This window comes from Rhagoletis pomonella, unplaced genomic scaffold, assembly GCF_013731165.1.
Source record: "Rhagoletis pomonella isolate Grant_MI unplaced genomic scaffold, Rhpom_1.0 Rhpom_scaffold_00008, whole genome shotgun sequence".
In the NCBI taxonomy this organism is placed as follows: domain Eukaryota; kingdom Metazoa; phylum Arthropoda; class Insecta; order Diptera; family Tephritidae; genus Rhagoletis; species Rhagoletis pomonella.
In genome coordinates, this window is record NW_023458562.1 from 12305649 (window position 1) to 12377737 (window position 72089).

At 34.9% G+C, this 72089-nt stretch overlaps 3 protein-coding genes across 7 annotated transcripts in view; 2 read left to right on the forward strand and 1 right to left on the reverse strand.

Moving 5' to 3' along the window:
• Positions 1 to 309, forward strand: part of LOC118744201 — a 3630-nt gene extending 3321 nt beyond the window's left edge. Inside the window, exon 1 of the mRNA XM_036477043.1 lies at positions 1 to 309. This exon is cut by the window's left edge and continues 3321 nt beyond it. The gene's annotated coding sequence lies outside the window, so the exon portion shown is untranslated.
• Positions 310 to 3222: 2913 nt separating this feature from the next.
• LOC118744202 (mitochondrial proton/calcium exchanger protein) lies at positions 3223 to 33418 on the forward strand. Of its 5 annotated transcripts, XM_036477046.1 has the most exons (7): positions 3252 to 3326; positions 3409 to 3480; positions 4113 to 4469; positions 28843 to 30770; positions 30850 to 30954; positions 31042 to 31320; positions 32011 to 33418. In XM_036477046.1, the coding sequence occupies exons 3-7, from the start codon at positions 4388 to 4390 to the stop codon at positions 32170 to 32172; spliced, it is 2556 nt and encodes an 851-aa protein (XP_036332939.1). In that variant the 5' UTR covers positions 3252 to 3326; positions 3409 to 3480; positions 4113 to 4387; the 3' UTR covers positions 32173 to 33418. The 5 variants fall into 5 exon arrangements, with proteins under 5 accessions (XP_036332937.1, XP_036332938.1, XP_036332940.1 ...); XM_036477044.1 differs by having other exon boundaries at positions 3223 to 3480; XM_036477045.1 differs by lacking the exon at positions 3409 to 3480 and having other exon boundaries at positions 3223 to 3370.
• Positions 33419 to 36793: 3375 nt separating this feature from the next.
• LOC118744203 lies at positions 36794 to 42426 on the reverse strand. The gene is made up of 7 exons (XM_036477049.1): positions 41957 to 42426; positions 40976 to 41199; positions 40026 to 40862; positions 39792 to 39961; positions 38320 to 39627; positions 37896 to 38227; positions 36794 to 37831 (listed from the first exon to the last, which is right to left on the reverse strand). The coding sequence occupies exons 1-7, from the start codon at positions 42091 to 42093 to the stop codon at positions 37288 to 37290; spliced, it is 3552 nt and encodes a 1183-aa protein (XP_036332942.1). The 5' UTR covers positions 42094 to 42426; the 3' UTR covers positions 36794 to 37287.
• Positions 42427 to 72089: the final 29663 nt, after the last annotated feature.

Genomic DNA, 72089 nt, shown 5'->3' on the forward strand with positions numbered 1-72089 from the left:
TCTGAACAGACACCTTAATGTAGTGGCAGTGTTTATTGATCTTAAAAGAGCATTTGAAACCGTTGATAGGGTCCGAATGTTGGATAAACTAAAATACATTGGTATAAAAAACACTGAGCTTGACTGGTTTAGAAGCTTTCTGTGTAATCGTAGGCAACAAACAATAGTTAACTCAAAGAGGTCTAGTAAGATAGCCGTAGACATCGGATTACCACAGGGCTCAGTTTTGGCGCCCCTACTCTTTAATATATATATAAACGATATTAAAAGTTCTCTCAAACATTGTAAAATAAAACTCTTTGCGGATGATGCCTTGTTAACGATCAGTGATAGGGAACTACCAAATGCGATTGTCAAAATGCAAGAAGATCTTAATTCTTTGTATCAATGGCTGTGTTCAAATAAACTCAAACTGAATGTGAAAAAGACTAACTTTATGGTATTTTCCAGAGCGGCAAATGCTGACTCCATAAGCCGTGAATTAAAAATCAAAGATGAAAATATCGAAGAGGTGAAAATTGTCAAGTACCTAGGAATATACATAGACAACAAACTAAAGTTTGATGAGCACGTTGAGTATACAGTCAACAAGATTGCTAAAAAAATTGGCCTTATAAAGAGATCGTGTAAGTACTTGGGAAGAAGATATAAAACGTTGGTGTACAGGTCAATAGTAGAACCGCACTTTATATACTGCCCCACGATTTTCTTCCTAGCGGGGGACTCCCATGTAGATAAGCTGCAAAAAATGCAAAACCGAGCGATGAGATTCATCCTCAACAAACCGTATGACGCACCAACAAGATGTATGCTTGAAACCTTGAATTGGTTAAGCGTGAAGCAACAAGTTTTTTACCACGCTATGAAATTTGTGTACAATATTAAGAAGGGCAACCTGCCGGATTATCTTAGCGATAATCTCCGATATATAAATGAGACGCATACATATTTGTTGAGAGAGAATAACAGCTTCAGACTCCCGAAGTACAGAACAGAAGTGGACAAAAAAAATATTTTCTTAAAGGCTTAAAGTGCTTCAATGAATTACCAGAGGCTATAAAAAATTGTGATACTATCACTCTTTTCAAGCGGCTGCTATTTGACTATTGTAGAACGCAGCCTACAAGATAGTGATGTATCAACAATAGCGTGGATTGGAAACTAGGCCTTTCCAACCACCAAGATATCGAGACTAGGCGGATCGGAAACTCGGCCTTTCCGACTACCTAGACCCTTAGATAATAAACAATAAACGAGCGGATTGGAAACTAGGCCTTTCCAACCGTTAACCGTCACGAAAGCGCGACTGGGTGGATCGGAAACTCGGCCTTTCTGACCACCCAGGAGATATCAATAAATGGAGTAACCCAAAAAGAATAGCGCGGATTGGAAACTCGGCCTTTCCAACCGTCTACATAACTTCCAGGAAATTGCATGCGTGTATAATGACATAAAATAATTGCAGTGATAAAGAAATAATATTATTTAAAAATTTCTGTAGAGCATTTTGTATTTTGTATTTAATATTTAATATTTATATTTTAAATCTAAAATCTAATTATAAGAATGTTAAATCTTTGTTGCAATATAAGTCTAACAGACTGTAAAAAATAAAAAAATAAAAAAAAAAATAAAATAAAATACCCCATATTAAAAAATAAAACTTACTTAAATTCCAGTAACTGGCATCTCTGACAACAGGCAACGAATGGGAATGCAAAATGAACACGACGATTGGCAAAAGAAAGCGAATCTTGCATGATTCAACAACTACAAGCTCGGAACACTTTGACGACTGCAACTTCACGACGTAACGACAGCGACATCATTTTGTCGACAAATGTCGCCTTGAAGCCAGCTTCTTAAACATTTTGAAGACCTCAGCGACATAGCAAACAGCTGATTTTAAAGTTTGATATTTTGGTATATTTATTTAACAAATTGTGTATTTTTATTTAAGTAAATAAGAAAAACATGAACAATCAAGAATATGTGATTAATTTTGCGACAATTTAATTTTGCAGCACTACATCTACTCATTGTCGCCGGCAAAATTAGAAATAGATTTAATTTGGCGACGTCGACAATTGCAGTCCTGCAGCCAAGATGTCGTGCTGTCGTCAAAATAATTGTGTCCGTAACACCTGATTTACATGATTCAAGTACTTGAAAGCAATTCTTGCTCATTCTCTTTTGTGTTTTTTATTTGCTTTTACACGTTTCAATTCTGTTGAATTCAAGTCTTTGGTTCTTTAAATGGGAAGCAACGAAAATGCCAAAAGCAAAGCAAGAAAGTTGAAACGACTTGACGGTCCATGTCCGAGCAGAATTGAATTCAATACTTGAACTGTGTAAAAGCCACTAAGAACGTGTGTATTTAAAATTTGACAGATGCTGCTTGTCGCTTGCCGTCGTCAAAGTGTTCCGAGCTACAGGTTGTAGCATGAACCAAAAAGACATGATCACTCGTGCAGGAGACTAGCCCGTTAGAATCGCATTAAGGAAAAAAGTTGGACGATTTTGACATTAGCCGTTTATTTACATTTCTTCGTTGTTTACAATTTGGTGGTGGCTTTTTACTGCAATTTTCTTCATTTTCGCTTGTGACAACGTGTGTACACATAAGATAAAGAATAATTTAACACAACGGCATGATTTTTAGAAGAATTTGCATAATAAAAATGATTTTTCATGCGTTCAACAATTTCGCGGTTTTCTCCGTTCTCTTCGTTGTTTACTTCTTACAGCAAAGATGGCGTCGAGATTTCGGCAGCTAGAAAATAACTTTTTTCGTTCTTTCCGTCCCGCGTGATCTTGTGTCTTTCGTTCATGGGTTGTACCAATCGTACAAAAACAACATTTACCGTTGGTATGAACTCCTTGTGTCATCACCATCTTTTTTATCTATTCATATTCGTGTGTATATGTATACCATGCATACCAGGATTTCATAGAATTCTGAAAGGTTTCACAATTTTTTTAAGAATTTTCTTTAAGAAATCGTACAGAAATTTCTTTACTAGTTCTTATCAACCGCCTCATATGTTTTTCTTTACAGATTTCTAAAAGAATCGTAACAAATTTCCGACACTCTTAAAGATTTCGGGAGCATTTGTTTGCAGGGTATATATATACGTATATGTGTATGTATACGCAGATATGTAAATATAGCAAAACAGACGATAATTTGACACAAGCGTGCTCATAAGAAGAAGCATAGCTTCTATCGCTATCACCTGTAATTGATGCGCCTTGGAATCTTGCAATGAGTGAGTTCCGTGCGTATTTTTTCGATTTTATCATCAGTCTAAAAACGAATCAGTTCAGTAAGAACCGAAAATAATCACACAAAAATTGAAAACGTTCCAAGGTTTGCATTGTAAAATAAATATAATTGTTTTTACATAGAAAACGTGGCGGAAATACTGTGAATTTAAACAAAAAGGCTACGCAATAAACGCGGTCGTGAAATTATAAAAAGTGTGTACATACATGGTTGTGCAAAACGCCAGTAGAATAAAATCATAGTCATCTGAAGATTGAAAGGAAAATGTGTTCGCGATTTTGCTCAATGCTTTTGCTGCTTCTTTTATTTGGATGATTAATTTATTTAACTTATGGAATACCATTAGTTTCATATACATTTGTTGCTGTTTTCTAAAGGGCTAGCTGTGTGACCTGGCTAATCAAACGAAAAATTTGCTGTAGTTGTGTAATGCGGCCACTGCCAATTGACCACGTTACCCCGCTTCAGCGCTCTTTATGTAGCAGAGAAAATCTGCTGGTGAAGCATAACCCCTAAAATCACACAAATAGCTACTAATACATCATAGTACAAGTATTCGTATCATGCTAATACATTAAAAAATATACAATTTTCAGTCAGGGATAGCAAGAAAAAAACTTCACACGTTTGCTTTTAAGTACGGAAAAAGTAAAACCCATAATAGTAAAATAACGAAAGAAAATACATATGTACATAACAATAGATGAAACTAGAAAGCAATAAAAAATATGCCGTCATCAAACAGGGAAAATTTCCACGATTTGAAATTCAAGCGTAATATGGATTCTTTTTGCTCTAATGTTTAGTTTTTTTATTTACCTTTCAGTTGTAAAAATTCGATTTTGATTAAAAATCCAAAAAATATAAAAGCGGAGTCAATCTTTACAAACCGAATTATAGACTAGTGATTATATTCTTATATGAAATAACAATATTTCAAAACCAAATCAAAGGAAAACGCTAAGATAAACAAGAATCCTAGAAAAAATAATAACAAGGCTGGGTGGTAAACAAAATCGATAGTATACAGTGACTGGCAGCGACCAAAAACGGGGTGCAGGAAGGAAAATTTAAGTTCAACGATAATTAACAACTACAATAATGAACGCATTCATACGTCATCAGCCACAAATCCTGCGCATCGAAAAGTGGCTGACATTCCCAAAAGATGGAGCCAGAAAATGTAAGTAGATTAATGTATTTAAAATTTAAACCCATTAATTGAAGTTTAATGCTAAATTTGCACAGTGCACAGTAGATACGCTCCTTTGTGAATAGTAAATATATATGCGCATATGTAAATTATGTATATTTGGTATGTATGTTTGTAAACACTCCCTTGAAACGCTGCAACTGCAAACAAGTTGTAAGCGCGTATTATTTGAGTGTTTTGGTTTTTATGTGTGAAACTTTCCATTCTGTGTTCCTTTTCATTTGGTCTTCTTTTCGTTTTTCTTGTCTCTTCATTCCACTCTGCATCATTTTCGCATACGCATCGCACCGGCGTTGTTGTTGCGGGCGTCTGAAAGAATCAGCTGATCGTCGGGCTGCGTGCAAAGTTCCCAAAATGATTATCTGAAAAAGTAAATACAGTGATGTGCAAAAGAAAAGCATTATAATAGCAACACTACCATCATAGAACTAAACAATTTGATGCCGCGACCGAAGCTGGCAAAGGTTGGGGCGTACACGAATATTCAAATAATCGTCTACATACAGTTAAGGCAATTGGGAATGGGTACAATATTCTACAGCTATAGTGCTAAAACTACATATCTCTCCAACCTTTTAACTACCAGCAATCCCGAAACTTCCGCTTTGGATACTTTTTTCTTCGGAACTAATGAGATCAGATTAGAAATCAGCGTCGAATCACCATAAGGTTCTGGAAGTCACATTCAAAAGATTTTACCCTTAAACTACAATCGGAACAACAACATCGGGCTTGTTGCCCAGTTGCCGCCAATCAAAATCGAAGAATTGGAGCTACTCGCGGCATTCGTTTACGGTAGCGCCACTCCATTCAGGATGGTGGAGCAGTCTTAACACAGGTCAAGTTTCACACTTACAATTATTTTTACTGAATAAACTAAGTACATACTAAGCATTAGATGAGGATTATAGGCATGAGACACTTAACAGTAGAAATCTTGTTTTATTTGATGAATTTTGATTTGTGTCGTTATTACCGAAGACCCTCATATGTATATGTATGTACATTAGACTGCATCACCAAAAAAAGTTTCGGTTTTTCCGCCGGGATTACAAAATGTATTATATTTTAAGACGTCCACCGAAATATTTCGTAAAAATATTAAGATTTAAGTGAGCTGGACCAAATTGAAAATACCTCCAAAAATGAAATTTTTATGAATAAAAATAGTTTCTTAAGGAACTTTTTGCAAGAAGTCCCCTCAGATGACAAATTAGATTAATCTTAAAAAATCTGCATAAAAATATTTGAAAATCTTTTCAGCGGAATCGGAGCGGATTTTTGATGCTGTTTTTTTACTTTTTCAAAGATTATTTACAAAAAACTTGAACAACTGGGCCAAAAAATGTTCTGATTTAGACTTATGGGATCTCAGTAGAAAGGTATTTTCACACTGTTTTTATTTCTGGCCAAAAAACGTCATTCGTGTCCCATCTTTTTTCTTCGAGTACCAACACATCTTAATTCCACTTTGAATGACGTTCGTTCCTCCTACCTTTCTCTCGATCAAGTTTTTCTTATACCAATCTTTGGAAAAATTAAAAAAAAAAACAGCATCACAAATCTCATCATTACGATTTCGTTAAATTTTTTTTTAATTTTTTATTTTTATGCAAATATTTTAAGCTTAAACCGTTTTGTCATTTGAGGGGATTTTTTTAAAAAAAGATCTTTAAGAAACTATTTTAATTCATAAAAAACTCCATTTTTGGAGGTATTTTCAAATCGGTCCAGCTAACTTAAATCTTAATATTTTTTCGAAATATTTTGGTGGACGTCTTAAAATATAATAGATTTTATAATTCCGGTGGAAAAATAGTACCGATTTTTTTTTGTATGGGGAGTGATGCAGTATAATGTACGTACATATATGCATCCCATTATTTTTACCTGAAAAAAAGGAAAAGCTCAGCACGGTCAACAATTTCCCGAGATATAGGAATAAAGAAAAGTTCAATAAAGGGATATGATTGTTAAAAAAAAATCCTGATATTAATACATTTTATTCGTTCAAGGAACTTACACTCGTATAATAAACTACATATCCTAAACTAATCAAATTAACTATCAGCAAGATCACATGTTCTTATGTTTGCAGACTTCATCATCTTCAGCGTTGGTATAATTTTTGGCAAAATATTTGTCCTTTGCAGCAGATGGACGAAGTAGTTCTGGGCTTGTTTTTAAAATGTCTTAGAACCATACTCGCGAATATTTCCTCCCATACAAGTATCTTAAGTTGCTTTATCGGCTGAGTCCACGAATTTATATATGTAAGGCAGAGTCTAAAAATGAGTTGTTACTTTTATCCCAACTGAGAAAAAATAAAATTGCATAAGTACAACAAGATCTATTCGATTTTTGAAAGCGTTTCTGAGAATAATTTGAGTTAATAAATAAGTAAAAAAAAAATTTATTGAAATTAATTGTGCGAAAAGACCCCAGAATCTTGATGCTGGATTTTGAAAAAAAAAAAAAATCTTCAATTCTTTCACCTTTCGCCACTGAAACAAAATACATTTCAGCGAGAGCAAGGAATCTTCTGAAGTTGGACGTCGTCTTCATCGCAAAATGCTTCCGTCCTTACAGTGTACAAATAATAATGATAGTATAACTTAGAATCCAGCTCCCAAGAAAAATCACAATAAATATTTTTCTTAATTTTTATACCTTTCATGAGCATGAAATGGTATTATAACTTTGGTCCGATGTTTGTAAGTACCAGAATAAGAAGAGATAGACCCATTAAAATGTATACTTAAAATATCAGAACGACGAGCTGAGTCGATTTAGCCATGTCCGTCTGTCCGTCTGTCTGTCTGTCTGTCCGTCTGTTTGTATGCAATTTAGTCTCTCAGTTTTCGATATATCCGGATCAAATTTGGTAGGTGGGTGTATTTTTATAATGTATTAATCATTTGTTGGAACCGGAAGAATCGGACCACTATAACATATAGCTCCCATACAACTGATTGTTCAGATATGAGATTTTTCGTTATAACTTCTCCATTTATGCAGCTAGGAACATGAAATTTTGCAATACTTCCACCCATTATCAACAGAAAACATAGTAAAAATATCAAAGATCGGGTCACTATAACCTATAGCTCTCATACAACTGATTGTTCAGATATACGATTTTTCGTTATAACTCCTCCATTTAATTAGCTAGACACATGAAATTTTGCACTGTTGTCACTTATTATCAAAATAATACTTTCAATGAAAATGGCGAAGATCGGGTCGCTACAACCTATATCCACCATACAACTGATTGTTCAGATATGAGATTTTTTGCCATAACTTCTTCATTTATGCAGCTAGGAACATCAAAATTCGCACCGTTTTCACTCATTATTAACAGAATACTTACAGTGAAAATAACAAAGATCGGGCAATTTTACATATAGCTCCCATACATCTGATTGTTCAGATATGAGATTTTTTGTTATAACTACTCCATCTATGCAGCTAGAAACATGAAATTTCGCACTATTTTCACTCATTATCAACAGAAAGTTTACAGTAAAATTAACAAAGATCGGGTCACTATAACCTGTTTATTGCCCCCATACAACTGATTGTTCAGATATGGGGTTTTACTGTAAATCTCCTTTATTTGACAGCTAAAACCGATAAATTTCGTAAGCTATTTTTTAAATAATTATAAAAAGTCTACTGAGAAAATTGTCAAAATCTATGCTGTATAATCTTAATCTCTTGTACCGCTGATTGTTCAGATACCAGTTTTTGCGATATATGTATCTCATTTATGTAGGAAGCTACATTAGCCCATTAATTTGTGTTACCGGTTTACGTACCGATCACACAGCAGTGGAAATCACTTAGATTGGTGCTATATAAGGTAAATCTTCCATACCTCTGATTGTTTAGATATGATTTTTTATATATGTATCTCCTCTATCTATGCCTGCTGTGAATATATAAATTTATTCAAATGCACTAATATGTTAAAGTAAAATTTTCAGCTGCTCATGAAAGGTATGAAGCCTTCGGCATAGCCGAAGACAGCGCTGCTCTTACTTGTTGTTGCCTGAAAAAGTACCTTGCTTATGTAAACATGTGCATACTTCGGTTGTACTCATATTTGCCTTAATATTTGCTTAATCTACTTTGTATTCATTTATTTTATGGAGGAAATCTTTTTCGTACCCATTTGGCGGTGGCAAATTTTCAGTGAGCATTACGTGACCTATTGACAATATACAATATGTATGTATGCATATGAATACATTTAATGAGTTTGTTTTAGCCCTTCTTTGCTCTTTATATTCTTCGGCTTAAGGTACGACCTTAAAAGCATTATTTTTTGTAGAGGTGCGTGATTAAAATTGTATACTGACGAAACTTTGGTGAGACGAGCTAAGAACTAATAATAACAGTCGCACCAGTCTACACACATATCGTCACCTGAATTGCAAAAAGACGTAACATCGTACATGAAATGGAAAAAGTCGTGACTAATATTTATTAATTTTTTTTTCATAAAATGATGTGAGGAGTTGTAATACGATGAAATCCATAATACAGATCAAAATGTGAATTTTGAATTTTTTACTAAGTAGTTACTACTTTTTGCTTTTAAATGATGGTGTTTGTTACGTCTTATTGCATTTCAGGTGACGATATACACTAAGCGACAAATGAAAGTGTACACCTTGTTCTAATATAATATTCACAATTATTTGTCGGCCGCTGTGGTGTAGTGGTAAGCAGTGCGCGCTTCCACTCCACAATGCCTGGGTTCAAACCCTGGTCAAAGCAACATCGCAAAAATATAGAAAAAAGGTTTTTTCTTAACAGCGGTCGTCCCTCGGCAGGCAATGGCAAACCTCCGAGTGTATTTCTGCCATGAAAAACAGCTTCTCATAAAAATACAATCGCCGTTCGGAGTCGGCGTAAAACTGTAGGTCCCTCCGCTTTGTGTGACAACATCAAGGCGCACGCCACAAATCGGAGGAGAAGCTCGGCCAAACACTAACATATGTGTAAGCGCCAATCTATTATTATTATTAATTATTTGAATGAACACTTTTTTTCATTAGTTATTTATAAAACTATTGTTAATTCTATAATATAAACCATATATATCAAAGCTTCGCACTTCATATAAAGTTCACAAAAATTAAAAAAAAAAACTTTTATGAAAATTTTCAAATTTGTATTCAGATTTTCTAGAAAATTTACGAGTATGCAGTTTTGTGCAAGTATCAAGTCGCTACAGATTACAGTTGATTTTTTAGAATTTTTTTGTCGCATTTGCTTCCGAGTAAACACTATTTATTTTTATATGGCAGAAAACCGCAACACTCCACTTTTGTAGTAGTCGAGAGTTCTAGGTTTAATTTAAGCCTGGGTGGAAGGTTCCATCACCTTTTGTTTCTTTTCTAGGGCACCAAAATTAGCAGCGCCCTGTGTGTCTAATAGATAAATTTTAAGAAATTTTACCTGGGATCGTAACTGTATGCCTTTTGTCAAACAAGTCGATGATGTTTTTGATAAAAGAGTTAAAATTTGACCTTAATTTTCTGTCAAAAATAAATAACTGCTAAAATTTTTTTTCGAACAAAAATAAAAATTAACCTTTAACTTTCGATCAACAATAAAAATTAATAACTGATTTCTTACTTTTCCAATCCAAAATAACAAATAAAATTGGACTTATATTTTTTCCAAAAAAATAACGGTTAGAATTTGAGTTTTTTCGATCAAATATAATAGTTTACTATCGATCTTCATATTATTATATTGCATGGTTAATTTAAAATAAACTGTTTTTATAACCAAAACTTTACAAAAACCATAACATTTTAAATGTCAGAATCCAAAACAGTATATGCAGAATATCTCGTAATTTACACCAAACCAATTTCGGTTCGCTGATTCCGTATTTACCCTTTGGGTGTTTCGATAGGCTTTGGTTTGCGAAATATTTCCATAGTTTTTAACGTACAAATTTTGGGCTCCCCCATTTTGCGTAATAATTGCAGTGTTGCCAGAGAAAAAATTCGTATGGAGCTAAAACGGTCGAAAAAATTAGCTAAAATGAAGAGCTACATATTTTTGTTAAGGTTGAGCATTTATTCACGTAAGGTTGTTTTTACATTTTCGGCAATTTTAATAAAAACAACGAATTTTATAAGTTTAAGTGCTGAAAAAAATCTTTGAAAACCAAAATAATATATTTCGAATTAGTTGCTATGCCAATTATAACAGTGAACTAAAAATACTTTGCAAACTGTTAAAGTTTGTGATTTCAGATATTTGAATTAAATAATTTTTTCGAAAAAACTTTTCTGGAAAGTAAAATGGCTCTCCTCAAAGATAAAATTAGTAAGATAAAACAAAATCCGCGCTATCAGAAAAAGGATTTTCTTCTAATTAGTTTTTGAATTTTTTAACCTAGATCCAAGAGTTTATGGTGGATACACTGCATCTCGAAATTTTCCATTTTATCAACGCTTAAGTTTTGGCTTATATATATTAAATACAACTAAAACTTTCTGGAGCTAAAAATGCGCTACATAAATTTGAAAAGAGTTAAAAAAGAACTAGGAGCTAAAACCCGATTTTCGGAGCTAAATAGCAAAATAAAGAGCTAAATCTAGCTCCAGAAGCACCAAAATGGCAACACTGAATAATTGGTAGACATGGATTATCCAAACGGCATTTTATCCTTTAAGTGGTCAAATACTGCAGAGAAAAAACTAGTGCCTTCTTATTAACGCTTTGGCAAATCTGATATTCCACCAAAAAACCGGTGATATTATAGTTTTTTTTTTTTAACTCAATCAATCGCAAAAAACTATAATTTTTCACAAACAATTTTGTACTGGAATAATTTTTATGTATTCCATACAATTTTTAACGTCCTTGTTCGCAGGAGGTTTTTAAGTCTGCACAATATTAAACTGTTTTTTCGAAGCTACATATAGGCAAATAAAAAAATAAAAAAAGTCATAACCCTAAAAATGTCCCAGGCGCTCTCAGCGTTGCGAAACGAGCCACTTTTCGACTAGCAAAGAAGCAGACAGAATATGGGAAAACAAATTCACCAAATATAATTTTTGTAGATATTTGGACAGCCTATCCGATGGTGTTGTTCGTTTTCAAAAACTTTCCCATTTTCACGGTGAAAATTCGAAAAGAAAATTTATTTGTAATTTTTCTCAATGATGGTAATTTTTAATTTTGTTTTAAGTCTTCTCAATCGAATGACGAGGATTTTTTTTACATGGAATTCATTAATAAAAAATGTTTTTGTTTTTATTTTTCGCAATTATAAAGCGTTTTGAACGGCTGAGCGCGCCTGGGACATTTGATGTAAAACTCCCCATATGTCACTACCTACATACATATGTATGTATGCATATAAATAAATGCATATACATACTTATAAACATGTTTAACGTTCAAAGTTCATTTCACTATATTGTTTTCCTGTCGTTTAATACTTGCTGGGGGTTGTTGTTTTATAACACGCCTGCTTGCAGCTTGTCTTTTATAAGCGTTTCAGCGACCTTTCCCTTTGTATATTCAGTTGCCTTTGCATTAGCTTTTCTCTTACACTCGATTCTCTAAAAATTCTCACCTTGAGTCGGTTCAAGAACGCATTTTTATATACACACATGTACGCATTGACTTTTTGCCAACAAAATGTCAAGAAGCAGGCAAAAAATAAAAATTAAATAAATATACATACATATGTACATGCATACATATACAGTGGTCGAAATAATTATAGTCGCACCACATTTTGACAAGCTTTAACATACTATTTTTGTTGTTATTTAATTTGAGTTATTTTTTTTTAATAAAAATGTAGTTCATTCTTTAACAAAGCCCGTGTAAATCCAAGTTTCAAGCTTTGTGCAATATTTAAAAAAAAAAAAAATCAACAAACTTTAGTAAAAATTTCTAACTTTTTTAATTAGATTTCCTAGAAAGATTCCGAGTATGCAGTTTTGTAGCCCATTGAATTCTAGTAGAACAAAGTACAAGTTTCAAATGGCTCAAAATAACGTTGTTTCGTAACCGTAATTTTTAGCCATTTGAAAATTGTAGTTTATTCTGCTAGAATTCAATGGGCTACAAAGCTGCTTACTCCGAATATTTCTAGGAAATCTAAATAAAAAAGTTCGAAATTTTTACTAAAGTTTGTTGATGTTTTTAAATATTGCACAAAGTTTAAAAGTTTGGATTTACACGGGTTTTTTTAAAGAATGAACTATATTTTTATAAAAAAAAAATAACCACAATTAAATAACAACAAAAATAATATGTTAAAACTTGTCAAAATGTGAGGCGGCTATAATTATTTCGACCACTGTATATATGGTGACCATCCGTTCTGTATTATACGGGACAGTCCTCTCTTTTCGTTAATTGTCCTGGTAATTTATTTATTGTTTACGGGTCCTCCAAATGTTCTCTATTTATTTCTATTAATGTCCGGTATTGGTCCCGTATTCAATGTGCGGTACTTTTACGCCTTAAACAGCACATAAAATCAAATGCCTACATATGAACCAGTTTTAAGTGATGGTGGTGCATATATGATCGTAATTTTCCCCATAAGCAGATATTCTATTTAAATCCGAATGGTTGTGATTCGAGTCGAGGAACACATACACTGGTGCTATTTCCTGTCCAATCTGCTTTGGCTTGGAGGCAATTTTCTGAAGAGACAATATACTTATTGAGCGAAACTACACAAAAAAAACTATTTCCAAGGGATTGTATCTTCAATATGAGAAACTCCCAACAAAGAAGGGAAGTGGATGACTTCAAGGGTCCGCTCTCCTATTCGGTTCGTTTCAGATCCTGTTCACTGCATTGTACTTGGCTGAAATCCGAGTGAGAAAAAAGTGCATTTAATAGATAGCACTCGTGTTTCTAAAGTACATAGCCTTCACTGCCTAGGGTCATTTCTAAAAATTCGGGGCAAAAATCTTGAGCGCAAAGTACGAAGCTATCTAAAAATATCCTAATTTTTTATTATTTTACTACAGAATATTAATGTATGAGTGCTAATAATAATAAGGATGCTGTTTCAGACTAATAAATCTAAGTTTTCCACAAGGATGTTGTTTCAGACTAATAAATCTATGTTTTCCACAAGGTTTTGTGGAAAAAATTAGAAAAATTATTTTTTGTCCCGTATTTCACTCCCACAAATGTGGTCACCGTACATACATATACACAATGTACATATTTACACACATAATGGTATACACTCTAAAAAATTTTTGTTTAAATTTGCGCATATTAAGATAGGTAACCAGTTTCCTCTCTTAATGAATGCAAATTTAAACACTGCTTGCTTACTTTTACTCATCATATGTGTGGCGTAGAACAAATTTCAAATTTGTTTTTTGAGTTTTAAACATTTATTGTTCACATTTTCACAGTTTACACATAAAATGTTTATAATTTCCTCTAAAAAATGTTCGTTTAAATTTACGCATATAAAGAGAGGTAACCAGTTTCCTCTCCTAGTGTGTGCAAAATTAAACAATGTCTGTTTACTTTTACATATCAAATTTGTCACGTAGCGCACACAAGGGGTGGGTTTTGGGGCTAAATTTATTATGATATAAGAAATTTTGAAAGAAAAAATTTTCTTTTCCATTTCTTGTGCGTCATTTTGTAAGAATTTGTCATTTTTTCTTGAGAGCTCTTTAAAGTTTAACTGCGAATGAAAACATTGTCCTAAAAATATGCAATGCATACTCACTTACTGTTGCTTTTTACACTTTACAGCCTATAAAAGTTTACCACTAATATGTACTTAATAAGCATTCGAAGATTTAATTTGCTAACTTCGAATTCGTTCCACCAAAATGAGCTACGTGATAAAAATACAATTTCAGTTAAATTTTCGTTATTCGAATTATTAAAAAATGAGAAACCAGAAATCGACGAAAATTAATGAAAAGTGTAAAAATTTCGTGAAATTATTTAATTTATTTATATTAAAATTCTTTTGTAAAAATTTGTATTACTTTTGAAAGTTGAGTGCATCTTTAACCGTTAATTTTTTCATGATTTAATGATCGGATCTAAACCAAATTACGAGACGACCCTTAAGGTACCATCTTTCCGGTAAAAAAAATAATTATTGGAATCGGTTCACGCGGTGCAAAGTTATGCGGTGGAATAAATAAAAGAAGTAAAAATACTCCGAAGAATTGATAACCTGCCCTTTTTTGAAGCCGGTTGAAAATGTCTGAGTTCTTTGTAAATTTTATGTAAATAAAATGCAATTTATGAAACTTTAAAAAGTTTATTTATTTATTTCATACTGTACATAAAACTTGCATAAATGTATTTTAAAGAGCGAATTTTCAGTATTTTCTGACGATATATATTTAGAAGTATAAATCCTTACCCCCAAAAATATATTCCTGCGTGCGCCCCTGGCACTTAGTATTTATTATTTGTAAAAAATATATTTTTACTTTCAAAATGTTTGTAATTTTAAACATTTCATGTGTATATTTTAAACAACTCATGCTCAAAATCAAATCTTGAACATCTTGTGCGTATACTTGAACAGATTCTGGTTGAAAAATAAACACTTTTCAGTAGTAGTTTTACATGCACTTTTTAGAGTGTATATACAAATTTGTACATACCCAGTAGAACTTGGGAGCATCGTACGATTGCTCGGTGAGTACTCCCTTGGGAGTATACGAATACTCTCCATTGCTCCCTATGCTTCTGTGTATAAGCATGTAATTTTGTATACTCCCTTTAACATTGGATGTCCTAGGAGGGGGAGTAATCCCTTTTACCTTCTAAACGAGCAATCGGGGAGCACACACAGAATTATCATCCCACTAACCTCCTAATGGAGCAATACGGGAGTACTCCCATAGTTACCTCCCAGAAACCTCCCAAAAAGACAACAAGGGAGTGCACATAGAAAACATCCCATATTCCTCCCGAACGAGCAATAAAGGAGTGCTCCCATTAGAGGCATCCCGAAAGCCTCCCGTAGGAGTAATAAGAGAGCAATGATAACGAACATTTAACATTAGCCAAATAGATTTTGCTATTTATTAAATTTTTTTATTTAACTTTTTAATCACGTGCATTTGTGCAATATTACAAGATCTTAACAGATATAAGTACGAGATCAGATAAAACATAAATGATACGTCTTACATAATTGCGTAATTTTAGAATTATAGTGCAGAGAAATCATATGAAAGTAAAACATAATAATAACAAAACGGTAAGATAAGATTTGAATTATATGCACCTATATGCACATATAAGTATGTACTCGTATATGATTTCCTGGGTGTCAAGGATGCTTGCCCGTTCAGGAATCCACCAAGCGGGGAAGTTGTGAAGGTGGCTTTGCTTATCTGACAACTTTGTTACCCATGCGATGTTTAAACCCGGGGGTCACACTTAAATGCTGACACTAATTTGCGCAATCTGAAAAGTATTTAACGGTATATTTATAAGGAATACAATACTTAATATATGATACATTTTTCCGAAAACACAAAATTTCTTTTGAACGAGGTGCGTATTGCTCTCCTATCAATCAAAAAGAATACTCTTGGATTTCTCGCTTAGGAGACATCACTTTTTGCTCCTAAACGAGTAATAACGGAGTACAAAACCGACAAATCTCGTTTATTGCTCCCAAATCATGCCTCAGGGAGCATTCTTTAATTGATCGCTTAGGAGATCTCTCATTACGCTCCTAAGCGAGCAATACAGGAGGACAAAACTGGCAATTCTCGTTTATTGGTCCCAAATCATGCCTCAGGGAGTATTATTTCGTCGCTCGCTTAGGAGATCTCCTATTTGATTCCTAAACGAGTAACAAAGGAGTACAAAACCGACAAATCTCCCTTATTGCTCAGAAATCAGGTTAAGGGGAGTACTCTTTTATTCCTCACATAGGGAGATCTCCCTTCAAGTTCTAGTGGGTACATATTGCATATGCGTACTAGGGTGGTCCAAAAAAAAGTCAGGTCGGAAGGATTATTTACACCGAAAAAAATATGCTCTTTTGAAGTAAAAAAATATTTTATATGTGCAAAAATATTTTTTTCGTAGAAATGGTATTGAATTCATGAAAATCAATATTTTTACTTCGGGAAACTGTGTGTCTTTTCAGCAGACTTCAATAGTATCAAATTTTTTATACCAACGATTTTTTGGGTGACCTATGAAAAATACCTTTGCTTTTGAAAAAAAAATATATAGAAGTTACTTAATCATGAAATTCAAAATGGGTGAAATTTCACCCGAACGTCAAATGAGGGTTAACCGAATTTAATTTCCTTTAATTAAATAAAAATAATTATATTTTTGCATGTTAATCAATTTTTTTACACTTAATCTACAAATTCTGAGTAGGTGAAATTTCTTTTGAACTTCGGATGCGGATCAAACCAATATAATTCTTCTTCTCAATATAAATTATTTAGATTTGTCATAAAAAAGCAGTTATCAAAATATGACTCTCGGTTTTTGCTTGGGCCTTTTTTTTGTAGTAACTTTAAAGGCGTTTAAATATAAGTAATTCTCCTTTCAAAACCCGCGATTACATTGGGCAAAACAAAGCTGGTATATTAGCCACCACATATGTATGTATGTATGCATATTTGAGAATTCACACCTACAAACAATAGTCAAATATGGATATTTCACGCAACCACGTTCATTGACATTCACGAGAAATCGCGCTGTGTGTTTTTATGTTATGGGGGCAAAGCTAGGTAATTGGGGCAATAGCGACGTGTTTTGCTCTGCAGCTGGTTAGGTAGACTGCATGACGCCAATAGATAATACCTATTAAAAATATAAAAACAAATACATAAATACTAGGTTTGCAGTATTCTAATGTGAATGCGTGTGTGCAGAAATTTGCATAGTCATTTTATTAAAATATCTGTATATACATACATATTTAAATGTGGCAGAAATTATGTTCAATGGCTAGTTATGTTTTGTGTTTTTGTTTGTTTGTGTATTTTTTTAATTAAGCTTTTGTTTTGACTTTTTATCTATTACGGAATTAACCGTAGTCAATGGGCTGCAGCCAATGTCCATGCAGTATGAAGGGAAGCAGTCATCATCAAGTAATAATAAAGCGAATATGTTAGCAGGTTTTTTTTCAAATTTTGTGAATGAGTATCCTTTGAGTGGTCAGCCCACGTACAATAACACTTCTGCTCCTCCATTTCCGCACCACTGCTGTTTATATTCAATTTATCGTTAAAGATACATCAGTTTCTGGATGAATGTAAAATCACCTCTGTGTCCCCTATTTTAAAAGCAGGCAACAAAAGTAACATCTCCAAGGATCGTCCTATTTCTAAGCTTCCATAATGTCCATAATGTCAAATGACCTCGAACCTGATGTGATGGAGGCTAACAGACCTCGCGGGTTCTCATTCAGGATGTCGAATAACATACGTATATAGAGTTTTGGTTCAATAAGCAGAAACTTTTTTGTTTTGTGAACCTGTTATTAGTAATAAACTTTCTTTTGCCATTAAGCAATTAATATCCCCTTGTAAACATGGGCTTTTAGCTGGACGCTCATTGTCACTGACTAAACTGTTTTTAACCGACTTCAAAAAAAGGAGGAGGTTGTCAATTCGTCGGAATATTATTTTAATGGTTGTTACCGCATAACTTTTAGCCACGTTAACCGATTTCTATAATTCTTTTTTTTTTTACAGGAAAGGTGGTATCTCAGAGGTGGTCATCTTTCACATTTGTTGAACAGTTAAATAGTCATTTTTCGAAAGTCTAGTCGTATCGAAAAGTATGTACATGGCATTGCCTAAAAGTTTTATTCGACTAGTGTATTAAAATGGGAAAACTTGGCAGCACTGGAGAGTTTTCGACAATTTTCGTCATCTACTTATTTCAGCTATGGATGCCTGTGGCAAAAATAAATCGATATAATTCTTTGATTCAATATACCGAAATGTACATCGATATTTTTCGATATATCGAAGAGCATACATCGATGCATCGATTTACATAGGACTTTTCAGATATTATTCAACAGCAAAATATGTTATTAACTAAGTGTACAAAATTTCAAATTAATTCTGTAATAGAGCTAATTATGTTTCTAACGGAATTTTTTGTATAATTGAAAAACTGAAATGTCTCTTTGCTGTGCTAGAGATGTCATTTAAAAAAAAAAAATCGATGCTTTTCCGACATTCCTAATTGCAACAGTAGGCAATGCCAATGTTGTCGAGTCGTGTATTTTAGTCTAATTTATGACGTAATCATTGAGGCTAATCAGTGTGGCTTTAGGCCTGGGAAATCCACCATATACGCCAAATCTTGGAAAAGACCCGCGAAAAAAAGAATCGACACTCACCACCTATTTGTCGACTTTAAAGCCGCTTTCGACAGCACCAAAAGGAGTTGCCTATACGCGCTATGTCTGAATTTGATACGGCTGTTTAAACTGACGTTGAACAATACCACCAGCTCCATCAGAATCGGGGAAAACCTATCCGACCCGTTCGCCACCAAACGGGGCTTCATACAGGGCGACTCTCTTTCATGTGACTTCTTTAATCTGATGTTGGAGAAGATAATAAGAGTTGCAGAACTAAACCCCTCAGGAACAATTTACTACAAGAGCGTGCAATTGCTGGCTTGTGCCGATGACATCGATATCATCGGCATCAAAAACCGCGAAGTCTGTTCTGCCTTTTCCAAGTTGGATAAGGAAGTAAAGCGAATGAGTCTGGTGGTAAACGAGGACAAGACGAATTATCTCCTGTCATCTAACAAACAGTCTGCACATTCGCGCCTTGGCACCCACATCACTGTTGACAGTTACAATTTCGAGAAAGTAGAGAAATTCGTTTACTTGGGAACCAGCATTAACACCGATAATTATGTCAGCATTGAAATCGAACGCAGAATCACTCTTGCCAACAAGTGCTTTGGACTGAGTAGGCAATTCAGGAGTAAAGTCCTCTCTCGACGTACGAAAACCATGCTCTATAAGTCACTCATCATGCCCGTGCTGGTATATGGCGCAGAAGCATGGACAATGACAACATCCGATGAGGCGGCTCTTGGAGTGTTCGAGAGAAAGATTTTGCGGAAGATTTACGGGTCTTTACGCGTTGGCGACGGCGAGTACCGCAAACGATGAAACGATGAGCTAAATGAGCTTTACAACGATATGGACATAGTGCAGCGAATTAAAATACAGCGGCTCCGCTGGCTTGGTCATGTCGTTCGAATGCAGAGGAGGAGGGAGGCCCCCACTGAGATGGAAAGACCAGGTGGAGAAGGACTTGGCTTCACTTGGCTTTCCCAATTGGCGCCAGTTGGCACAGAAAAGAAACGACTGGCGTGCTTTGTTGAACTCGGCCAAACTCGCTTAGGCGGTTACAGCGCCAAATAAGAAGAAGAGCATCGAGGCTAATTATTCCTAAGGCGTTCGCTTCTCTCGCATTCATCAAGCGTAATAGGGATCAATTCAAAGACCCATATACAAGAAATATTTTATATTCCACCTTTGTTAGGTCTAAACTTGAATATGCCTCTCTAGTTTGGAATCCTACATATGAAATTTACCATAGAAATTACCATAGAATTTTTTTTTTTTTTTTTTTAAATTTGTTTTTATTTATTGAATCTGCCCTGCCTAAGAGCCTAACAATAAGTTTTCGAATCTTAATCTATTCACTTAATTTACATCCCCTAGTTGGGATGAGTATTTTCTTAACTGGCCCTAAGAAAAGATTACGACTGGGCTGGTAAGTCATTCCTACGTAGTCTTGAGGTCCTGTTGACACGCAATAAAGATCTTGCTAAATGATTTGGGTGCGCTAAAAGCTTCGATACATATTTCGTCTTCCGTTGTTCTATTTCGGTTCGTACTTCTGGTATTCTCAAGTCGCGGTGAATGTTCTCATTTCGCATATACCAAGGTGCTCCGGTGATTGTTCGAAGGATTTTAGATTGCGCACGACGAAGGATTTCGATGTTGCTGCTGCTCGCGTTTCCCCATAACTCACATCCATAGGTCCATATCGGTTTTAAAACTGTATTGTAAATAGGCACTTTATACTCCAGACTCAGGGGTGAGCGAGAGTTAATAAGCCAGTGGAGAGAATTAGCCTTCAGCTTGAGATGAGTCCTTTTAGCCACTATGTGGTTTCGCCAAGTAAGTCGCCTGTCCAGGTGGACCCCTAGGTAAGTGACATGATTGCTTTGTGGTATTTGTACGTTGTTTAAAGTCAAGGGCGGACAGTTACTCTTATTCAGTGTAAACCATAGAATTACCATAAATTTGGACTTGCCCAAATAACGTTTGAACACCCTTCTCCTCCATATATTTCGGGTGCAAACTTATAAGCCTTTTACAACTCATTAAACTCGACGCTCTGATGAGAATGCTACGTCAACAAGATTTGTTTATTATTGACTTTTGTAAAATCAACTATGCTCTAAATCAACCAGTCATTAGGGTAATGAATGATTTCAATGCTTTGTGTAAAGGCAATAAATAATGAGAACATAGAATTTTAGAAAACATTACATACACTTTATTCTAAATTTTTAATAAAAAAAAATGTTTGTTCTAGTCTGTGAGATTGTATAAATCATAGACTCGAAATAAATAAATATGTACATACATATGTATGTTTATGTACATGTGTATAAGTCTTACACTACTTATAAGAACATTTTTATACTATATATATTGTAAGTGCTTTCGTTTAGCTTTCAAATGCTAAATTTGGCACACTTTTGGTTTTCACTTATTTAACGTTCGTACTCTTCTTTTCATTTATGCAATTTCACTTTTGTTGCTCAATGGTACACGTAATTTTCCTAAAGTGTGTGAATTGGACGCTGTATTCTGTTATACAGGCATCTATCTGCACATGTAGTACACATTTTCATAATATTTACGTGCATATGTAAATACGGGCTATTAAAATTAACTTGTTAAATAGTATTTTGAAGAACCTTACCGTCTCTATGAAACACTATTTAATAAATAAATAATAAATTTAAATGCTCACATAAGTTCTGTTAAATGTTAAAATTTGCTAGCAAGTTAACTGCAATTTTCATCTTATAATAAAAAAACATAAATTTAATTGGAAATATCTCCATTTGGTCTATTGAAGTACATATAAGCGAATCGCATGAGTTTTTTTAGTCACTTCCTTCTCTCGCCAGAAAAAAAAACGCTAAAGCATTCTTTTGCATACATTTCAATCAATGGACTTCCGGTAACAAGTATGTACAATAAAAATATATCAAGTATTTGAACAATTTTAGCCTTAAAATGTTTATTTAGGCGAAAAAGTACCGACATTACAATTTTTTCATTGTCACTCGAAAATATCATAATTGTTTTTTTAATTACTTTGGAAAGTTCTCAAATCGAATTTTCATACTAGAGCCATCAAATACAACATATCTGTGAAGTTTCAAGAGTGTGCAATCAAATAAAAAAAAATGCAACATGCAGAATATCTGTCGCAGCTATTTTGTACTTTTTGAAATTTTACGATTTTTTAATTTTAATAATTTAAGATACTTCAAAATGTCAAAATTAAACGGTGAAAATGTTCTTATTGCCAAAACGAAGGAATCTAGTGTAATAAAACGAGTGTGCCACCAAATGAAAAAAATTACACTGAGTAAAAGATGACTATGATTTGAGAAGCTAAAATTCCATTTTTAGAATTTTTATTGGCACTCGAAATTCATTCTAAAATCGTTATATATGTATGTACTTGAAGAAAATAATATATATGAACATGTGTGCATAATGAATACTTTGTAAAAATCTCCACGCCAATGTTTAATTATCTATTTACTTTTAAATAATATGACTTAGGTTAACGCGTGCGAGTAAACGTGTTAGCTGATTTTGTATGGTGCTACGGGGCGTATACGCTACATACGTTGTTACTTTTACCTTCCATAGTATGTATGTATATTTTTTTATACCCGAGCGCACTTGTGCACAAGGGATTATAACTTTGTTCACATAACGGTTGTTTGTAACAGGCAAAACGAATCGAGATAGATATAGACAAATGTATACATAAATGATCAGAATGAAAAGGGAAATCGATTAAGCGGTGACTGTCTGTCCGTCCGTCCGTCTGTGCACACGATAACTCGAGTAAAAATTGAGATATCTTAACGAAACTTGGTACGTGCACTTCTTTCGGGCGAAGGACGGATGGTATTGAAAATGGGCAAAAACGGACAATAACCACGCAATTAATATTTGCAATAATATTTAGACTAAAAATAAGAATATTATAAATTTTTAGAAAATGGGCGTAGCCACGCCCACTTATGGTTAAATGTGTATATCTTGGTAATCGCTGCACCAATTTCTTCCAAACTTGGCACAGTTCGCATTAATACAGCATACCAAATGGCCGTAAATTTTTAAAATCGGACAATAAACACGCCCACTTCCCATATAACGGTAATTTGGAGAAATACGAAATCTTCGATAAATCATTAAATATTAAAGCTAATTTATTCAAAATTGATGCTTGCAACTATTCTTTACCAAGAAATACGTTTATGATAAAATTTTGGAAAATGGGCGTGGCACCGCCCACTTATGATCACATATATGTATCTCGGTAACCGTTCTACCAATTTATACCAAACTCGGTATGGTTATTGTGTTTGCCACGTTGAAAATTATTGAAATCGGACTAAAATTACGGCCGCTCTTCATATAACGGTAAATTTAAGAAATGCTTGAAACTTCCATATTTCGAAATTTAAGGATGCCAATTTACTCAAAATTAATACACCCCGGCTTACCATATAGCGGTACTTGCGCACGTTTTCGTCGAAAAATGTAACAAGCAATAGAGATGTAAATAAAAATTCACCTTTTTGGATACTTCACCATACATTTAATAAGCTTCATAACGAGAATAAGGTTCAGTCTAACACATAACTCAAATTCCCAAAACTACCGGAGATGCGTGAAATAAATGTCTATACTTATTATTGAATAAGATGTTGCCACAAAAATTACTTGGATTTTTTGAAATCTCAAGGTTGAACTCTTTAGGTTATTCTTTGAATCTTTGCAAGCGCGGAGTTAAAACGTGACCAGCATATCGAAAGCTTTTATGGATTAGTCATGATCGGTTGAAGAAGGGGCCTTAAAACAGCTGATATCCTCGCCGCCATCAAGTTTATAAGAGTTTGGCGGTATTAAACCGTTATTTAATTTCTCCACGCGACTAAGATTGCCTTTTTTAATTGTCGAGAGAAACAGCCGTTGAGGGCTCCAAATGGTCTTCTATGTTGTCAATGTGTCCAGAAGCGTTTATATTTTCGGAAATGAATGCCAATTCCACCCCAAACTCTATGGCTTGTCACCCTTTGTAGGTAAAAATTTTTCCGCATTGGGACAATGAATTCCAGGATATTGTGATATTGATTTAATTCCTATATGTCAATCTTGAATTTTCACGCTTTTTTTTGCAATTTTTTCGACAGTCATTTGTAAAGCGAGATGACAATTGACCCCTCGATTTTTATTCTTGTAAGTGTTTCGATAGCTATTTTATTGGTGAAGTGAGTTATTACTCGCAGTTTTAGATCTTACTTTGTTGAAATCCTGTTTATCTACATTATTATGTATACTATGTATGTACATAAATACATGTAATTTAATCAACCATATTAACACCACATGCATAACTAATCAAAAATACAAATGTGTATATGTGCATACATATGTACCCATGTACATACATTAGAGTGGTAAAAAAAAATTGTTTCCGAGATAGGGTTTGGGGCACCTTCCAAAATTTGTCTTCTTGCCGAAAGAGTGATTTTGGCTCACGTTCACGCATGCTCACGTTGATGGTTTTGTAAAACACGCACATTCACGTTCTGTTATATTTTTTTCAATCACGCTCACGACGCCTAGTTTTTTAATCACGCACGCTCGCGCACGCTTCTTCACCGACATTTTTTTTCCAAATTGAAACTTTATTTATACATATGTATAAAGCTTGTAAGAAAAGCTTGGCCAAACGCCTTGGCTGGCATGAACGCACTATTAATTTTTTTTACAAATTTCATAGAAAAGAATTCTCATCAATATTTATTTAAATAATTTTAAAATGACATTATCTCATATTTTTGTTTAAAAATATTATTTTATCACGGTTTTCTCACCAATCGTGTACGTCTTTCTTCTAGAATTCTGCCTGACACAGAAAAAACTCTTTCAATAGTTGCTGAGCTACACTCAGAAAAAACATTCCTTGATGCTGGGAAAAAGTATATTATTTCAAGGAAATATTACCTTGAAATGGCTCCAATGACATGGCTGCCTTGATATGAGTAAACGATTTGACTCAGTTTAAGGAAAACACAATTCCTTAGTTTTAGGAAAAATTTGCTTGTCATTTCATCCCCCGTGAAAGGAATAAGTATGTCGTTTTGCTCATGGCGTTCAAACAGTGGCAATGGCCGACAGAGCAAAGCTCTGGCGTGCTAGTCGAGATATGCAAGGTTCGAGTCCCAGAGTAGGAATTTTTTTTTTGATAATTGTAATTTTTAAATTGATTTAAAAAAAATTTATCCAATTTATTTTTTATGGTACTTGAGTATTTAGGTTTTTCCCTATATTAAATTAATTTTACTATTTGTAATTTATATTTAAATTGAAATAATTGACTTACCTTACTCTAACCACCCCCCACCGGACTCGAACCTGTCATCTCAGAACCAGAAGCTGTAGTCTTCACGCGACGCCACAGCCGACATTTGCCAGGAAAGAAATTTACTTTGTCTTAACAGCACTGACAAAATTCAAAATTATTTAAGAAAATGTTTACTTATATTGGGGAAATTATTACTTACATATATTGAGTAAATTTACTTCCTCAAATTAATGACGCCCTATTTTTGAATTAAGGAAAAACTTCTCAAATTGAGTAAATTTTTCATAATATTAAGGAAAAAACAGTAACTCTAAAATAAGGATACTGTTTTCTTGTTTTAAGGAAGTGATTTGTTCTGAGTGTAGCTGGTATGTTTAAAATTTGTCTTGAAATCCCTCTAAGTTGTGGAAAATCTTTCGCTTTTGCCAATTAGGTGTATTTATTTGTTTTTAAGAATTTTCAATTAAAATACAGTTCACGCTCCAACAAAACCCAAGTTGAAAACTTTGTAGAAAACTAAAAAAAGTGCAACAAATTTTCCCCCAAATTTCAAACTTTTTTCTCAGAAATGTTAGAATTTTTTTGCGTATACAATTTTATAGCCCATAAATTCTAATCAATTCTAATGTAACAATGCAAGTTTTAAGTAGCTAAAAGTTACTGTTGATTTTTAGATGTTTTGCCAAAAGCATTGCGATTTTCTTTCATATAGAAATAAATAGTGTTTATTCTCAAATGCGGCAAATGAAATTCTAGAAAATCAACCGTAATGTTTAGGCTCTTGAAACTTGTACATTATAAGACTAAAATATAAATGGCTATAAAACTGTACTCTCAAAAAATTCGAACGCTTCTGAGAAAAAAGTTTGAAATTTGGGTGCAAATCGTTGCATTTTTTGTAGTTTTCTACCAATTAAGCTTGGGTTTTGTTATAGCGTGAACTGTATTTTAATTGAAAATTCTTAAAAATAAATAAATAAACATAAGTGACAAATAATATCACTTTGTAATGGGGGTGCTATAGATATGACGGATACTGTACATTGGATCGTATAGAAAATACGTGAGTATGTATGTACGCTTATATGTTCATACGCCTACATACATATGTGTATTTACATAAAAAAAATTAATTCAATATGAAATCTTTATAATTCGCTCAAGCGCTACCTTTAATCAATTCAACAGTTCTCATATAGAATATAAATGTATTTTCGTACATATGTATGTACATACATACATACATAACTATGTAAAAATAATAGTACTGATAGGTGTTCGTGTACATCTGGTGCATATGACCATACATAGTACATGACAGTATGATAGTAGTATCGTTATTATTTTTGTTTTTAGCTTTCAGTGGGTGACGAAAGTAGTCATTTAGAGCTTTATTTTAGTTTTGAGTCATTTTATTGTAACTAGTGGGTTTGCAACTCCAGAGGGACACCCGTACGATAAGTTTAAAATACAAGTTTCGAAATAGAAATGACAAAATATAAAAATGTTTCTTTGCAGAAAGAAAGATGTCGAAATCCTCTTCTGCCGAAATGAAAAAGGTCGATACAAAATGCAGAATGTTAAAAAAAGTTCCCAAACTTATCTGTTATCAGTTTTTGAAAGTGATTTTAAATTTCTTTATTAGAATGATAAAAGATGAACAGTCAGTAGCATCGGAGATGCATATACCTTATGGATTATCGATTTTGTTGATTTTGCGAGAATTGATATGTATTCCTCTTAAATGGCGTCATATCACAAAAAACTCATGTCGGCACAATCATTGATATGAGAGATATGCCTTACCGATCTTAATGAGTTTATCAGGGCTTTTGCCTAATATTTAGTACATTTCTCAAATGAAAGAGAATTGTCGCGATGTGGTGCGATTTTGTTCTTTTTCTGGCTTACTGTACATTTTTAAGCATTTCTTATTTTTAATACATTTGAAATGGTAAATTACGTATTCATTAGGGCTCGTGTTTGCTTAGCGTTATCGTAACAGAACAATATACATAGATACATACATATATATTTATATACAAACAATGGGTGTTAATTGCTGATAATTTAGTGAAATGATAAATATGGAAAAATTCTGTAGACGTACTTTGAATTCGAAGAGAATCCGCAACTATGAACACATACATAAATGGCTAATTCGGCTACAAAGCACAAAACATTTCCGATCACTTTCGAGCTCTTATCGGTTTCTCTTTGTTATTTCTTTTTTTGTCGTAAATTCTTATGTCTCAAAAATATTTGATAGATTAAACGAGTTTTTTTTTTACTTTGCCTTTGGCAATGTGCTTCTAAATAATGCATTTTTAACAAGACGGTGCTTACAATGAGCACCTTATTGTCATCTAATTACACATATACAATATATATTCGCGAAATTAGGGGCCAAATACAGTAAAACTGCATTTTTAGTTTTTTTTCTCTGTCGTTAGAATTTTTCAAAAGGACCTTGAAATTTCAAAGATATGACTAATTCAAAAACAGTTTTAAAAAACTTCCGTGCAATGAAGAATGCCCATATTGGGAATCAAATTAAAGACAAAATTCTGTAGTATTGAAATTTGTTGCTTCATAAGGACGAATAGGTATTGAAAATGCCCTTTTGAAATTTAATCCTTGAATATTCTTAAAAATTTGCAATATTTTTTTTGGAAAAAATTATGTTAAGGGCTAATATACACACGACCACATCCACGAATTTCCCAAATTTTTACTTTATTGGCTTAAAAAATAAAAATAATTAAAAAGCGCTTTTTCAATACCACTGAAGCTAAATGATTGGTGTAGTGGCTAGCAGTGCGGGCTACCATTCTGCAGGACCTGGGTTCAAGCGCGGTTCAATCCAATATCAAAAGATGAAAAAACAAAACAGCTTTGGCAAACTTCCGAGTGTATTTCTGGCACGAAAAACAGCTTCTCATAAAAATACAATCGCTTTTGGGAGTCGGCGTTAAACTGTAGGTCCTTCCGCTTTGTGTGACACCCACAGTACCCACGCCACAAACCGGAGGAGAAGCTCGGCCAAACACGTAACATATGTGTATGCGCCAATCTATTATTATTATTATTATTATATTATTATTCGTCCTCGTGAACCAAAAAACTTTAATTTTTTTAACTTCCACAGAATTTTTTTGAAAATACATATATATGTATATGTAATAGGGGTGCTAGCGTTCATCTTAAACCATACCGTGCAGTATCATCTAATCGAAGAATCCATAAGATAGCGACCCCAGTGAAACCGCCCTAGAATGTCAGGACATAGCCGTCCGGTCAGGCGATGTCGAGCTCGAAATATTTAACCTGCTCGGCAGGTTATTACCTTGACATAGGTGTGCTACTCAGAGGTGAACACCGAATGGTAGTAGGTGACTTCAACGTGCTCCACCATCTTTGGCACTAAAACGTGGCAAATAGCATAACTTGGCGACCTATGCTAACACTTACATCAGACCATCTGCCCGTAATCATCTCGATCAATTAGCCCAAATTCATCGTGTATTCCATTCTTTCATGGTTTTCATTACATTTTTTACCTATTACTTTCGTTATAATAATTTGCAACTTCTTTCAATTTTGCTATATTTCATTTGCAGACTCCACACCACAATATCTGTCCCGCTATGCCTTGCGACGACACATTGGCGGTTCAGCCAATTCAAGTTTATGGATGGGCGGCAGCTGTGCCGGTACACAAATGGGAATGCAGTCAATGTTGCTTTCCCGCTGGAATAATATCAGCGAAACGCATTACAATTCTCAGCACATTGGTGCACATAGCACAACACGAAAATTCCATCTAACACGACGGCTAGGTGAAAATGCATCTTCTAAAGTAGAGGTAACTGTCAATACGATGAAGCAGAAGCAAAAAGAGAAAGTGGAAGAGATCATAAAGGAAGCAAGCACGTCAGTCGCAACAAAAACAGCGCGTGAAGCTGCGGAGCCTGGTAAGGCAGTAGCCGCAGAGCCCCCAAAAGCTGTCGTCGCTCAGAAGCCACTCACTACACGCATATGGGAGGAAGTGGTGCATTATTATCATGGCTTTCGGCTACTCGTCATTGACATAAATATTTCACGAAAACTGCTGTGGCGTGTACTTAATGGAAAGACGTTGACACGTCGTGAAAATAAACTACTTTTGCGCACCACCTCCGATCTATTCCGCCTCATACCCTTTTCGGTATTCATAATCGTTCCGTTCATGGAGTTGTTGTTGCCGTTCTTTATTCGTTTCTTTCCGGGCATGTTACCGTCCACGTTCCAAACGTCTAAGGATCGCGAAGATAAACTGAAACAATCGCTGCAAGTGCGTCTGGAAATGGCGAAGTTTTTGCAAAAAACACTGGACGAGATGGCTGTACATAACAAGAACGATCACAGCAGTGAAGAGGCCAAGCAATTCTCTGAGTTTTTCGAGAAGATAAAAGATCCCAAAGTGTATGTGTCGATGGAGGAGATCATTAAGTTCGCTAAGCGTTTCGAAGACGAAATCACATTGGATGCTTTGTCACGTGAGCAATTATCTGCGCTGTGTCGTGTGCTCGAGCTGAACACCATGGGCACCACCAACTTACTGCGTTTCCAACTACGCGTCAAATTGCGTTCGCTCGCCGCCGATGATCGTGTGATCGCGCGCGAAGGTGTCGACGCGCTTGATCTCTTTGAATTGCAGCAGGCGTGTAAGGCGCGTGGCATGCGCGCCTACGGACTGACATCGGAGAAGCTGCGTGCACAGCTGCAGGAATGGATTGACTTGTCACTGAACGAAAAGGTGCCGCCAACACTGCTGTTATTGTCGCGTGCGCTACTGATCTCCGATGAAACCGCGACAACGCACAAACTTGTGGAGACTATGCGTGTACTGCCCGAAGCAGTCGCCACGAAGACGAAGGAGAAGATTGGCGAGAGCGAAGGCAAAATCGATAATAAGACGAAGATCGAAGTGCTCAAAGAAGAAGAACGCAAGATCAAAGAGGAGCGCGAGGAAGAACGCGAAGCAGAAAGAGCGAAGATGGAAGAGGAGAAGGCGAAAGAAACCGAAGAGCTCAAAGTACCATTTGTTGTGCGCGCTGGCACCATCTCTAACGAGGAGCGTAAGCAGGCCGAAGCTAGCAATAATATATCTTCAAAGGATGTGGAGTTGCTTTCCGACGCTTTGAAATCGCTCTCAACAGATAAGAAAATGATGGTTGAGAAAGAGACGCTCAAAGATCTGAAAGAGGAACTTGAAGACTACAAAGAGGATGTTGAAGAATTGCGTGAGGTGCGCAATGTGGTTAAGGAACCATTGCACGAGAGTCGCGCAGCGAAATTGCTCTTCAAGAAGGTGAACAGCATGATTGGACACTTGGACAAGGTGCTGGTGGATTTGGAGAAGAAACGCGAGAGTCAACAAAAGAAGGCAAAGGCAACTACCGAGATAGCCGTTCAAGAGATTGCGGACGTGCCAGCGCAAAGCCAGGACCTCGTGCAGGAAGAGGATATTGTGCGCATTGACGAGCTGATGGATACCATCAAGAAGGTATGTGCTTAGTTGTACAGCAGATGTTGCTAATATTGTTGTTTGTGCTCTAATTTTATTGTGCTTTTATTCTAAATAGCTGCAAAAGACTTCAGATGAGACCCGCTTGAGGCAAATCGAAAAAGTGTTGAGCAAAATTGACGCCGATAAGGATGGCAGGATCACTGTAGATGAGGTGTTGAATGTAAGTTTCTTTGACTTTGCGTTACAAAATTCTTCTAAGTATTTACAGTTAAAATATCTAATGTTTTCAATTAAATAATTGCTACAGGTCGTAGAAGCCATCAGTCGTGAAAACGTTAATTTGTCGGACAAACAAATTGAAGAGTTGGTCACGCTGCTCGACAAAGAGAACATCATAGAGGCGGAAGAACGTTTGGAGAAGGCCATTGCGAAGAGCATCAAATTGGCCGAAAAACAGATCAAAGATCAGCAAAAGCAGGCTGAAGAACTGAAAAATTCGGACGAACTTAAAGACACTGCCCCAGAGCTGAAAGATAACGCAATGGATTTAAGTTTAGATAGCAAAAAGAACGTTTTGAAAACGGAGGTAAATATTTGGGGGAAAATTTAGGGCATATGAACTTTAATTTAATAGATTACTGGTGAATACTTTAAAAGTGTTTTGCCTGAGGTGATAATCATAGCTGGACATTCAATGAAAGGGTAATTGAGGTCGAGGGTCTGTACTGCTGCGACTTGGATGTTGTTGCGTGGGATATGCCAATCATTCCATGGGTACTGGGTTTCATTACATCCTTAAGTAAAATTTGATAGTATTTAGTCGTTGTCCTCGGGCGGTTTTAACCATCAGAATAAGGCACATTCTTAGCAACGCTTCATCTATATCGTAGCATTTGGTTTTCAAGTTGACTAGGCCATTTGTCTTCCTCGATAAAGATAAGAATATCAATATCATCAATGTTTTGATCTTTTCGGTTCTGAGAGGCCTCACCTCTTTTATATAACCATCCTTCTAGAGTTACTGCTTATCTCAACGATATGGGAAGTGAATTACATTCGAAGTTTCTTAGAAACCACCATTACACACAAAAGACACAGTGAAATTCCTGGGAATGACTTAAAGAGGTTTCCGTACTCAGATTAGACGTTGTAGATGAGCCCTGAATAGATTACGGCATAGCATTCATTCGTATGACTTCAGGCACTTTCATACGCATATTACATATTCACACATTTACATACATATGTACATATGGTCCATTTATTTTTCTTTCAGGCAAGCAACGAGAGGAATCCACTCTTGGAGGCGACGGAAAAGCAAAAAGAGAAGATACTCCCCAAACACGATATAACCGCGCAAATACCAGAGCAGCCACTACCCGCGCCACCACCATCAACAACAGCGACTAAGGTGAATCCGAAAGATAAAATGCTATGATTTGAGGATGGTGATGATAACGATAAACCCCAACAAAAGTCTGCAGATAAAAGTAGCCGGCAAACGTGAAGATGCAGCGGCAATGAATTCAAATTAACAACATTTCTAGGGTGGTTTGTCTTGTTTTTTTTTCGTTTCGTAGTGGAATTTGAATGGGTCGAGTGCAAGCGTGCGTGTGTATGAAATGCTGATGAATAGTGGATATAATGGCTGGCTGGCTGTGGAAAAACTAAAGATATAAAGTTAGTTTAAAAAACTGGTTTGATAAAAAAAGAATGCGGTATGCGCGTTGGTGTAGCAGGTTGTAAAGCAGCAGGAAGTTGTTTTTTAAAAAATGGCCATCACGACAGCAAAGGTGGCAAATAAGACTTGAAGAGTTTTTAAGGTAAAATGAAAACAGAAACTGCTCCTTAAATAGTTGTTCGAGAGTGTAATTAGTTAAATGCTATTGACGAGTGATTGCGACTGAAGTTGAAGGCAAAGATAATAAAGTAATAGTAATAGCAGTCAAAATATTACTACATAGTGCTTTCTTTTTGGTGCTGGTTTGACTTGTAGTATGTGTAACTTTTTATAATTGAGTGGCGCTAAAGATTTTCCTCTTTTTGAACTTGAAAATCATTCAGTTAATTTTTTTTTTTTTTAGTTTTTTACACTCTTGAGACACCGATTGCAAAAATGTTGAAAATGTTAAAAAAGTTTACCTAAAACTACTAATACTTTTTTTGTTGGAAAGTCGCCGCTGCTGTCGTACGAATTATTAGCAGCGCTCTTTTTTCTTCCTCATTTATATTGGGGCAATGAAAGAGAGTTTTGCGCATATTTCGGGCATTTTTTTACAAGTATAAAACCGTTCGACCGCCTCTAACAAACCATATTGAAATATATATACATACATGCTACTACTGTCAGTCTGCGTGCAAAACTCCACCACGAATTTCGTGAGGCTGTAAAATTATATATGTAAAATAAATAAACTATAAAAATTTATTTAACTTTTATTGCTCTATACGTGTTTTGTTTACTAAACAAAAATCATGAAAATATTTACTAAGGTGGTAGTTCCATTAAGCTGAAAAAAACTTCGAATTAACCTCGAAATCCGAAATCCTACTTTTGCTAATTATGAAAATTTGTATGGAAAAAGTTACGAGTTTAGAACTTTGTAGTTTTTCGAGTTTGAGGGAATTCTCTATTTGCATAATTTTTTATACTACCATATAAAGAGCATAAGAATATTGAAAAACGGAAAGTCTCGAAAACTTTTCCGTGTAATTTGAAATTTTCGTTCCTGCTATGCGTACTGTACATAAAGTGCTACTTAACCTTTTAAAACATTCTTTAGTTATAATTAATTTTCTTATTTGTTTCCATATAACCTGCATTCGCATAATTTCGATGAGTTTTAAATTAACTTAAGTGAATTGAAGTAACCTATATTGCAAAGAAATTGGTTAAAATTAGCTAAAGTAACGAATGCAAACCTTTTTGCTTACAAAATTCGCCGTGTAAACGAACTTATCTTCTTTCAAATGTTGTAGGCCGACTTTAAAATTATTGAAAAATATTTAAACAAACACAAGACCGAAACATTTTTCCGCTGTCTTCTCGTGGTATCGCGCAATTTGATTTTGGAGGTTTTGATGGCATGTTTTCAAAAAAGATTTCTCTAAAAATTTCAACTATATTATCCATCCTTTGCCTAAAAATTACAAATTGGATTTATTATTATAGTTTGATTAAAGCAAATAATTAAGTGCTAGTACCACAATTCCAAGTGAATCAGTGCGTATGTACTTATACCCGAGAAATTTTCGTTGTATGTACATGAATTTATGATTTAATTTTAATATTGTTTGTAAATTGCAAACTTGTATATTGTGAACTTGTAAAGATATAAAATTGAGTACAATAAAGTCGATAATAAAAACAAACAAAAAAATGTTTAGTAAAATGCTGTTCCAACTAAATATTCTTTTTATTCAGACAAATTCTGCAATTCACTTCCGATTGAATTTCAACCCCCTTTCAAATTGAGTTCAAGTGACTTTGGTTGAAATTCACTCGGAAGTGAATTACAGAACCTGCCTGATTTTCTGAATTTGAAAGTAGCAATTTTGCTCAAGCGAGCTTTCTTGGTCAAATCTTGTCCATTTTCTCTTTGAAATTTTATCTCAACAACACTCTGCGGAATCTCCATGCAGATGCAGAAAAAGCTAGGAGTCGAAGCGGGAGTCGAGAACATCAGCAGCCTAGCCCAACTTCCTTCAGGGTGGGGCCACAGGCTCAACAACTATCTTTCCCGGTTGAACCCAGAAGTGGCAGACACCTTCTCCGCGTGCTTATAATCAGCTCTTTTTGCAATCGACGCTTTGCTCGGTGCTTTGTGCTCGCCGCTCCGCTATGTTTTCAGCCTTAGAATGAGCCCGAGCATTTCAGGTGACCAAATTGTGACAGCGGACGCCTATCGGCGGCTCAGTTTTTTAATGGCGATAGCGGTAGTGAGCAAGGTGAGGTAGATATAGCAAGCTGTCTAAGGTAAGTGCTAAAAATTTTAAGTTATTTATGAATGGAATTTTTGTGCCATTGACCTGTGTAAAAGGTCGTAAATCAGTTCCAACCCCAGCTTGTCCTCCTTCGGTCAAGTTCTAAGCCGAGCAGACTTCGATTTCGTGGCGTTAAGAGTTACGCATGTCCTTTGCAGGGAAGAAGCTACAAAGTTCCTACAAAGAACCATTCACTCAAGCCAAAAGCAATCAATAATCTGCATTTTGACATAATGGAAACGCCCTCTAGGAAGCGGTGTTCACAGGCTGGACATGTATTGGGTATGTAAGTAGTCTTGTACCAGAGTTACGTGGGTCTTTCTGGCTGCTGAAGCTCTTCGTATGCTATGGGTCGGTGTTGAACTCGGATGACGATATTCACTAGGCGAAAGTTTGTGAAGGGGCTGAATTTCTGTCGGTGGATGTCGTTGATGTCGGTACAACTCTACCGATTTTCCAATTATCAGATGTTGCCATGGTATCTAGTCATAATTTGGTGTCTTCGGAGAAATAATTTATGGGGAATGTCTAAATGTAAACGGGTTTAAAACTCAGTAGATTGTAACGGAAAATATGCGCAATCACACCTAGATGCTAGTTTTCAACTAGGTTGCGCAAGTTAGACCTCTTCTAGGGCGCAACTCTGGTTCCGAAAATTTTCAGCATCGGCGCTAAGCGAGATTTTGACGTTATATGGTAGGGCTGGGGATATTCGTGTATACGGACAAAATTCGTATATTCGGTTAATATCCGTTCTTTTGTTATCCGGATATCCGGTTAATATACGGAAATTGGGATTTTTAAACATTTATACGAATATTCGAATAGCCGGATATTCAAAATCATCGGATATAGTTCCCAGTGGTACCAAGCAGGTTACTGAAAAAAATTAAAAAGTTAATGGTAAAAAAATCTTTTTAAAACAAGCTTTCTAAATATCACCCAAATCGCACCATAAATACGGGTTTCCCCAAATATCTCGACTCCTGCGCCACCTCACATCAAATTTTTTTCGTGGTTAATCCTTTTTATCACCAAAAAAAAATTCTCAAATAACAACGTGATAATTTTAGCCGTTTTAAACTTGCACTTCATTAGACTAAAACTGTATGGGCTATAAAGCTGCAATGTTTTAAAGATTCAGATTAAAAAGTTGATAGTTTTATTAACGAAACTGTTGAATTTTCCTAAATTTTGTATAATGTTTGAAGTTGTGATTTATATGGTTTTGGTTAAAGTTTGGATGCTATTTTTATAGAAAAATAATAATAAAAATTTAGCTCGAAAAACATTACCAATTTAAAAAAAATCAACACGAGGTCATTTGTTTGAGTCACTGTATATTTATAATCTTCGCTGTGATTCAATACGGATGCTTATCGGGGTCTGAGCCATGTCGAAAGTTGGCTAAAAATTGATTGCCAGATTTGACCTAAGCAAGCATACATACTACATACAAAGAAATGCGCGCTTCCACTCCGCAGCGTCTGGGTTCAAGCCCTGGTCAAAGCAACATCGCAAAAATATAAAAAAAGGTTTTTTTCTTAACAGCGGTCGTCCCTCGGCAGGCAATGGCAAACCTACGAGTGCATTTCTGCCATGAAAACCCGCTTCTCATAAAAATACAATCGCCGTTCGGAGTCGGCGTAAAACTGTAGGTCCCTCCGCTTTGTGTGACAACATCAAGGCGCACGCCACAAATCGGAGGAGAAGCTCGGCCAAACACTAACATATGTGTAAGCACCAATCTATTATTATTATTATTAACAAGGGGTCCCCAGGATTTTTTCAAGCCAATCAAGTTTTAGAGGACACTTTATACGTGTTATATTTCGGTAGTTGAGGTTATTTGGTTTGTCGTTAGCCTATGGAAACTCTAAAATACTCCTCTAAATCGTCTCGTCAATCTTAAAATTTACAAGTGCCAATTGCGATGGTCTCCAATAAGCAGCGAGTCGTGGGAGGTGAAGGTACCTATTCACTTATTAGTCTTAACCAACATGCAAGCTTTTCAATATATTATTGAAATCTGAGTAAAGATTTTATTGAATAAAAAATTTGCTTTTTACAAATTAGTAAATGCAAAAGAATAATATAGTTGTTTAATAGTTTGCATACATAAGTGTGTATAAATCTAAACGCTTATATTCAAAACTTCATATGTGATTTATATTAATATGTATGTATGTGCGTACATAAGTACAATTAAGAACACCAAATTACATACGCAATTGAAATTTTAGATACTCGTAATTAAAGTTGTCTTAGCTAATAATAAATTTTAGCTGCCCTTCCGCTTGCGCATAAAGTATACTTACAAAAATAAGTACTTAAACTATACTTACATTAAAGAGATTTTTTTCTGTAAAAGTGGGAAGCATTTTGAAATTCGAGTTTGATTTGAAAAGAATACTATATGTACACTCAGTTAACCGTTTGAATGGTTAATACATATGCACATGAGAGTTTATGTAATTTAAATATTTTTAAATGGATATGTTGTGTTTAAAATATTATTTTTAATATATATAAAGTACAACAGCAATTAATATATATTATAACAGCTAACTTAAAACGATGTTTCGCCGGGATACTCACTAATGAGCAGTTTTCTTGAGCGTAAATAGCCCTCAACTTGCTCGATATTCTCTTTGTTTGCTATAGTTGACCTGTTGCGATTTGCTGCTGTAGTATTTGCCGCAGTCTCCGCAGTAGACGATGTTACTGGAGGTTGTATGCTCTTCTCGAAATCACCGTTAGCAGCACGTTTACGTACATTGTTCATGGCATACAATCGATTGCGATAATAAGAATTGTGCGGTGTACAACATTTACTGCCACTTGACGCACCTCTTGCTTCTGCATGACTTAATTTTGCTATCGTTATTTTTTGAAGCACTTGCTCGTTGTGGTTGAAACTTTTGGATTGTTCATCAACTAGTATTGCATTTTCATCAGGCTCATGTCCATCAAGACAGTACAATAAACTAGGGCTCAACTGTGAATCATTCAAATCTTCGATATTTTGTGGCGAACCGAAATCATCGGGTTGGCTGGAGAACGACGAGTCGACTGGACTGGCTGTAAGCACGCTTCGACGGCGCAGATATTCTCTGTTGGTAGTAAAAAAAATAATCAATAAATCTAGTCAGCAAATTTTTTTGCCTCTTTACTCACTTGAAATTGCTGCTGAGCGCATCGACTTTCTCTACGCTGCGCTCGTTGGGCTCTAGTGATGCCAAAACTGGCTGGCGGGTGCGCATTAATCCTGCATAGCTGTCCAATGAGGTAGCGTCTTCGCATTGCAAATGTGGCGATATGTCACTGCCGCTCGCTTCCTGCTGCGAGAAATCGGCGCTACCGCGGCTATGACTGCTCTCATCTTCGTCCCGTTCACCTAAACTGGATAAATCTGTTTGACAAATTGTTTGATTTTGATCACTGGAGCTGTGTGTGGTTGTGGTGAGCACCATAACGGGTTTGCGTGACCGTGGAGTCATTATGGATTCCTGCAAATAAAATAATAATCTAATTGATTAAGATTTTATATTTCATGTACGCTTCGAAATGCGTCAAATTATATGCCTCCGTTTTCCCTTACCTGCATAGCCTTGGGCATGCGCTGTGTGGATTTGGTAATTGGCGACATTGAGCGCCGTCCAAGCAGCAGCGATGGCGTGCTTGTTATTAACTCCATATTTCTGTAGACGCCACTCTGCTGCAGCAAAAGCTGCTGATGGTAACGTGTAATGCTGTTGTCACTCGAATTGCTATTGCTGCTCCTCCCATCGGCTGACGCTATGCGCATATCCTGCGCTACGCCATCGCATTCGTCTTCTTCATCCTCTTCTTCTGGACCGCTATCGCTGTCCAAGTGATCATCGGGATTATCTTCGAAGGTTTCGTCATCCAAATCCTCCAGACTATCAGTAGCAACATTTGTTACTTCTTGCGCATGTTCGTACGTCTGCTCTATCGTTCCCATTGCACCGGCCTTTGGCAGCTCATCGTCTCCGGCCGATCGTCTACGCAGTGTAGAGGAGACACTACGAACCAACCGTTCGGGTGTGGCAAAAGAAAACTTTAAATTGCTCATACTAACACCTTTCATCAGTTTCCGCGTTAACGAACGACTACCGCTCGTATACTTTGATGCGCTTTCCTGCTCGCCAGCCCCAGGCGCAACAGTCCCATTGGCGCAACTTAAATTTGGTTCTGACTTGTAGCGCGACTTATGCTCCGTTGAAGTTTGTTGTATGGGTGTGCAAGGGTTTGAGATCTCTTCAATTTCTAACAGATGCGCCTCATCCCAAACAACTGTTTTGCGCGCGTCGGAGGCGGGCCCGTCGTCAAAATATGCAGCCTGTTGCTTGCATGCATCTGAGAGGAATTTGAGTGGTGTACAAGTAACGTCCCATCGAGTAGCGGCATATAGGTTTGCAGCACTCGTCGCCATATTACATTCCTCCGAATTCTGACGACTGACGGGCGCGGAAACGGAGCAGTCGTACTTCGGCGCTGATGCCGGTGGCAAACCATCGCTGCTGCTTGAGGAGAGGGAAGAAGCTTCAGAAACTTCGTCTTTCGTATGTCGAGGAAGTCTCATTGTACGCTGCTGCGTTTGAGACGAATACGAAAGTAGCGAATTGGATGAGATGGACTTATGTAGCGGATGCTGACTAAGTGATTTTATAGAGTATGGTATGGGGGACTGAGATGCTGTTGATGTGCAGGTAGATGAAGGTGTGTTGGTGAGCGTGCGATAAGTGGCATGCAATGTTCGTGATGATGTCGTTGACGTTGTGGTCGATGAAGATCGGAGTGGTGTGTTTGCGTTCGAAGGCGCAGGACTGCGGAAGAGTGCTCGTAATTTTGGATGCTTATGTGTATGGGAAAAATTGATGGGTGTCTATAAAATGACAAGGCAAACAGTCGTGAGAAAGGTGAAGGCGTGGGATGTAGTGAAGTACAGAACAAATAAATAAATAAATATAGAATGCAAAATAAGTAAACAAAAATACATGCGATTAATAATACACAGGCAACAAAAAAATTGTCGCAAGTGATACTTACTTCAACGCCAGCTGCGGGTGTTTCATTGTTAATAGCTGCACGTTTTGGTGTTCTTGACATAATGCCCTTATGGAAAATGTGTTTCTTGATAGAGTCGCCTATAGATTTGGCGCTGCGCGACGCATCTGTGCCCTTCAATCGTTTCATAACCACCAATTGGAGCGGTGTACCTGCCCCAAAGGGAGACAAATTAAGGAGAAATGCTTAAAACAAAACACCAAATATGAAACTTACCCTGTCCATTCTGTTTATTGAATTGTTTGATGAGGCGACGCTTTTTAGACGACTCTGGCAAGCTTTGTATATGCGCGTACAATTGTGCCAACTCAGTATCTGTGTTATTAGCCGTATGTGCGGCCGCCGTTTTTTCGCGATCTACGAAAGTATACACTGTATTCACCGTCGACATATCCGAAATGGATTCGTCCAATGTTTGCTCAGGTGACATGGTCTTCTTCCGTTTGCGTTCCATGAAATATGCACGTATGTCTGTTGATAATTTTGCAGGCATTTCGAAAATCTCTTGACCTTTGCATACCATATATGCAACAATGCTAGACATCGTTTTGGAAATATAGTGCAATGCTTCTGGCGGTAAATTCCGCGGACAAATAAGATGTGGGGCAAAAATTGTTGCCAAATTTTCTGGTGTCATTTTATTTTCGTTTGCATGTGCCGCTACCGAATGCAAAATTTCGATGATGTGCTGCAAGAGCTGGCGATTTTCATCTGGCAATAGCAGTAAAAGCAGTTGCATTGAGCTGAGCAAGTGCTGCTCACGTTTAATACGTTCCGGGTTTAAAGGGCGGGTCAGCGTGCCCGTACTGCTACTGCTTGAGGATCCAGAGCCCAAGCATAGCGGTGCTATTTGCTGATGTGCCGGATAGTGAGCGTCAGTAAGCAGCGGTTCAGGTAGTTCAGCGAGATAGCCCTTAAATACGGTGGCACAATCATGGGCCGAATAGCCTCCCGCTTCTAAATCGATTGGTTTGTCATTTTGGACTTGCTGTCGCAGTTCATTTTGTCGCGAGGCTGACCCGGTTTTGCGGAAGATGCCTTCCTGTGTTATATCTGAAATTGGTTAATGTTATTAACAGTCTCTTTGGCGGACGGTTAATTCAATTATTCATGTTTAACTTCTCCCTCAAATACATATATCTACATATATATATGTATGTACTTACTTTTCTCTAGCAATAGAAACGATTTCAGTTCATTTAAGTGTAGTAAGAATCCAGCGTTTATTTGTTGGTGTAATGATTCCACAGGACTACTTTCTGCACTGATCGAACCCTTCGACGCATTGTTTGTGCAGCCTGTTGTGTGTTTCTGCTTTTTCGATAGACGATTCCATTTCTTAAGCTTACCTTTGTCCTCATATTCGATCTCATGGCATGGTAAATCAAATCTATGTGAAATAGGCACTTTTATGCATATGTACAAAAAAATGTGGAAACTTTCGTTCGTTAAAGGTGCGGTGGGCGAGGGGGGAGTGGGCGTGGCACCTCCAAACCAACCCATTTGGAGAGGGCATGAACCGCCATTGACAAAAATTCAAGCCTCGACCACCTAGGCCCTCTATGGTTTCTTAAGGACCCCTTAAAACAATGGCCAAAAATCGCAATTTTTACTTGCGTTCACAGTATTTTTGCGTATAATTCCTTTCTGCGTAGGCGACCTTCGGCCGCGCTTAGGGATTATAACCCTTACTACGTAGAATTCTCCTTTCTGTGTGACCTAACTGGGGCTACCGCCCCAGTGATGTAACCTTGGGAAAGGATGAGGTAACTAGAATTCCCTTTCTGTGTGGTAAACCTGGGACTGCCGCCCCAGTGATGTCTATTTTGGTTACTGTGTGTTTTATAAAAATATCTTGCATATAAAAATGTATTGTGCAAATGAATAATTAACATTTTTCAAGCGAATAAACGCAAATGAAAATTGCGATTTTTGGCAATTTTTCTAAGGGGTCCCTAGGGAACCATAGGGGACCTAGGTGGTCGGGGGTTGCATTTTTGTCAATGGCGGTTCATTCCCTCTCCAAAAAGGTGGGTTAGAGGTGCCACGCCCACTTACGTTTCGCCCACCGTCCCTTTAACGAACGGCCATAAAGGAAAGCCAAACCAAAAAAATTAGTTATTGGGCACCTCGGGTAATCTACTTACTCATCGGTATTCAAGTCGAGCTCGAAGGAGAGATGCATGCGCACCAACGATTTGAATTTTTCATAATTTAATTTACGCATATGCGCCGCTATATCCGCGTCCGACAACCTATTCAAATTCACATAATCCAAATCCATTTTGTCGGTTATGGCTCTTCGCTGTAGCAGCTGGCGCCTGTGCGGGTGCTGTGAATATACACGGTGCCGGAGAGCAGCGCCTTTTCTGTACGTTTTTGTTGCTTTATGCTGCACAAGTAATCGTAGGGAAACGCGGTGATTTCAATTTTCCACAAGTTGTTCTAATGTGAAAATGTTACAAGTGACGCGTTAACTGAACACAATACTAAGTCGAGCATTTTTGTTGTCTAAAATATTATATTATTTGTGCAGTTCCCAATTAAATAACTCGAAGAAAGCGTGTATAAAATTTAAGCGAACGCAGCGAATTTCAACTGAATTTAAAAATCTTAATTAATACGGTGGCACTAAAACTAGGAAAAGGTTGAGTGGCAGTGTAATTGCCAATTGTCATTGGACTTGTCCCAAAGATAAATAAAGCAGCAACTACACCCAAACTACACCAGCTACTGGTGCGCCATCAAAAACGATTGACATTTTTTGATTGTACCAAAGAACGTAAATTCATAAGAAGGGACAACTCGTTACTTTGAAAATGTGCCGCGCCGATTTTGACGGTATCTGAAACGTTTGCAACTTTGGAATTCGTCTCCGTTTTGATTCTGTCCGCGGCAGGTTTTTGATTTCCGCCTCGAATGCAGAAAATGTAAGCAAAGCAGAGAAAAGCGGCAAATGTGATTTTCAGTGATTATTTTGCACAAGTAGTTGGGAAAATGTGTTTTTTATTTCGAAAATAAATAAATGAAAGTGTAAAATATATAATATTCGGTGAATGTGTAAAATACTGAAGTGTTTGCACATATGTGTCCATATTAATAATAAAAAGTGTTTGAAGTTCAAAGTGTTTGTCAACAAGGGCCGATTGTTGGCGTCTGTGGACAAAAATGATAATTATAAACAAAACCAATGTACTTTTATATAAAAATGCATTAGTTTAATAAGAAATCTATGCATTTATATATGTGAATGTGTGTAAAATTGAAGAAATCACAGCCAGCCAAATGAAAAGTGGCTACTCCGCAGCCTTTGGTAAAAGCCTCCTAAATTCACTAGTTTTACACGATTTAAGACTTTACGAGTTTAAGGGAATCCCCTCGATATATTTATGATTGTACCAGCAAGCTGGTGTCATGAATGGTGAAATTAGCTCATATTTTTTAAGAAAATATTATTTTCGCGAAAATTTCTTGCACTAGGAGTCAAAGCCGTAGAAGATTAAAGTTCACAATAGGGGTCTTCATTAAAAGTGATAATATGATGATATGAACGTATGTCCTCTTTCAGACACGTCAAGTCTTGAAAGCGATTTTTATCGCATTCTCTTTTGTGTTTTCTCTTTGCTTCCACACGCATATAGTTTTATTGAATTCAAGTCCTTTGTTCTTAAACGGGAAGCAACGAAAAGATCAAAAGAGACAAGAAAACTTGAAACGAATAGACGGTACGAAGGTATCTGTACTCTTCCCCTCTCTTCCCACCTCCTTCGCCAACGAACGAGCAGACTTGAAAGCAAGACTTGAAGTGTCTGAAAGGGGACTATGTATACAACAAGTTGCGATCCCGTATGAGTCCGGACTAGTCAGAAATAGTCAGAATCAGTCAGATTTTACTGGAAATCGATCCCGTACTCGGTTCTCTGACTATTGAGAGGACAAAAAAGAGAGTAAATACGGTTCTCTCTCTGTCAGAAGTTACCAGTTTTAGTCTGAGAATTTTTTGCTGGTAAATTCTGGTAAATGTGTCAAACGATCAGCTGTAGTGTCTTTGGCAACCAAATTGTAAACAAAAGAAAAGGGCACTCTGCTAATTCATGTTGAAAAGTATTTAAATACTTGTTTAAGTGGATTCTAATGAATTTGAAAGTATTTTTGGTTATTTACATGTGTGAGTTGAGTGTGTTTACATACAAAATAAGCAAAAATTTACAACCAAAATTTGGAGGTTATGTTGAAGTTGACAGATGTTACCATTTGGGGGTTGGGGCGGGAGGGGTAACTTTTCATAAAGCGGCGTCAATCCTCTTTCGTTTAGGGGGGATTTGTGGGGCCCACACCCCCTTCCCCTCCGCCCCACCCCTAAATCGTTGTACAAATAGCTAAACATTTCCCCAAATTTCTTTATTTTGCTTATGGTTAACAATTTTAATCGTTAAAACCTTTTTTTGAAGACGTCCACCAAAATATTTCGGAAAAATAATAAGATTTACGTGAGCTGGACCGATTTTAAAATACCTCCAAAAATAAAGTTTATTATGAATAAAAATAGTTGCTTATAGAATTAAAAAAAAAAACAAGTAAGAGCAGCGCTGTCTTCGGCTATGCCGAAGGCTTCATACCTTTCATGAGCAGCTGAAAATTTTACATTAACAGATTACTGCATTTGAATAAATTTATATATTCACAGCAGGCATAGATAGAGGAGATACATATATAAAAAATCATATCTAAACAATCAGAGGTATGGAAGATTTACCTTATATAGCACCAATCTAAGTGATTTCCACTGCTGTGTGATCGGTACGTAAACCGGTAACACAAATTAATGGGTTACGCTTCCTACATTAAGGAGATACATATATCGCAAAAACTGTTATCTGAACAATCAGCGGTACAAGAGATCCAGATTATACAGCATAGATTTTGACGATTTTCTCAGTAGACTTTTTATAATTATTTAAAAAATGGCTTACGAAATTTATCGGTTTTAGCTGTCCAAATAAAGGAGTTTTACAGTAAAACCCCATATCTGAACAATCAGTTGTATGGGGGCAATAAACAGGTTATAGTGACCCGATCTTTGTTAATTTTACTGTAAACTTTCTGTTGATAATGAGTGAAAATAGTTTGAAATTTCATGTTTCTAGCTGCATAGATGGAGTAGTTATAACAAAAAATCTCATATCTGAACAATCAGATGTATGGGAGCTATATGTAAAATTGACCCGATCTTTGTTATTTTCACTGTAAGTATTCTGTTAATAATGAGTGAAAACGGTGCGAATTTTGATGTTCCTAGCTGCATAAATGAAGAAGTTATGGCAAAAAATCTCATATCTGAGCAATCAGTTGTATGGTGGATATAGGTTGTAGCGACCCGATCTTCGCCATTTTCATTGAAAGTATTATTTTGATAATAAGTGACAACAATGCAAAATTGCATGTGTCTAGCTAATTAAATGGAGGAGTTATAACGAAAAATCGTATATCTGAACAATAAGTTGTATGAGAGCTATAGGTTATAGTGACCCGATCTTTGTAATTTTTACTAAGTTTTCTGTTGATAATGGGTTGAAGTATTGCAAAATTTCATGTTCCTAGCTGCATAAATGGAGAAGTTATAACGAAAAATCTCATATCTGAACAATCAGTTGTATGGGAGCTATATGTTATAGTGGTCCGATTCATCCGGTTCCGATAAATGATTAATACATTATAAAAATACACCCACCTACCAAATTTGATCCGGATATATCGAAAACTGAGAGACTAGATTGCATACAAACAGACGGACAGACGGACAGACAGACAGACAGACAGACAGACAGACACACGGACATGGCTAAATCGACTCAGCTCGTCGTTCTGATCATTTAAGTATACGTTTTAATGGGTCTATCTCTTCTTATTCTGGTACTTACAAACATCGGACCAAAGTTATAATACCATTTCATGCTCATGAAAGATATAAAAAATTCCGTCACATGACAAAAACATTTAAGCTTAAAAAATATGCATACAAATATTTAAAAGGGGTTTTCAACCGAATCGTAATAATGAGATTTTAGATGCTGTTTTTTAACTTTTTTCAACGACTAGCTTAAGAAAAACTTAAATAACTGGGCCAAAACTATTCCAATTTAAGCTTATGGGGTATGAGTGAGAAGGTATTTTCCCACTCTTTCTTGGAATGACGCCCGTTCCTTCTGTCTTTATCTATCATTCTTTGAATGGATTTATTTGTAAAAGAAGAAGAATGAGAAAATACCTTTCCAATGATACATCTAAATCGGAACAGTTTTGGTTCAGTTATTCAAGTTTTTCTTATACCAATCTTTGAAAAAAGTTAAAAACAGCATCAAAAATCTCATTATTACGATTCCATTGAAAACATTTTTTTTATATTATTATGCAGATTTTGTTATCTGAGGGGATTTTTATCAAACAATTTTTTAGGAAACTATTTTTATTGATAAAAGCTCCCATTTTTGGAGGTATTTTCAAATCGGTCGAGCTCACGTAAATCTCAATGGAAACACAGTATCGATTTTTTATAAGCTTTTTTTTAACTTGGTCATCCCGCGAATATCGCGGAAATTTCTAATCGATTTTAAACTAACTTCCCGACAAGTTAGAGGCTTGAAATTTTCAGCATAGTTCCAATCACGATGACAATGCAATTTAAAATATAAATGAACTCCCTATATGGTCCAGGGGTCTTGATTCAAAGGCGGTCAAAAAATAGTAAGATTTATGGCTAACAGGGCGTAATTTGCCAAAGAACGTAAAACCACTATAAAATTGTTAAAGCTGCCGGCGGTAGTGTAGCAAAGCAATCTGTAGCAAATTCTAGATATCAACCTAGTCTAGATATGAACCTCGTTGTAGGCATCATATCAAGGAGATAGGACTCCAGATGTCGGCCGCCAGAAGAAGTTAAATATTGCGCCTGAATATATGCACCATTTAGGTAAAAGCGTAGGTACGCTTTAGCGGAAATGGACGACACGCCATTTTTTTTAATGAAATTAACTGCTATATGTACATATGTATGTTTATACAAAACGTAAGCAAACAACATTTTGCTTGCATAGTCTTCTGTTCTCTTTCATTGCAAGCTGAATTATTTTAATATCTATTGCAAAATTTTGTACATAAAATAAAATAACACCTTTTAATATACTACCCTTTTATAAATGGACTAAAAATTAGAAAATAAAATAATGTAAAAATTTATTTTTTAAAAACAAGCTTTTATTTACAAAAGCTTCTTTAGCAAGAAAATTTTGTCAAAACTGCACCAAAATGAATAAAATAAAATAAGAGAAGGTCTCGTTAAAGTTACTAAAAGCCATTTAGTGAAAGGAGTTCTTCAAACTCTAATGAAACTTACTAACAATTTGTACTAATTTACTTCGTTTTTAAAAAAGCTTGTCGGCGAATTCAGCGAACATGCATAATTGGTTAGATATGTATATGTATGTATGCCGATATTTATTTGCCGGTTTGCTATTCGCGCGACAAACTTTTTTAAAAACGAAGTAAATTAGTACAAATTGTTAGTAATTTTTCATTAGAGTTTAAATAACTCCTTTCACTAAATGGCTTTTAGTAACTTTAACGAGGCCTTCACTTATTTTATTTTATTCATTTTAGTGCAGTTTTGACAGAATTTTCTTGCTAAAAGAGCTTTTGTAAATAAAAACTTGTTTTTAAAAAATATTTTTTTATTTTATGGGAGTAATGCAGTCTAGTATACATAAGTACATATGTATGTGAGGATTACAATTAAACTGCATATGAATGTAAGTATGTATGTACATACAGTCGTCGAAACAATTATAGCCGCACCACAGTTTTGTAGCCCATTGAATTCCAGCACAACAAAGTACAAGTTTCAAATGGCTAAAAAAATTCTAAAATATCAACCGTCATTTGTAGCCATTTGAAACTTGTACCTTGTTCTACCAGAATTCAATGGGCTACAAAACTGCATACTCTGAATCTTTCTAGGAAACCTAATTAAAAAAGTTAGAAATTTTTACGAAAGTTTGTTGATTTTTTTTAAATATTGCACAAAGTTTGAAATTTGGATTTACACGGGTGTTGTTAAAGAATGAACCATATTTTTATAAAAAATAACCAAAATTAAATAACAACAAAAATAATATGTTAAAACTAGTCAAAATGTGGTGCGGCTATAACTATTTCGATCACTGTATGTTTAAAATAAAATAAAACAAATCAAGAAAATAAATATGCAATAAAATAAAAGAAACATAAAAATAAAATAATGATTTAGTTTGTGAATTTATTTTCATCTCTTTAACATACATATCTTTACTTTAATTCACAAAGGCCCTAACCAACACTTTTTTCGAAACTGAGCTTTTCCGAGATTTTGGTAAGATGTTTTAAAATACACCCTCAATAAAATTTTTGAAGTGTTCGTATCAAAAACAACGGAGTTATGTACATTACACTTTCCAAAAAGGCCTACCTGTATTTCATATTCATTTTATAATGTTTTTTGCTTCACCTGTGAAATAAAAAAAAAATTGTTGGTTAGGGCCTTTGTGATTTAAGGTGACGATATGCAGTTTTATAGGAATCCTCACACATATACATTAGAATGCATCGCTCCCCATACAAAGAAAAATCTATTATATTTTAAGACGTCCACCAAAATATTTCCGAAAAATATTAAGATTTAAGTGAGCTGGACCGATTTGAAAATCCTCCAAAAATGGAGTTTTTCATGAATAAAAATAGTTTCTTAAAGATTTTTTTTTGAAAAAGTCCCCTCAAATGACAAAACGGTTTAAGCTTAAAAAATTTGAATGAAAATATTAAAAAAAAAAATAAAATTTTGAACGGAATCGTAATAATGACATTTTTGATGCTGTTTGTTAACTTTTTTCAAAGATTGGTATAAGAAAAACTGAACCTTAGCTCTTCCGATTTAGACTTAAGAGGTGTCATTGGAAAAGTATTTTCTCACCCTTTTTATTTCTTTGATAATAAACTCATTAAAAGGATAAAAGAGAAAGGTAGGATGAACGAACGTCGTTTAAAGTTGAATTAAGATGTGTTGATATTTGAAAAAAAGGGACACGAATGACTTTTTTTTTGACAGAAATAAAAACAGTGTGAAAATACCTTTGTATCGAGATCCCATAAGTCTAAATAAGAATAGTTCAATCATACATTCAGAATGTAAATAAAAAAGCCTAAAGGTGTACTGCAAATGTATTTCAGTTTGAATTGTATATGGGCGCGTTTATAAGACGTAGCTGTTTAGCTCAACTGCTACGAACTGTTGGACCTAACAATTACGTCTTAGAAACGGCTTGATGAATATGCTGCCAAATGAATTGCTGATAAATGTAAACAAACGAAATTGCAATAAATAGAGATAGTTGCGCCGATAGTATTTAGAATTCAACGCTGAGCTTCCGCCGTGTTGAAAAAATCTTTCAATGTAATAATGAATTACACAGTGTATAATTATATAGCAAACATCATATATTTAGACACGTGGTATTAGTATAAAATATTTTAGTTACTTTATAACATCAGTAATATAAAATAGAATAAATTTGTTCGTAACTGCCACCTAACAAAGCGGCGTAAGTCTTTACGATCAGCTGTTTAGGCTAAGCCCAACACGTTGAGTTCAGGTAGCGTAAAAATTTTCCGCTTGAAAAAATGGCGGAAAGCCAACTGTTGAGCTGAGCGGAACTACTCAACCGTGCGTTTCGAAGACAAACACTCAACAGTTTAACAATAGAAACGCGCCCTATGTATTTCAAGGGTTTGTAAAAAGAAGTAATATCGCAAAACTCATATAATTCCAAGAACAATACCTAAGTTTTAATAAATGTTATCCGGTTAAGTGAAATGTCATTTTCAAAAGGAAAATAGTTCGCCTTCAAGTAATTTATTAAATTTTCTAAAAAAACAATTCTTACTGATGAAAATACATTGCGAATATATAGTAATTTTAAAATTAGTAGGGACACTACATTTTGCCCAGTTTTGGCCATTATTTTTTCGTTTGCTTAATGTTTATTATTATTTTTTATATAAATGCAGCTCATTATGTAACAAAAACCATATAAGTCTAAATTTCAAACTTTGTAGAACAATTAAAAAAATTCTACAAAATTTTACAACAACAACAAACAGTTTATTAATATTTTCCAGAAAAATTCTAAGTATGCAGTTTTATAGCTCACTTTTGGTAATTTTTATTTCGGTGACGGTGCACAGTACCACGAAAGAAGTTTCTCGAAGTCTGGGAATCAGTTCCAAAAGCTGCTCGAAAAGAGAAATTAGTTTGCTATTTGAATGAAAAATTACCCATACTAAAAGGAAGTCGTTCTTTTAGGAAGACAATTAGCGCAATTGTGTCGAAAATTAAAAAAAAAAAATGCACATTGATAGTGAACAAGAAGATAGGTTAATTGAAAGCTTTGTTGTTGTTGGTTTACTATCAGCATTTGATTCCATTGCAGATTCTTAAAGAATAATGAAGGCTGGCTTAAAAAAATTATTGTTTTTGAAGAGCAGGATGAAGAAAACTTTAATATAGAGCAATAGCCGACAACTTCTTATGCTGGAAGACCACTAAAATCTTTCGATAGTTGCGACGAACGTACCAAACGACGTAATGTGCAAAATCTGCTTGAGTCACATTCCCACACTGATACTGATAGATACATACACTACATACTGATTTATATTTTAGTTGAATTTCCTGCCTGATTTTATGAATAAGATTCCACATAAATTTTGTCTACTATTCAACAAAGCAAAAAGTAATAATAATAAAAAATAAGCCCTATTAATCCCCATTAATTCTTACACGATTGTAGTAAAAAAACGTGTTTTTCGCAAACTTTGGACTCGATTATCTCGACAACATGAGCTAATGGAGCAAAACTGATTACGGATTCAGATTCATAAAAAGCCCTTAGGAAAGTGTCAAAATTTCGGCCTGCATAGGTTGTGAGGTTGTTCACGCTTGCCTGGTTATCAAGTTATGTGATTGTGTGATTATATTTTTTATTCAGTTTACAACAATAAAATACACTACACAATGATAATTTTTAACCAGATAACCTGATAACCAGTCAAGTGTGAACAACCTCAATATTTTAGTGTTTGGTCGAGCTTCTTCTCCGATTTGTGGCGTCCGCCTTGATGTTGAAGGGGAGGGACCTATAGTTTTATTTTATTTTAATATAATTTATATATAGGTATGTAATAATGTTACGATTATCCTTGAATACTTGAAAGATTTCCTAAATCCTTCAGGTTCGTTTCACTGGATTGTTAAATAAACGCTCAAAGTTATCGAACATTCCATTTTACGTTGCTCGATGTCAGAGCTTCTACAACATTTATCACGTCATTCTCTTGTTGTTCGCTTTGACCTGCCATTCGCTGTTTTGCAGTATTCGACACACTGCACTCCACCTAACTCTGACTGTCCCGATCAGACACATTTGCTGATCCAAACGCTGCCAAGCCTTTCCACGTATTTTATAGTTATTTCATATACTTTTTGTATTAGTTAATTGAATTAGACCTTTCAAACAGGTGGCAGCCCTCTTAAAAAGTATTTTCAAGCTTAATCCTTGTTAACTTTCCTCCGCCGGACATTGCGATACATATTTTAATTAACTGAGGAATCAAGTGGAATTTGACTTTTCAAAGATGTGGCAACCCCGCTAAATATGGTTCAGAAATAAACAAATTTTAAGTACCTTTTGATAGAATCCCATATTTAACTAATTCCTTTAATTTAATAAATCATTTGAATTTGACTTTTTAAACAGGTAGTAACGCTCTTCCGACACCTCAAAAATATTATTTGCGTTCAAACTAAAGATTTCTTATTACTCCTTCGTTTGACATCCATATTTCATATAACTTGTGGATAAGTAAACTAAATTCGAAATTTCAAGCAGATGGCAACCCTGTCCATACTACTACTTTCTGAAACCCCTTTCTTTTGGCACTGATATGGTGATACATAAAAATTTCTCTTACCTAATTCCCTTAATTTTTAATTTAATTTGATTTTTTAAACAGGTGGAAACCCTTGTATAGTTCAGTTAAGAAACAAAGCTTTTTAAAACTATTTCGAATGATACCCATTTGAATTAAATTTTTTTAGAAGGTGGCATCTATTTTCAAAAAAGTAAAACCTCATTGCACATCTGTAGTGCAAGCCTTTTTAGTAAACATAGTGCCTGAGCTTTTTAATATGAAAAATCACAGACTTAGGGCCGGTTACTCAATGTCTGGTTAACACTAATCTGCGCTTAAACATCGTTATCGACGTTTCCGACTCCCTGTTATATGCATGGAGTCGAAGACGTCGATAACGATTTTAACCGCAGATTAGTGTTAACCAGACATTGAGTAACCGGCCCTTATTATTTTTGAAACGCAGTAAAACTTAATTTTCATGTTCGGCTTCGGCTTCGGCCGAATTTTGAATAGTACCTAATATTAGGCTTCGGCTTCGGCCAAAATTCCAGCTGCGGTCGAACACTAGTGCCAGGCGTTCATATTTATGTACCAGCAAGTTTTTTATAAAAACGAACTTGTTTGCAGAAAAAAGCGATAACCAAAATGAGCAAGGCAAATTCATATAAGTCGGTATCGATTCTACAAATACAAAAATTACATGTATTTTACATGTATTTTGTTTTTGTTTTATGTGGGACGCTGTCCAATTTCAACTATTCTTCCCCGAAGGAGGAAATGTAGAAAAAATACAAATACTCTCACGTTTCACTCACTCGCTAGCGAAATACAAAATTTTGATCAGCACGCACCATTCACAGCTGATGAAACAACACCACTTTATGTGAATTCGCCTTGCAAAATGATTTGAATATTTTTCATTCATTCATTCGGATTCTTCCATTTGAATTAAGTTAGCGATAGTAAACATTCGATATTTGATAGCGAGAACGCCGGACGTGTTTAATTAACCATTTAGTCTTTTGAATATTTTAATATGAAGTAGTTAGCATATCTAAATCTACTGTACTCTTTTTGGCTGGAAGTTTGATTCAACTCATGCTGATGTCTAGTACGCAATAAGAGCAAGAAATTTGATTACTCATACGCTATGTATGCCCGTGTTTGATCCAACTTAATAAGAAGGCAAAAACAATTTATAACGCGAAATTGACTAGTTGCAGCGTTCGACTTCACCCTGAAATTATTTAAATAATTTTCTTCGCTTGAAAGCACTATTTTTTCTGTTCTGATACGAAGAACGGAAATAAAAGTGTCAATTGTTTGTAATTAATTAAAAATATTTCCTGTCGAATTGAGGTATGCGCTGGGGAATTATTTCAGGGCAAACTTAAAGCTTGTGTCAGATTGAATGAGCTACAAGCAACATCTTGCGTTGACAAGTAAACATTTGTATCCATATAATCTCTTTGGTTGCCCAACATCCTTTGAACGTAATTAAGTGTATTTCCACCAAAATGTTGCGCGCATCTTGGCATTTGGCATACACAAGCATAAATTCGAAAATAATATTGTAGAATGTTTTCCACATTGTGGCTATAACTTTGTATCGATAAAAAGGGGCTATAAAATAATACTTGAATAGCACAAAGGTTGCCCATAAAGTCCCATTAACATAGCGTCCAATTGCAGTTGATATCGTAAAAGTTTTAGCAATCGTATACTATAAACAAAGATAACATATTCCACGTTACTCTGAGTGGCATTCCTTCTTTCGTGAGTAGCAAAAGTGCTCTCCACTCCATGAATACCACACATACATAGAAAGGATAATTTCGAAAATTCACATTGCTGTTGCAACAAGTTCCACAAATGTCACAGAAGCAACATTTAATTCGGAATACACATATATATATACATATATATGTACATACATTCCTATCGCTAACTAAAATGCATATATGTAATACTTCTATATTGGCAGTAAACTAACTTCTCAATGTGTAAGCATTCCGAAATCAAAGCGAGACAGTCTAGTACCGTTTGTGTACTTGAGTGCCGTTTTTGTATATGTGTTGTGTACATGTTTATTTATAAACGTATGTGTTCCTTTTCTTTCGTACGTGTTTATTGATATATCTGTACTGTAGTGTTTTCGGACGGTACTAGCTCTTACTGCCAATATAGGAGATTACATACATATATGCTAAAATGCAATAACTAGCCAAAAATACAAAGTTAATTTTTTTTTGATTGTGATGTATTTCATCGAATTACAAGTACACACACCGTTTTATGTAAAAAAAAAACATGATTTTGTTAGTTACGGCCTTTTGAATTCCAAGTGGCGATATGTAATATGTATGTACTTACATATGTACATATGGGTGTTTCCATGAAAATGTCAACCAGGACTGAAAAAATAAAAACAACTAAAAAGGGTTTTTAAGACGAATAAATAAGAGAAAAATACTAGAATTTTTACAATATAGAAGTATTTCAGCTTATTGGAATTTTAAAACTCAAAAATGGAAGAGTAAAACTAAATGTCTCTTCGACTCAGTTTTCTCTAATGAAATGAACTATTTTATCTTTCCTATTAACTAAATTAAGAGATTTGAAACATTACAATTACATCTTAAAATCAAATTTGCAATAACAACTAACTATAAAAATGAGAAAAAGGAGAAGTTAGAGCTCGAATAACGGTAATTTTTTTATTTGCTTCTGATAGTATTCTAATGTCGCGTACGTTATGCAAAAACATTGTTTGTCTATGTCATTTGTATATTGGCAGTCGCAGGTAATGCAGATTACAATTCTTAAGCGAGAATTCTTCCAGTTAAAGATATACAGGAAAATTTTCTTTCCAACCGAAGTAAAAATATATTTTATTACCCTTTAAAGTTTGTCGCATACGTTATTGTAAGTACGAAAATTTCAATCAAATACATCAAAACCAATGTTAATTGCAAATTTTCCATTTAAATTATTTAGAATAGTTGTAAAACAATGAAATGGTGGCGAGAAGAGTTCTCAATAAATACATTTTATTACTTACGAGAAAAATTGTCGCGTACGTTATGTCGCGTACGTTATTGTTTTTTTTTCATATAAAACTAGCCAGAGATAAATTCTCTTAAAATATGAAAGGATTGTAAAGGTACATTATTTAGCTTAGTTTAGGAATTTTTAAAGAAAAGAAAAACTCCCATGATTCGCAGACTTTCGCATATATGCGTGTATTCATGAAAATGTAAACCGAAAATGCAAGCAAATGAATTCAAACGGCTTTATAACTTTAAATTTCGTATTCAGATGGCGGAAAAGGTTTTAAAAACGCGAAACAGTGGAGAGAAGAACTGAAAAAATTTAATTTAGTATGTGTTACTAGTAAAAATATTGTATGGGGGAAAAATCTGTCGCGTACGTTATTATAATTTTTTTTAATAAAAACTAACCAGAGATAATTTCTATCAAAAAATGGAAGGATTGTAAAGGTACATTATTTAGGTTAGTTTGGGAATTTTTAAAGAAAAGGAAAACTCTCATGATTCGCAGACTTTCGCCTCTATGTATATGTGTCTTAGAACCACTTCTTTTTTTGTCGCGTACGTTATCACCTTGTTTTGAACGGATATTTTCCACACCAACGTTTCGAGGCTGCTTATTTTTTTCTCAAACATAGTACCCTTTGGTTGCAACATAACCTTAATCTTTTTTTTCTGTAACTTCTATTTTTGATAGATTTACGTTACTCTATAAGCGTACGAATGTCGCGTACGGCTGTATGGAAACACCCATATGCACATCTTTAAAAATTTAAACTGCTCACTGCCAAAGTCATGGATATTCAGCGGCAGTGGAAATAAGGTGCTCTCGTTCGCTAACCCCTTTTTGGTAATTTACTGCTGCTGTTGTTGTTGTTTCTGTTGCACTTATAAATAGCAACGCACAAACGCCGGTGAATACAGCGCCCACTTCGATGCACTAATATGCACAACTGAGAGGATAAAACTTTATAGAAGGCAATGTATGCGCACATACATTAGGGCGGGTCAATTTGTATGATATTTTTTTTCGACTATGCGCATATAGCGCAGAAGGATTCTGCGTGTAATTCTAAGCAAATTAGCCGAAGGAACTATGGGTCTAAAATCAATTTAAAGATTGCTAAATTGCGAAAATATGTTTTTTAGCATTTTGCTGTAGTGTCGTAAAGAAGTGCTTAAATTTTGTATAAAAACACACTATAAGCGCCTTTTTGGTATGTGGAATCCATTTCTGCGCTTATGTTTTTCTTAAAACTTCCACCAGAGGGCGCAACAGTGAATATTTTCACATTTCCTACGGAACATATTTTTGCAGTTTGGTAAACTCCAAATTGATTTTAGAACCATGGTTTCTTCGGCAAATTTGTTTAGAATTACACATAGAATCCTGCTTTGCTATACGCGCATAGTAACAAAAAATATCCCGCCCTAACATATGTACATGCATACAAACTTTGAGATCCTTACATAGGTTATGAATGCATCGTTTATGAATGACTAATCGTATCTATGCCTGGCTTAAGTTTTTTATTTTGTTTCGTTATTTCACCCCAGTCTTCTTCAATGCAAACATTTAACAAAGGTGAGCATACTTTGGCGCTACTGACGGCTGCTGGCCGTGTGAAATCAATTGAAACTTGCTGAAAGAGGGATTTACAAATTACCTATCAAAAAAGTTGAGCACCGATTAAGTGCAAACATTAGGGGGAATGAAGCTTTGTTTAGGATACTAAACATATACGTTTATTTGGTAAAGGTTATACAATTTTAGGTCCCAACGAAGAAAGGCACGGATATGCGAATTTAAGTTGGGGCGAGTTTCATTTATTTTATGAACTGTCGGTTGTAGTAGAATGCCAAATTGTGCAGCGCGTTGATGGTACAGTTCGTTGTTTAAATATATAATATATATATATTATAGTAGGCACTAAATTCACAGATTTAGGACGAATTGTGGTATTTATGTAGATGTATGAATGCCCTTACTTTTGCTATTCATTCGTTTTGAGATTGCGAAGATCTTAGAACTTTGGTATTGGCTAAACTGTGCTTCTGGAATTACCATACCTATGAAAAATCGTTGTCAAAAAGTCTCCAGCCACATCACACTCCATTAGTTAAACTAGCTTAAATTAGGATTATAGGGAAATTTAATTAAATAGATAGGGAACTTCCTATTCTTCTTAAACGGAATCGCTTCATCGATAAATTATTTTATACCTTTTATGTAGTTCTTGTAATAAATGCGTATTTTTAGTTTTTTGAAATCTCGCAATCAATATTATTCTGTCTGTATATTTCCCATTCTGCCTAATTCTTTGAATGCATCGTTACGACATGACTTATATCCAGTAAGTTTCGAGCTATCCAATTCCTCTATCCGATGACGTTCTAGCGAGATAACTCTACTAAGAGCGACAAAGGCCAGTTGCGAATACCTTGGATCCTAGGTATACAACAGCGTAGTCCACAGTACTACCTTGCATCTTATATTCTGTTGATGCCAATGTAGTATGACATGTATGCCTTCATTTCCAAAATTCGCTCGTATTAATGGTATATTTCTGCATACATTTGATCTCGTCTAAAACTTGGCCAGATAATTTCTGCGATAAATCCCGTTCCGCCATTTATAAATTCTTTGGATACATCAATATTGGATCGTTGCGTTATTTTAGCTCCTTCAAATATTTCCAATCCAATTTAAAATCGATAATTAAAGGCTTTACTTTAGACACATTTTAATGCAGCCTTTAAATATATATATATATATATATATATGAGAAACCGGCCCTAAAAATGTCAAAATTGATGAGATATATTTAAGCCAATTCCAATTTCTTTTTTAGTTATGAGCAAAGTACTGCTCTATGAAGTGAGATTTTCAAAACCAAAATTTCGGTTTATGAAGCATTCTTTAGTTTTTATGAAAGTAGGTAAAGTATCGACTTTCTCCTGGAAATTTAATTTATAATCTTATAGCTGGAGTCAACATATCGAGCACTTTCTTCACAAAATATATTCAAATATCGTTTATTTATTTTCCATAAAAAGCGGAAATCCTTTTTTTTTGTAATTTGAAAAACTGCCTACTTTAAAAATATGAAAGTATTAATTAATAGTTTTAGACGTTGTGAGAGGGAGGGACAACCTTCCACAAAAATATTTTCACCTCTTTCTTTTGACAGCAATATTTATATATTTTGATGCAATATTTACTTTATCTTATCAATTTACTTGAACTGGGATTAGTCCCGGGATTTAGATATTCATTACTTTTCAACAACTTGAATCGAAAAAATTGCTTCCACATTGTTTGAGAAGCTCTCCTACCATGAAATCTTATATATAAAAATAAGTGCACAATTTTGGTATGACCTCATAACTTGAGAACCGCTTCACCGAATTCAACCAAATATATGCGGCATATTCGGGTTATCATGCAGATGGTTTACGTGAAGTTTGCTTGAATTCGGAAAAGGGGGCGTGGCGCCTCTATTTTATATATAAAAATTAGTGAGTTAGCTTATAACTTGAGAACGGCTTCACCGAATTCAACGAAATTTATATAGCTTATTCGGGCCATCATGCAGATATTTTATGTGGAGTTTGCCCAAATTTGGAAAAGGGGGCGTGGCATATGTATCTTATGTATAAAAATATGTACACGTTTTTGGTGTGACCTTATAACTTGAGAACGGCTTCACCGAATTCAACCAAATTTTTACGGCATATTCACGCTATCATGCAGATGGTTACTGGAAATTGGTATAGAGACATATGAAATAATTCCATACTCATGGAGAAAAATGTGCGGTATTGGGAAAGGGGGGCGTGGCACCTCCCATCTTAAATAAAAAAATAAGTGCACGAATTCTACCAAATTTAAACGGTATATTCGGACTATCATGCAGATGGGTTATGTGAAGTGGGCCCGAAGTCGGTCCAGCGGTTCATGATATATGACAGTTTATGTCTGTCACATGAACCACGTATATGGTACAACAGCAGATACATGAAAAATCGAAAACATAGTGAAAAATTGTTGCTATAATGTGCTGTGTTTATTTTTTCTTCGGATAAATTAAGTCAAGTATAAACATGGCTGCAAGTTTTTCAATAGGGATTTTATAGAGCCAATGGAATGAAAGTCACCACAACACAACATATCTGTCATTTCATCGTATTATCGAAAAGGTGGTGTACATTAATATTCGGTCTTTCTATTTTGGACTTTGGAGAATCAACACGTGTGTTTAATATAGTTCTTAATTCATATTTCATTTTATTTTTTTCGTCAATTTCAATATTTTTGCACAAATTTGTTGCAGCGTTTCGTACGAAAAGTTTGAGTACACTGGAAATTTTCCATGCAGGTATTTCTCCTCATTGATTTATAGTGAACAAAACCATTGTGGAAAATTGTGGCTGTGTTGTGTTCTTTAGCTTCGAATGAAGTTTTTTCAAGTGCTCTTTTACTGTCGATTGTGAATTTCATTTGATTATTTAAAAAAAAGTGCGTTTACCATACGATTTATCGAATTCGTTCCTATGCATTGGGTTTTTCGTTCGCTATTGAATAAAATGCCACGATCCCGTCGTTCAAAGATAGGCCGACGTACACGTCTTGCGAACATTATGTTATCGCAAAGAAGATCGCAAAATGTTGAGGAGCACTCCCAACAAAAGGAAGTACGGCGTGCAGGATTTTTCATTAATTTTTCAATATTTGGTGTAGAGAAGCACACCGGGGTACCGCTAGTAGATAATAAATAAATGTGTTTGAAACCTACTTTTTTATTTAAAGTGGCGCTTTTATTTTTGTCTCTGACCGCAGGATTTTTTTTGAAGGACTTTGCAATTTCAAAGATATGATTAATTCCAAAAATTGTTAAAAAAAATCAATGCAATGTAGAATAAAAATATGGGTAACAAATGCAATAGGAAATTCCTTTGGAATTTAAAAAATTTACACTTTTTGGACTTACAAGGATGAATAGGTAATTTTTAAGCTGACAAAATTAGAAGAACGAAATTCGAGGATGTTATCGAGTTTATATAAGCCCTTAACATATAATTTTTTCAAAAACAAATATTGCGAAATTTCAAGGATAAAATTTTAAAATGACATTTTCAGTATTTACCAGCCCTTCTGCACCAGAAACTTGAATCTGTTTAAATTCTACAGGATTTCCTCATTAATTTTATACCCATACTTCTTCTCTAAGCACATTTCCCTGAATTGTTTAAATCATTTTTGAATTACTGACGTCAGAGTGAAAAACTAAAAAACGCAATTTTATTATATTTGCCCTATGGTTTCGCAAATATTTTACTATCGCGCGGTGTTATATGTATAACAATTATTAAATAAAAATAGAAACATAGCGAATACTGGTCAAGAAAAGGCTTTTCTATTATTGCCATCAGTGCAAATTACAAATCCCGAAAATCCCGGGATTACTTGCCAAGAATCCCGGGATTTTCGAGACCTTAAAAAGTCCGGGATCCCGGGATCCTAATACATACATACATTTATACATATATATTTATGGTAGTTGTATTTACTTTAGTTTCAATTTCATGCGAATTGCGTTGATTTAGAACAGCTGTCCGAGCACATCACCCCATAAAGTGTTGTGAAATCCAAAAAAGAAAAAAAAAATTAAAAGTAGGGTCCACAGGATAAAGGGTATATACAGACCTACATTGTAAATAAGTTTTCATACACAAAAATGTATGTATGTATAGTGCATAAATTTACAGATTGTACAGAGCGATTTAGGCGAGAATAATATGAGGCGAATATTTCAGCCTGCTGTGGTGTTTAGAGTAAGTCTGACAAAACAAGATTTCCCAATTCAATGACCGAGATGTGGGTGGCACCGTTCACTTGAATGTAATAAAATATATGTACATGACAATGAATGATTTCACACTTCTCAACTTTTGGAAGCGACAAACACGTCACACTGTGCTGGGCAGTAGGTCAAAAAGGGATCAAAGGAAACGAAGGGAATGAGGTCGCCAATGAACTGGCTAGAGAAGGCTCATCGTCTATCCATGCTTACAGTTACCGAGTAGGTAAATTAGGAACGCTTTTTGACTATCTCTTCGCTCGAAAGGACATACATCCTTTGAATAGGGCTGTCACTTGCCTTGACCACGCATACGGAATGCCGTGTTTGTATTGAAGACTAAAAGGCAACGGAGACCATTCTGTTTGATTGTCCAGCGTTGGCCCAGCTAAGATAGAAACATTTGCATTAAACCACGGTGGAATCGCTTATCGCTGGATATTACGCTGTCAGGGTTTGGAATTCATCATTGCGAAATAAAAGATCTTTAGGGTGGGAGTGTCTGTGGTTTTGTTACACCCAATCTATTCAGTAAATTACTACGGTTTGGCACTGAGTAAAGCTTTTTTCTGGATAATACTGATTTAGTTTGTTCAGCCGTCGTTTTACCTGTTTTTGGTGTATTCGTAGTATATGTCTCCTCCGAGCGCTGCATAATTTCTATGAGAATATTTTTCTTGGTAGAAGTTACAACCTTCAATACTTTTATAAATGTTTCACTACCTGCAGATGTTCGCTTTAGAGTGTGTAGTATATCAGAATAAGTCACTAACAACAACAAAGCCACACGCCTGTGTTATGTATTTTTGCAGCATAAACAAATTCCTTACTTTGTTATTTTCACACGCTAAACACACAAGCGGCACAAGCTATATCTGGTGCATGCGCTAGCTCTATGTATGTAAATATGTACGACTGCTAGCACCTTCATGCTTGGTACATGTAGATATGTCTGTGGATACATTGCTTGTAGCTCCACATTAGAAATGGGTGTGTGTGTGTTGGTGACTTCACTGAGCTATGCTTTGAGCTAGGCACATATGAATGCATGCTCATATGTGCAAGCGAGAGATTCAGTCAGTAAGAATTTTAAGTAAATATGTATTGTAGTAAATAAGTAGTACATAAGATGTTAGAGTATAAATAAGATGATTCCAATAAAGAACAACACAGATTTTGTTATGCGACATGCTAAGTCGCAGCTAAAAACAAAACGCGTTTTATTTAATGAAAGTGTTTCTGGAAAGTCTACATATCTATAAACTCATATCTATTAACGGGCCCTACGATTTGGGATTTTAGAAGGCGTTGCAGTAATCTTTAGGTACACAGTAAGGAGTAGTGTTCCAGTTCTTTTCAAGTACTTATTTCCACCGCTTGTTAAAATCAATTCATACTTTAAGAACTCTAGGAAGGGAATCCTTACTGAAAGTGATGCCAAAGCTTATACCATCCACGTCCCCTTTTCCTCTGTAGTTAGACTTCTTTTAATCTTGTAGAATTTTCTTAACACAAAGCATATTCACTTCTATGAGATGATAACTAGCTCATAGTGCTGGAAGGGAAAATAACAAATATGAACGCTCACTCTTTGTTGTCTTAATTTCACTTTCTTTTCTTCCACTAATGATAAAGTAATAAAGTACTTATGCCTCATAGCTTTGGGTTCAAACATTTTTATATTAAAAAAAACGAAAAAAAACAACAACAAAAAATCCAATTGCCTAGAAACATTGACCTAGTGATACTCCATACGGTCCACCGGATTTTTCTTTCAAGGCTATTTCTTGAATAGCACTGTTGCTGGCATAAGACAGCTATGCAATCAACTCGAAAGAAAAGAAGTGACCAGCCATTGAAAAAAATACTCACATCTGCATTAAATTAATCCAAATCGTTTTCTATATTCAACTTCTAGGCCATTCAGTGTAAGTGCTTTATCAAGTGAATTCGGATTGTGACCACAAAGTGTGTGCACAACTGAATTTTAGGGCAAGATGTTATTGGACAATAAGTTTGGCTTGTGGCGCTGCTAGTTTACTTTGAAATATAGGGTCATATGAAAAGTGTCTGCGAATTTTTGTCACTATAAGTGAAAGTATAAGATGGTGGCGGTGACGCAATGAACGTTATGTACGTTAGCTTTATGTTCCCATTTCGTCAATCTGAACCATTTGGAATCGAGTATTTACGGCCGCTGAAAAATATGTTGAATAAGAGAATAAGTAACGCAAGTGAGCATCGTCAAAGACCGATGGCCCTCCACAATCGGCTTCAAAGCCTGGATTAACGGCAAACAAGGTTTTGCTTATTGTTTGATGAAACTGGAAGGGAATTGTGCTTATAAACTGCTACAACATGGCAAAACGACCAATTCGCTCCTCTACTGAGCACAACTAGGCTATTTAGACGAAGAAATCAAGAAAGAGCGGCCAAAATTGGCCAAGCGAAAAGGAGTACCAACCATCGTATAGCCCGAACTTTGTGCTGTCTGACTTCCATTTGTTTCCGACCGAAAATAAATTAGCCGTTAACCACATAAGTTCACCCTGTTGGAATTATGAAGCTACCCGAAAAATGGCAAAAGGGTGTAGATAATAAAGGGCAATATGTATGTGTGCATGTACTTGGTTAAAATTGATTTTCAATAAAGAGCATTTTGTTCAAAAATTTACACGAAAATCCGCGGCGGCCTTTCATATGACCCAATATGTACATATATATGAATCCATGTATGTACATACACAGTTTGTAGGTGTCTATATAAGTGGGTTGGCATAAATCATTTCTGTTACTTAGCTCCCGGCGAACAAACGAGTTGTTGATGTTGCACTCAATAGCAATTTTCTATTCTTAAAATTTGTTATCCAGCCTTCATCACAATTGTTGATTAGATGAAAGTATAGAGATAAATATTTGAAGGTAGGTATGTATGGTACGTACCCTGTGGGGAGAATCTCTAGTTCTGAAATGGTGCTCTTCTAGTACATTTAGACCCACTACTGGTTCGCGATTGAACTCTTTTGCGTGCAAACAACTGGCGAATTTTACGCGGCTATGTCATAGGAATTGAAAATTGTCTCACCTGCATTACCTTTTATATAGTTCGGAACCAGTCCTAAATTCGACAGATGGGATCTAGTTCGCTCTGGATCCCTTTTTCTATAGTTCCGAACCAGTGCTAAAATCGACAGACCCAAAGAGTAACATGATGTTTTCGAACACAGTCTTTTTGGTTTTCCTATGGTAGCGATTTTTAATTATTTGCCAAGAAATTTGTTTTCAATCTGAAATCAAATTGGTTTGAATGAATGTAATTAAAAATTTAGTATTTGAAAACACGTTTACATACCTTTGACTGTAGCTGAGTTTGCAAAGATGCTTGCTATTATTGGTTAAATGACAGAAGGTCCCAACATGTTAAAATTTTAACACAAATTTTTGTTTTGTATTATCAAACTATGGAAAAGCGTATACGAAGTGCAGTATGAAAACGCATTTAAACGAAAACGCACCAAGCAAATGTCTACATTTTTAAAGTAAAAAAGTTTCTCGCTGCATCTCTTTTTCGAAAGCTCTGAACTAGTGATAAATTCGTCATCTTTGATATGGATTTCTAATCAAAAGTTTTTTCATTCTTTGGGACTTTTTGGACTTAGCATATCACGGAATAGAAGGAATTAGAAATAAAATATATAGGTAATTTGATCTTTTGAAAATTGTTCTTGCTTCTTGCATTAATTTATAATTTTTTAAAAAAAGTGGATTTGCCAGCAACCTTTCACTCTTACGGCGATTTCGTTTCTACAAAATATGCTGCCTTCTCATCGCCTTCTTCTTAGTGTTTGTGCGTAGAGGGCAAAGAGAAGGTTGCATTTTTCGGTAGAAACGAAATCGGCATTAGCTTGTGATATATATGTAGCTAGCGATATGTATGTAGTCTTAAAAAGTAAAATAAAATAGTTTTTCTACAAGTACCACTGAACTGATATCTACCAGTTAGTATCGGACTGGTTAGTTTTTGGAAATAAAGACCTGGTACGAACTATAAATTTGTATCATCAGTTCGGGGTTTCCCTACAGGGTATATACGAATGTATGAGTGTGTGTGTGCGTTTACTTTAAACACTTTTCTTAGCCTATATTTACCATATACATATGTACATCTACATCGGAACACCCGCAAACTTATGTGGACAAGAAGGTGCGCTTGTGCGCCTAAAAATGTGATTTAAAAATCGATGTACATACACACAACAACAATGTTTGTATGTAGAACATAACTGGTTTAACCATTGAATTACTATTATTCTTCCGATACCCTCCGCAGTACTGCGGCCTCAGACCCTAAGAAGCGCAGGGAGCACTTGCTGTTTAAATGTTATTGTTTGTGTGTGAGTATTTACTTGAAATTTCATGGTTAAATGAGTTTTTAATTTTGAATTATAATCGTAACAATGACCTTCAAGAGGTTAGCGAAAGCAAAAGTATTCATAGCGAAACACGAAAATATATAGAAAGGAATGGTTAAGAAATGCCAATTTCTCTGGGTTTTTACATATGGTTCGATGAATGAATTGAACAGCAACACAATGCAAATGTGAAAGAAGTAATTACATTTCTTTTTCTTGGGGTTAATAATAATGTTTTGGCATAAAAACGGGAAACAAGATTTAATTGGGGCACACCAAAATCCAAAATGTCCTGAATAACATATCCAAAAAGTACCATAGAGCGTGACTGGGGTATTATTTAAATGAATAAATGAACTAAAAAATGTTGTCCAACTCAACGCCAAGAACTCCGACTGGGTCGGATCAAGGTATTAATGAGATATATAAATGTACTACATTCTAGAGCAGTAAAAGAGGTTGTAATAAAAGCGCCTCCCTATGAAGTAGTTGCGCCCAACTAATCTTTCCAGATATTTTAGCTTGAAGGACATCATGCTACTGAAGCTTTTAGGACTAGTATTGTCGTTTCTACCAACCTCGGGGATACAGTCGACGTTTACTAGCAGTGTCGGCAAAATGTTAATCTGATTAACGATTAAAAATTAACTATTAAAATGTTTATCGCGATTAACGATTAAAATTAATTAATCGCAATCACCTGCACGATTAATGATTAAATTTTTTTAATCGTTAATCGTTGGTTGTGATAACGATTTATTAATTTTAATCATTAATCGTTAATCTAATTAAAAAGAAAATCGGATTTAGTGGTCCAGTTCGTCCGAGTTTGAAACCAAACACCAGTTTTAGTAATTATTTTGTGTTTCCCGCTTGTAAAAAAAATATTATATATAAAAAAACATTATTACTCTTATTAGTAATACATAAACTGAGAACTTTTACAACCCATTGCACATGTGCAGAGAGATATTAAAGCCTAGTTTTCAAAACGTCTGTTCGAATAGATCTTAATGAAAATGCCCACCAAATTGCTTTGATTTATGAAGAAAACCGACTTAGCCATACCAGATTAACTGGCCTTGTGTGAAAAGGAAAATTCCGGCATAAATTATTTAATCACCAAACCAACTCAATCAAATTAAGGGTTAATGATTAAAAATTAATTTTTTTTAATCGCGATTACAATTAACTGTCTAATCAGATTAAAATAAATCATGATTAACTGGAAACGGGTTGAATTTAATCGAATTAACAAATTGATTAAAAAATCAATCGATTAGTGCCAACATTGTCTACTAGTCGCCGTGATGATTCTTACTTTCTTGTATTTACTTTTAATAAAAATGTTTAAAAGAGAAGTTGATTTATTAACATTATAAATATAATAATGTAACTCTAATTACGCGTTACTTTTATACGGAGCAAAAAATGCTGCTAACTTCTTTTTTCATTTATAGCTTAATGGCCTTATTCATAAAAAATAAAGTAGGTTTAAAGAGCTTTATAAATTGACGTTTTCATACATATTTCAATTTATAAACCTTTTATAAAGCTACTTTATTTTTTATGAATAAGGCAATAAAACTTTAGCGAAAAAGTGAATTTTTTTAGTGTACACGGAGTAACAAAGGGGTATTTTAAAATTTTTACTGTAAAATTTTGCTAATTGGAGTTAGCAGCTTAGTCTTAAGTGGTAATATTTTAAAGCTGGCCATGACACCGGTTTTTGCATTCAATAATTAACTACATCCAGGCAATGTTTTCATTTTTATTCAAATTTCGTATTTCTTATCACTTCTTCTTAAAAGTTTTTTTCACTGCCTTATTATTTAAATGCGGTTACGAAGCTTAACTCATAACACCATTTGGTAATACACAACGGATTGCCGTTTGTTCTCAATTGTCATATTAATTAATTAAATTTATTACAGTCGCTGTTCTACTAACTAAATTAGCTCTGCTCCGCTGGCTGCCGAGTTCAACTTTGGCTTTTGTAATTGTGGTAATTGTATAAGCAATTAAACGCCCATTTGAATACAATTTAACCGCTATATACCAATGATCTCCAAATTTATATTAAATAGTAGTGCCTGCTGTTTTCTCTGTATAGTATGCTTAGTCCTTTATTTATGTAGTACAGGTGTGTATGCATTCAGCTGACTTAGATAATTGCGAAATTAATGGCAATGATTGTGAACTTTGGCATCCGAGTTTATAAGCTAAAATACTGGGAGCGGGATTAATCCCATTCCATCGTTTTAAGGTAAGCATAACAACTAATTCATTTGAAACAATTACATACATAAATCAAATGTGTTCAAAGAGCGCCAAATGTTGGTCTGCCAGGGAAATGCTCAAATCTTTGGGATATAGGAGACAGTTAAGGGTGTTATCCTTCCCCTTTGTGTGACTACATCAAGGCGCACGCCACAAATCGGAGGAGAAGCTCGGCCAAACACTAACATATTGTATAAGTGTACTTATTTAGTAATAGCTCGTTATTGATTTTTTTCTATAAACTATATGATTTTTAAATGATTAAGATAATAATTAACCCTCAGTTGCATTCAATAGACCATAGTATAAATTTTCGTGTATCAATCTTAACGACCATTAACAGTTACATACGCAAATATACCGAATAGTATATGTATGTCCGTTAACTACAGAAATTTCATAGTACTGATAATGACAAGCCTTTTATTTAATCATTAAAGTAAACGAATTAAATGGGCCAACAAGCAAGGAAACAAACAACAGCAAAACAAATTGCAAAAAAAGTAAATTAAAAGTAAGAAGCTCATTCATAAAACATATGAATGCTCGCTCGCTTTAATAAAAACCCGACATTATTTCCTCATTTCGCACGACCGCTCAAGCATCGACATTCATCATCCATACAAAAAGATGAGACTGTGCTCATACAAACATGCGAACAACTTATACATACATACATATCTATACACACATACTTATATTTAAGCGCGCTTGCTGCATATTCGAGTGCTTAAGGTAAGGACGCTTCTATGCACATTAGGGCGATTGAATCGAGTTTTACAAACCGGGTTAAGCCGATTTTTTCTAAAATTTTTGGATGTTTTTTTTTGAAATCGTAATTTTTTGAATATAGAATAAACCCGAGTTTTGTTATCGAATAAACCGGGTGTTTTATCTAGAATATTTATAGGTAGAACTGTATCTTAAGACTCACTGTAAATTCATTGTATTTTTTAGTTATATGGTTGAAATCGCAAACAGAACTTTCTTACCAAACTTGGTCTTAAATACAAGCTATGAAGATTATTTTTTGGCATACGTATATTTTTCAAATTGGAGCAAAACCTTTGGGGATTTGATTCGCGAAATGATTTAATAAAAAGTATCAAAAACCCGGATATATTTCAGTAAATAATTTATTGAAATATATGTTTTAGAAAATATTTATAAAAAGGCAAGGTTAAGGTTTTTCACAACTAAGGAAAAAAATCATTTGATCTCAGAACTTTTAACCCTTCTTGGCTGTAAGTCTATAATACAAAAAATGTATTTAATCATTTGAGAGGATCATCCTAAAAATTATGAAGAAATAATATTTTTTAATTCAATTTCCTAAAATTTGTTTCCTATAAAATTATTTCGCCCTTGCTTATTTTTTGTATGTATGTATGTATGTATGTTTGTAGTTTTATTCTGTAGTTATTAAAAATACAAAGAAATATTTTTAAAACAAAATATTTTTTTGTGTTCTAAAATATATTTTTTTTAATTACTTTTCTTCAAAAAAAATGTTTCTATAAATACATTTTTTTCTTAAGATTATCCCTTTTTCTATATTTTGAAACCTTTCTGAAGTTAAAGCCAGCGAATAGAGGCATTCCTTCTTTTTCTGATAAAAAAATATGCCTATTCCTTGTAATTTATAAAGAAATAACAGATTTTTTAATGCAATTTTTAAAATTTTTTTTCCTTGAAACTTTTTTGCTTATATATTTTTTTAGTATGCGAACAAATAGTTTTTTCCTATAAAATGTTTTCTGCAATTTTTTTTTAATTTGTATTCCAAAAAATTGTTTTTTCTATACCTAGATGAATTTTTTTCTAAAATTTTTCTAAATTTCCAAATTTTTCCCTGAAAATTTACTTATTAATTATAGAATTTTTTTTTCTAAAAATCTGGTTTTGCTCTAAATTAATTTTTTTCCAATGTTTGGCAACTTTTGTCTACGTTTCTAGTCTTCACACAATTTCCTTATGGGCGGGTAACTGTGTGGGAAAATGTTTCCTTGGTCCTGAAAGGGTTAGATATTATTAGATCTAATGTTTGCTTCTCTATTAATCCGAATACGAGTAACTTTAATCCATTTAATTTTCTTTTGAATTAAAGGCTTATTTTTAATAGTTTTATTCCATTTTTGGCTTTCATTACTGACTAACTGTAAGCGTTATCCCTACGGGAAAAATTAAAAGCAAATATCCGGTCTAACCGTTTTTTCTGAATTTAAAAATTAAGACCCGAGTTTTTTTCAAATAACTCGAAACCGGTTTAGGAAAAAAGTCGAATAGTCGAACACTCTAATGTACATATAAAAGTGTGTGTATAAACTTCCAAACATATGCGTATACATATATACGAGTATTATGTGGATGGTCGTTCGCAGACTTTAATTTAACTGTACACTTTCACACCCGGCTATTTTATAGCTGCCAGACTATTTAATTATTTTATTTATACTTTAAAATGCGTTGTAGCGTCATTTACGCGGTGGCGTTTTGCTGTTTAATTGTTGCAACTAAAATAAAAATAAAAACAAAGGCAAAGGGAAAATCATAGCCAAAGTAGTGAAAAACGACAGCTCATTGCGGGAGAAAATAGGAAAAACAATGTGCAACGTAAGTAATAATTCCATTTTAATTACAATTTTCACGCTCCTCTGTACAATTCAACTTTTATCATTTAATTTTTTTAATTAATATGAACGGTTGGTTTTTGTTATTGTTTCCGCACTAGGCCACCTACTATTACACTCGTATATTTTTTATGTATGTAGTTTGTTGGTAGAGTGTATTCAGCCTGTATAGTACGCAGTTTGTGGTGTAATGTGGCATAGTAGTTAATGTTGTTGGCGTTCATTCGTCTTTTAAATCGTATAGTATTTTGAAAGTGTCATCAGAGTGAGAACACAAACTTCAAACCATCGCAGAGGAGGTTTGGGTTGAGCAATATCGAGTCATTAAATGAACGAAATAAATTAAGGTGCATGTAATAATAACTGGAATGAACACTCAATACAGCAGTATACCACGGCACATGCATTTACATCCATACATACATACCTTCAGTGCCAATGACGTTATCACTCATGATTTTTTTTTTGGTAAATTCAATGATTGTTTTTTTTTGGTGAAATATGAGCACGAAATAATGTTACTCATACGCCATGTACAAGTATCCAAGCGTTTAGTTAATCAGACTTTGAGGTAAACCATAACCATTTTGCTTACGTGAAACCCATTAGATGTAGCGCAGTACTTCCAAATGCAATTACGTTGAGAATTTCTTCATCTACGATGTAGTAGTTTAATATTTTTGATTGACGTATTTGATTTGACCCGAGTTGGACAAAATTTGTTAGTTTTTCATTCATTTAAAGATTCGAAAAAAATACATCCCATTGTCGCACTAGGCTTAAAAGTCGCGGAATGAAAAAATAGTTTTTTTTTAGAAAAAATTCCCAAGAAAATCAATCAGCATTTTTTTGTGAATCAAAATTTTATATTTAAAATTTGAACATTTTATAAAAATTCACTAGAAATACTATTTTGAAAATTTTATAAAATTTTTCTAGAAATACAGAGTACAATCAGTTGTATGGAGGCTATAGGTTATAGTGAACCGATCTTTATAATTTTCACTGTAAACTTTGGGTTGATAATGAGTGAAAATAGGACGAAATTCCATGTTCCTATCCGCATAAATGGAGGAGTTATAACAGAAAATCTCATATCACCTTAATCAGTTGTACGAGTGCTATATACAGTCAGCGTCAAAAATATGTATACCCTGACGTTTTGACGATTTTATTTATTTATATTTTCCATAGAAAATTTACTTTTTTTTATAAAAGTAAAGTCAATTCATCAGCAAAAACCAGCGAAATCAATTTTATAATTTCATATAGAACTTGGGAAAATTCAAGGTATACCAAAAAATTTTAATCGAAATTTTCAACTTTTCAATTCAATTTCTCTTTGTAGCCCATTCAGTAAGTATAATAAGGTGCAAGTTTTAAGTCTTTATAAATGATTTTTGACAATTTTTTTTGTCAAGGGTGTTGTCTTAAAAAGCTACGGTAATTTTTAGATACTTGAAACTTGCACCTCATACTAAAACTTAATGGCCTCCAAACTGCATACTCGAAATTTTTCTAAGAAATCAAATTGAAAAGTTTAAAATTTTGGTGAAAAATTTGTGGTACTTCTTGAATTTTCCTGAGTTCTGTATGCAGCGAAATCCGCCATGGGATTGATGGCCTTAGGTGAATTCTCCGCTAGAACCTTCGGGCACAGCTCGATATGCAGGGGGATGGAGGGCAAAATTGACCACATACCCCCCGCGTTACATCTGGAAAAGAAGGTTTAAAGCTAAGTGTAAGGAGGGCGGATGGCGCATGATCAGGCGACCCGCCAGCGGAACGTATAACATCTATACGGATGGATCAAAAATGGGCGCCGGAGTCTACTGCGCCGAGCTAGACCTCAGGCAACCCTTCAAGCTTCCAGAGTACTGCAGTATCTTCCAGGCGGAAGTCTTCGCTATAGGGAAAGCTGCTGAGATTGCTAACAACGCAGGAAACTATATAAAAAATATCAACATATATGTCGATAGCCAGGCGGCGATTAAGGCTATAATCTCACATCATATTTCGTCAGAAAATGTTCTTAGAAGCAGGGAAG

What these genes read in the sequence shown, in the direction of transcription:
- LOC118744202 (XM_036477044.1), top strand. Translation starts at nt 4,388, where the DNA reads ATGAACGCATTCATACGTCATCAGCCACAAATCCTGCGCATCGAAAAG. An exon ending in AAAAGATGGAGCCAGAAAAT is followed by an intron (nt 4,470 to 28,842) that starts GTAAGTAGATTA and finishes TTTCATTTGCAG; the next exon opens with ACTCCACACCACAATATCTG. An exon ending in CTGTAGATGAGGTGTTGAAT is followed by an intron (nt 30,955 to 31,041) that starts GTAAGTTTCTTT and finishes TAATTGCTACAG; the next exon opens with GTCGTAGAAGCCATCAGTCG.
- LOC118744203 (XM_036477049.1), bottom strand. Translation starts at nt 42,093, where the DNA reads ATGGATTTGGATTATGTGAATTTGAATAGGTTGTCGGACGCGGATATA. An exon ending in CTCGACTTGAATACCGATGA is followed by an intron (nt 41,200 to 41,956) that starts GTAAGTAGATTA and finishes TATTTCACATAG; the next exon opens with ATTTGATTTACCATGCCATG. An exon ending in GTTTCTATTGCTAGAGAAAA is followed by an intron (nt 40,863 to 40,975) that starts GTAAGTACATAC and finishes AACCAATTTCAG; the next exon opens with ATATAACACAGGAAGGCATC.